A 72,089-nucleotide genomic window follows, 5' to 3' on the forward strand; every position below is an offset into this window, starting at 1 on the left:
ATCATAGATGTTTAGTGATTGTTGAATAAGAGAATAAAATTTCATGAATCATGACATAACAAGAAGCATAAAAAAATAAAGAATAAATAAAATGCGGTTGAGAGTTACAGTATAAAACTCTAAGTGAAGCTTCATTTTACGAATCATCATTCCATTTCTATAAAATTGGACTAACATGTCAGAAGTTAAGGAGTCGGTAAGTGTTCCATTGGCTCCCTTAAACCATTGAATTTGTTAGAATAAAGTGATTTTATTAAACTGAATATTTAACTTCATTTAGATATTCATATTTTCTATATTATTTCAGTTTTACACTAATAGAGACAGTGTTAATTGTGTAAGGAAATCATTTTAGTTCTTCAAAATTGGTACATACATGATACTCTAAAGAAGTAGATCAAGTTCCATGAAATTCAGGAAATTTTTTTCATTTTCAGCATTAACTTTTATATAAAAATTAGTTTTGTTTAAAGATACTAATAATATACTGAGAAATTTTTCCTGATTTCTCACCTTCTAAGATTGTTGTTGGTATTATTATTATTATTATAATTATTATTATTATTGCCATTATTATTAATGTTGACTTCTGAATATATTTCAAGGACTTGTTTTCTAATATGTTTTATAGCTGATATAGTACTGAAGAAAATTCAGTAGTTTAACAAAATAAGATTTTATTTTCCTATACATCTTGAAGACATAGGTCTGAAGTTAATGTATATCAGGCCATATTCCTGGAATAGAATATCTGGGAATTAATATATTTAGGGGGACATGTCATTTCGGTCATTTTCAGTGAGATACTTTCTAGATTTTGGCAGTTCCTGATATCACTAGGTTGGTAGTGTGACAGCCTGAGTAAAGTAGGCTATGAATTAAGGACAGAATTGATGTTCCTCCAAGTCCATCTCTCTTGGTCTAATTTGCTTCTGTTTTCCCTTTTCTTTTCAGGCAATATCTGCTCATCTTCATCAAGGATAGCTACAGTTTTGGAAAATTTCCTGAACAGAATAACAATGGCTCAGGCTCTAAGATCACCTATAGATGAATGGGATCTCATAAAATTGAAAAGCTTCTATAAGGGAAAGGACATTGTCAACAGGGCAAAACAGCAATCTACAGATTGGGAAAAGGTCTTTACTAATCCTATATCCAATGAAGAGACAATATCTGATATGTACAAAGAATTCAAGACGGTAGACTTCAGAAAATCACATAACCCTATTAAAAATGGGGTACAGAGGGCCCTGGGTCCTGCTAAGACTGAACCCCCAGTGAACTAGTCTATGGGGGGAGGGCGGCAATGGGGGGAGGGTTGGGAGGGGAACACCCATAAGGAAGGGGAGGGGGGAGGGGGATGTTTGCCCTGAAACCGGGAAAGGGAATAACACTCGAAATGTATATAAGAAATACTCAAGTTAATAAAAAAAAAAAAGAAAAAAGAAAAAAAATGGGGTACAGAGCTAAAGAAAGAATTCTCAACTGAGGAATATCAAATGACTTGGGGCACCAGTGGAAAGGCAAGCCCTTGGTCCTGCCAAGGCTAGACGCCCAGTCTAGGGGATTGTGGGGGGAGGTGCATATTGGCAGGTGGATGAGGAAGAGAACACCCATATAGAACGGGAGAGGGAGAGATTAGGAAGCTGATGGACAGGAAACCAGGAAAGGTAATAGCATTTGAAATGTAAATAAGAAATACCCAATTTAATAAAAATGGAAGAAAATAATGTTCAACATCCTTAGTCATCAGGGAAATGCAAATCAAGACAACCCTGAGATTCTACCTCACGCCAGTCAGAATGGCTAAGATGAAAAACTCAGGTGACTCAGAAGATGCTGGCGAGGATGTGGAGAAAAAGGAACACTCCTCCATTGTTGGTGGGATTGCAAACTGGTACAACAACTCTAGAAATCAGTTTGGAGGTTCCTCAGAAAACTAGGCATAGTACTACCTGAGGACCCAGCTATACTACTCCTGGCACATACCTAAATGTTGCTCCAACATATAACAAGGATACATGCTCCATTTTGTTCATAGCAGCCTTATTTGTAATAGCCAGAAGCTGGAAAGAACCCAGATGTCCTTCAACAGAGGAATAGATACAGAACATGTGATATATTTATATAATGGAGTACTGCTCAGCCATTAAAAACAATGACTTAATGAAATTCTTAGGCAAATAGATGGAAGTAGAAAAATTATTTTGAGTGAGGTAACGTCAGCACAAAACAACACACATGGTATGTACCTACTGATAAGTGGAAATTAGGAAAAAAGTTTGGATATAATTCACAGACTATAGGAAACTCAAGAAGAAGAAAGACCAAAGTGCACATGCTTCAGTTCTACTTAGAAGGCAGAATAAAATAATCAGAGGAGGTACAAGGAAGAAGGGACCTTGGAGGGAGAAAAGAGGGGGAGGGAAAAAGTGGGACAGGATCTGGTGTTTGAGGAGACAGGGTGGGGGACAACAGAGGGCCAGGTAACTAAATGGCGGTATGCAGCAATGGGGGATGGGAAACTCGGGGAACCACTAGAAAAATCCTATATGTCAGGAAAACAAGAGGCTTCCAAGACTCAACAGGGATTACATTAGCTGAAATACCCAACAAAGGGGAGAGAGAACCTGTAGAGACCACATCCTGAGGTTAGGCATGGTCCCCAGTTGATCAATGGGGCCACTCACCCATCTCAAAAATATTAACCCAGAATTGCTCCTGTCTAAAGGAAATGTAGGGACAAAGAGTGGAACAGAGACTGAGGAAAAGGCAATCCAGAGATTGCCCCAACCCAGGGATCCATCCCATCTGCAGACAACAATCCTAGATACTATTGCTGATGCCAAGAAGCACTTGCTGTCAGGAGTCTAGTATAGCTGTCACCTTAGAGGTTCTGCTAGAGCCTGATGAATACATATGTGCATGCTTGCAGCCAATCAACAGACTGAGTACAGTGAACCCAATGGAGGGGTAGGGGAAGAAATTGATGTGGTTTGCAACTGCATAGGAGGAACAACAATATCATCCAACCAGACCCCTAGAGCTCCTAGGGACTAAACCACAAACAAAAGAATACACATAAAGAGACCCATGGTTCCAGTGTATAGCTTTATCTGGTACATATGGGAGGAGAGACCCTTGGTCCTGTGGAGGCCCAAAGTCCTAGAGCAGGAGAATGGTTAGACAGTGAGGCAGGACTTAGTTGGTGGGTGGGAGGCCACCCTCATAGAAGCAGGGGGAGGGAAGACAGTGTAGGGGGTTTGCTGAAGGGATACTGGAAAGTGGGATAATATTTAAAATATAAATAAATAAAATAACTGATAAATATTTAAAAAAACAAAGAAAATCCAAGTGATAGCCTTGCTTTCATTTACCACAGCTCAGAATTCTATGCCTTGTTACAATTTCTAGGGAATAAATAATTTTTAGAACATAAATGTGAATGTATGAAGCAGGTATTGGCTTTAAGCCAGAATGGTGGCCCTTTTGTAATAGTAGCGGAAACACAAGTTATTCTCTGGTGTCTGGAATCTGGCCATCTTGATCAGAGCCCACTGGCTTCTCCTCTGTTCATAAAGCACCTACTGTTTATTACATTTATTATACTCATCACATTATAGTGTTTTTTGGATGCAGATTTTACTCCCTGGGTGTTTTTGCAGCTTGAGATGTTTTATTTGTTTTGACACTTAGCTCAGGGATCACATTATAAAGCAAGACTAGGATAAATAAATGAACAAGCAAAACATTCTCTTGCCAATAAGCAGACTCTGACCACCCAGGAAAAGCATAGAGAAAGAAAAGTATCTAAAGAGAACACAGTAGACTCTCTCAGTCATTCCCAAGGTGTAACTGTGAGCAAAGGATACTGGTGCTGTTCTGGACGAATGAACATAAATTTCCTCTAAATTGGCAGACAATCCCCCAAAATAACATAATAAAATAGCCACAAACTAGAGTGAACACTTGGGAATCCAATGTCCTGCAAACCTGCATTTTAAAAATATAGCTAAATCGTGTAGGTTGATATGTGGTCACTTCATCTCCTAGATGAAGAAATAAGAAATAAGAATTCAAGATAAGAAATAGTGAAGAGAGCAGGGCAGCAGCTTACAGTGTGTGGCTCAGGACTGCAGTTTTCACCACAATTGGAATTCATACTTAGTAGCAAGAGAGATAGCAAGAGGCAGCTGCATAATTGATAAAGATTTTAAAGCTGAAAAAATGGTTGCATTATCAATATTAACTCTTTTTATTCACCTAAAATTACTGACTGGTTGTTGATATACAGCTTAGATGTTTCAGAAGACTTCAACTGTGCTTTGGTTATAAGTATAACACAGAAAATGAATCCACTGAAAGGGGAAAGGGGGTTTAGTGATTTGTTAATTGAGTTTTCTTCTTAATCTAAGAAATGTAAGGAAATTAATCTCTTACAAAAGTTAAAATCCTTAATCAAAAAACATGAATTCCTTTGGTAGCCAGTGTTATTAAATAAATTTAACTTAATTGAACATGGTGATGCATTTACATCTTTAATCGCAGCACTCAGGAAACAGAGACAGGCTTATAATTTCAAAGCAATCCTTGAAGTCACAGGCCATCTAGAGCTTCATAATGAGACTCTGTCTCAAAAGAAAATTTCAAAGGCCCTTTCTGGGAGAAATCAAAGTTATACTAAAACAATAATTTAATAGATAAATAGATAATTTAATCAAATAAAAAGTAGACTAAATTTATGCAAAAAGCACTGATTAATTTAGAAAGCATATTTTCATGTGAATACAAAGTCATGACTCACTATGTAGCTCTACCTATAATACATTATGTATAACCACTACCTACTCTGGGCATGCCCTCTGTCCTACCAAGTCCTTGTTACCTGAAATCTTATGCATCATAAATATTTATAGATGTGGACACATCAATGTATAAAAGTGAATGAAAGTTACCATCCTTCTCTTATTGGTTTTAACAGTTCTCACGAGGAGGAATACAGATTTTATTCATTTGAAGTTATTTATTCTCTCACAAGTATGACCATGCTAACAGTAGTCTTGAGTTGTAATTGTCTTAAATTTTCAATCCTAATATTCACATATGGAAAAGGGGAGACCCAGAAAACTCATGAATATCAGAAGACATTCAATGCCTGAGTCCTGTCTCCTAAATGACATAAATTGTAAGTAGCTACTGGTAGAGAGGAAACTAGTTGCATAAAGGACACTGGAATGCAGCATTCATTGGCCTTCCCTGATGTTAGGGATGGTTGTTTTGGTGATGCAGCTCCCAGAGTTATTCACAATTCTCTACAAATTTCAAGAAGCCCTTTTGTTCCCATACTGTAATTTAATCCATTTCTTAGTGTTGTCATTTCTCTTTCTTGACAGAGTGAATAGAAACAAAGAAAACGTAGGTAAGAAATATAACCATGCTTCTTTGGTTCACGATAACACTCTAATAATAAAATGAAATCTGTAAGAAATTGTTAAACACGACCAGAAATCCTCTAAGAATGATGTATCCTTTTAGTTAAGTGGGTCAATATAAATCAGCATAAAAAAATCAGTAACAAACATGGCATAAAAATCATGAAAATACTCATCACCGTAGATTTAAATAAACAAACCACTAAAGCATACTTAATAAAGTACATGAAACATTTCTGCATTGGAACATGTAATTCTTTGAAGAAAGAGAAGGAGAAGACTGAAGATGGTCACAACCCCCATGCTAATAGACTGAACCTCATGAAAGTAGCCAAAAACTGTCCTACCAAAAGAAAATTTAGATTTAGTACAATCCAGGTCAATATTTTTAACCACTAGGAAATACAAATTAAAAATATTTTGAGATTACATTTTACCCACATTAGAGGAAAAACGAGTAAGAAAACAAATGACCAAAAGCACTGACAAGTGCTTGTGAGAAATTAAAACCCTCATGTACTGTGTGTGGGACTTCATATCCTACTGCAGAGATAACCCACACAGCCATGTTCATTGCTGCTCTATTATCAAAGCCTTGCAAATGGAGGCAGCACAAATATCCATCAACATCAACACTGAATACTGTAATAAAAATTGTTATGAAATTTTCATGAAATAATAGTGATGTATACACAATAGAATTTTATCTCTGACAGTATTTTTTCTCTCATATATAGACCCTAACTTTTATTTTTATTTTTTATTATTTTTATTGAATATTTTTCTTTACATTTCAAATGTTATTCCCTTTCCTGGTCTCCCAGAGATAAGCCCCCTATCCCATCCCTCTCCCCTTCTTCTATGAGGGTGTTCCTCTCCCCATCCATCCCCCCTTCGAACCCCCCAAACATTCCCCTACAAGGTCCAACCTTGGCAGGACTAAGGGCTTCTTCTTCCATTGGTGGCCAAAAAGGCCATCCTCTGGTACATATGCAGTTGGATCCATGGGCCAGTCCCATGTATATTCATTGGGTAGTGATTTAATCCCTGGAAGCTCTGGTTGGTTAGCATTGTTGTTCTTATGGGATTGCAAGTCCATTCAGCTCTTTCAATCCTTTTTCTAATTCCTCTAACTGGGGTCCCGTTCTCAGTTCAGTGGTTTGCTGCTAGCATTTGCCTCTATATTTGACATGCTCTGGCTATGTCTCTCAGGAGACACAGTTCCTGTCAGCATTCACTTCTTAGTTTCATCATTCTTACCTAGTTTTGGTGGCTGTATAGATATGAGCCAAATGGGGGGGGGGGGCTCTGCTCCAAACTTTGCCTCTATATCCTCTCCTATGAATGTTTTTCCCCTTTTATGAAAGAGTGGGGCATCTGCATTTAGGTCATTCTTCTTCTTGAGCTTCACATGGTCTGTGGTTGTATCTTGGGCAATTCAAGCTTTTGGGTTAATATCCACTTATCAATGAGTGCATACCATGTGTGTTTTTCTGTGATTGGGTTACCTCACAGATGATATTTTCTAGTTCAATCCATTTGTCTATGAATTTCATGAAGTCATTGTTTTTGATAGCTGAGTAGTAGTCCATTGTGTAGATGTACCACAATTTCTGTATCCATTCCTCTGTTGAAGGGCATCTGGGTTCTTTCCAGCTTCTGGTTATTATAAATAAGGCTGCTATGAACACAGTTGAACATGTATCTTTATTGTATATTGGAGCATCTTTTGGGTATATGTCCAGGAGAGGCATAGCTGTGTCCTCAATTTGTCCAATTTTCTGAGGAACCTCCAGTATGATTTCCAGAGTGGTTGTACCAGTTTGCAATCCCACCAACAAATAATCCTATTAAAGATCTAACCTTTACTTTTAAACTTCAAAATTTGCTCACATGTGGTTAAGAGGGTTTGGAGCTTAACTAATTAAAATATTCCCAAAGGCAAAATTTTGTATTTAATGAGAGACCTCCAATTATTATTCACTAATCAAACAATGTACTGGGAAGAATTCTGCTATTCCAAGATCAAGCTAATTATAGCCAGGCTGTAGAGTTGAATTTTTAAGTAAAATATAAGCCAATTTCTCTCCCTGGTATAACTGCGCAATGTTCATGGGTAAAATTAGTGCAAAAATACAAGTAAAAGTAATTTTAAAAGTGTTTGTAATATAATACATATTTTATCGCTCATGTTGAAAAACATAGAGTAGGATGTAATGTATTCTGTTAGCTGCAGGCAGTATCAGGCATTAATAGTACCCAGGTATCTTGACTAAAGAAATTATATTTATTCTATAAAAGTGATTGAAAAATATGTGGGGATAAAAAAGAACTTGTCTTGTCAGTATGATGCCCTGAGTTCAGTCAGACAGAATTTACATTAAAAAAGCAATAGCCAGTCACAGAAATGAAGGATTTTAATCACAGTATTGGGTAGACAGTGACAAACAGACCATACTGGCTCATTTGGGAAGCCATTCTAGCCAATTTCATGAACTTCAGGCTAACAAGAGACCAAGAAATCCTCATTCAAATACTCTTTGCTTTTACAGTTCCTGAACAATAATATCTGAATTTATTCTCCTGCCTCTGGTCCAGTGCCCATGCAATGTACCTCTGAACACAGAAACATGCTCATATACCACTAATGTCAATGAGACCTAGATAAGTCAGTGACTTAATCCTGTCTTCTTATATTTTCCCCTGATCTTCAATATGTTAATTTTAATTAACCTAATAGTTTCAGAATGATAGCTGATATTTCAGAGCAGCAGAAATATTTGCTTCCGAACATCTTCTGTGATATGTGACCATCATTTTGTAGGTCAACTTGGTGAATGGAGAAGTAACCATTTTTTACAATTAAAAGTGTAGATGTTGCTCTGATGGTGTTTTCTTGATGTAATTAACATCTACAATGAGTTAATTTTGTGGAGTAGAAACCGGATTGTATGAGTGGCTGTATTCCATTACTAGAGTGTCTCAAGAACAAGTAGGGAAGAGGGTTAACAGGGGTGAATTATATCTGTGCACAGTGGATTCAGCTACTGACAGAGGCCTCCAATTGCCTGTCTTAAGTATACTTCCAATATGCATTTGACTTTGCTAGATAGCTCAAATTGTTTGAACCAAAGCACTGCAATATGTCTTTACTTGTGTGTTTTAATGATTCTGTGATCATTCTTTCACTGAACCTGATCTGTTCTGCTGTATGTACCCATAGAGAGAATCTTTCCTCACTGGCCTGGGCAGACTTACATTTGTCTTCCCATGGTAACTGTTATTAAAATTAAAGGGGTTTCTGTTTACTGAGATCAATTTCCTGTCACAGAGAATGAGGAGAGGAAAGACATAAAATTAATGCAAGATTTTGAATAGTTAATATAAAGGTAAGAACATGGCAGAATAGCTGCCACATACACTCAGCATACTAAAAAGATTTTGGCTGAGGATCACAGATTCATGGACTTGCCCCTTTATCTGCAATAAAACTGAAGAACTGAACAAAGTGAATCCAAGCATTATCTAGATTGTTCTGGAAAAAAATAATGTCCTCTGCAAACTCATAGAAATTAAACCCCCTTTTCCTTCTCAGCCCATAGCCCATAGTCTTCTCTCTATATTACAGACCCCTTTTCCTGATTCAGAGATTAAACAACCTTTCAACAGTTTATTAAGCCCATAGCACCACACACGCATTGTTACCATTTTCAATTTTAAATGATATATCTTCTTATTACTACAAAGAGTCCATTTTAATGGATGACAATATTATAGTCAATGGAATATGTTTGAGTGACTGTATTCCATTACTAGAGTGTCTCTAGTACAAGACTGAAGTGTATAGAACACAATGAGCTTATAATGAACTACTTATTCTTTGTTAAATTGCTACAGTTACATTCTTATTTCATGGCTTTATGGTTTTTTATTGAAAATTGGTTATCAGTCAAACTATCAATCTTTTCATTCTGGGGTAGAACTTCATGTATATTTTGAAGACAGTTCAGAAACTAATTGGCATGTTCAGCTCCATGGGAATGCTGGCTATGCTTCATTGAATGTCAATCTCTAAAAAAATGACTTACTGTTAAAATTGGAAAACTGTCTGCTTGGCCCACTGTTATCCTATTCTCAAATTTCATGTAGTGACAAAGCAACATTATTCAGAGTTAATATGATGGAGACATGGATATGAAATCGAGGGTAAATATTAGTTTGGAGGTTACATGACAAAGAGTCCTGTCAAAGCCACATCACATTTCTAACACCGTCTATATTCAGGTCTCCCAACATTATTCCTGGTCTTCAACAATCTAATTACAGTGTACAGCTTTGTATCAGAGTGAGGATGCAGCTCAACTTCTCATACCCACTGAGGAATACCTCCCACCACCATAATTGTGCATTGCATTAATTTTGATTCCATTTTTCTTGTTTACTAAGCTGACATCCAGTAGTGTAAAATATTTCCATTTCATGTTATATATGATATAATACAAAACCGTTATACTTATTAGTATACTTGAAACTTAGCCACCATTTCAGGACAAGCGTAGACTTCATAGATCTCCCCTTTGCATACCCTTTTATACTAACAATTCAATTCTACAGAAAATAATGTATAGGTGAGAACTTCTCTCTACTTAGAGAAAAGATTTGATTCTGACCATGTAAAGTCAACTGCCAGGGTTTTGTTATTAGTGTGGTTAAGAACACTCTCTCTTTTAAAATAATTTATCTTCAATAATTGGTTGTATACCATGTGCATGCAGGTGCCCATGGGTGACAGAAGAGGGCACTGGATTCCCTGGAATTAGTGGATGTGAGACGCCTTACATGGGAACTAAGCACTGAACTTGTATCTTGGAAGAGCAACCAGTGTTGATCATAGCAGGAGTGAAGTTCATTCTTACTGGAGGAATGAAATGGCAAAAAAATGGTCTGAAACTGACAAAAAAATTGTAACTTCATTCTATGTTTAAATAACTCTACATATTTTGTTCTAAAAGTTATCCATATAATAGAATACAAGGTGTTTGAAAGCAGGGCTCAAATTCTCCTTAACAATGGACTATGGATCAGGCTTCTGAAAATGTCTTATGGAAATATTAAAGCATGATTATTAAAATAGAAGAAAACTGCATGCACCCAGTGTTCAAGGGAAGGAATAGGCTTTATAAAAAGGTTAGGTATGTACATAGGGCACACTAGCCATGGGAATTGGGAAATTATCTAAGCAAGTAAGAAAAAAATTAGTAATCTCAGTCTCTACAAGTTGTCCTTTCTTTCTTTCTTTCTTTCTTTCTTTCTTTTTTTTTTATTAACTTGAGTATTTCTTATATACATTTCGAGTGTTATTCCCTTTCCCGGTTTCTGGGCAAACATCCCCCTCCCTCCTCCCCTTCCTTATGGGTGTTCCCCTCCCCATCCTCCCCTCACTGCCGCCCTTCCCCCAACAATCACATTCACTGGGGGTTCAGTCTTAGCAGGACCCAGGGCTTCCCCTTACACTGGTGATCTTACTAGGATATTCAATGCTACCTATGGGGTCAGAGTCCAGGGTCAGTCCATGTATAGTCTTTAGGTAGTGGCTTAGTCCCTGGAAGCTCTGGTTGCTTGGCATTGTTGTACATATGGGGTCTCGAGCCCCTTCAAGCTCTTCCAGTTCTTTCTCTGATTCCTTCAACGGGGGTCCTATTCTCAGTTCAGTGGTTTGCTGCTGGCATTCGCCTCTGTATTTGCTGTATTCTGGCTGTGTCTCTCAGGAGCGATCTACATCCGGCTCCTGTCGGTCTGCACTTCTTTGCTTCATCCATCTTGTCTAATTGGGTGGCTGTATATGTATGGGCCACATGTGGGGCAGGCTCTGAATGGGTGTTCCTTCAGTCTCTGTTTTAATCTTTGCCTCTCTCTTCCCTGCCAAGGGTATTCTTGTTCCCCTTTTAAAGAAGGAGTGAAGCATTCACATTTTGATCATCTGTCTTGAGTTTCATTTGTTCTAGGTGTCTAGGGTAATTCAAGCATTTGGGCTAATAGCCACTTATCAATGAGTGCATACCATGTATGTCTTTCTGTGATTGGGTTAGCTCACTCAGGATGATATTTTCCAGTTCCAACCATTTGCCTACGAATTTCATAAAGTCAGTTTTTGATAGCTGAGTAATATTCCATTGTGTAGATGTACCACATTTTCTGTATCCATTCCTCTGTTGAACGGCATCTGGGTTCTTTCCAGCTTCTGGCTATTATAAATAAGGCTGCGATGAACATAGTGGAGCATCTGTCTTTTTTATATGTTGGGGCATCTTTTGGGTACATGCCCAAGAGAGGTACAAGTTGTCCTTTCATAACATGTACATTCTTTCAAGGATCAGGTGAAGTGCCATTTCTTACTCTCTGCTCTCATGGTATTCAGCAAAAACCTTCTGAGCTTAAAACAATGAATATAACCTGTTGATTTTATTGTTTACAACTCTTGATTGTACTAAGAATAAAGCTTGGGCATTTAGGGACTGCATTGTGGGTTTTCTTCATAAAATTAATGAACATGCCAAGATTTGCCATCTTTTTTTTACTTTTCTATTATTTTTATACCTATTTTTATATACTTGTATGGGTTTACAATTTTGTTAAAATAATACAAGCAAATATAGAGTACATGAACTAAATGAGAGTAGGGATACTGTATTATGAATAAAGGCAATAGCTTCTTATTTTCTACATGGTTTGCAGAATTATCAGGATGGAAGCTTGCACGGTACCAAAACTTATCTTGAAAGAAAAGCATTTCCTCAGCTGTCAAACCGTGACTGCTTCTCACTGTGAAAAATTTAGTACAAAGACAGCCGTAATGAATTCCCTGCACACTGTCACTGCTTAGTATAAAAACTGTGCTCTTCAAATTTGACAAAAACTGATGCTACTTTGCTGATAAAAGGGTCCTTCTAGGTGACAGAATAGTTTAGGAAAGATGTGTCAAATGACATATATGAGACCAGGGATAAGACTGTATTTAAAAATGATTTTGCTGGGAAGCATATTGAACATGTTAGAGTTACCATTAGTTAATTAATCTACAAATCTTCTAGTATTAATTTTATTTTTATCTAGATGTGGAATTTGGACTTGATATCAATTTGAAGATATGTTTACACATTTATATACTGGCTTCTAAAACTAATCACAGGGATTCTCATATATGGAGCTCTTAATGTCTAGGTGAAACTATGAGATACATAATGTCTGATTTCAAAGACAGAGATATTTATATTTGCCTGAGCGGTGAAAAAATTGAATTACAGTATTCTTGGTTTTTCAAACACAGGTGCAGGATGACTTCATATGAGGCTTATTGTAGTTGTACTGTCTTCAGAAGTACAAAAGGCTAAGCTAACTTGAACATAAAGAGTGGAACATGATATTAAATATTGATATAATTCTCCACACTCTCCCAAATCCTTCCTGTGATGAAACCACAAAAATTACTGTGATATAGAGACTATGATTCACACAAAATTCAATTCCAGGGTGTTTAGAAGATATATTCTATTTTAACAATCCTGCTTTCAGCCTAATCCTTTTCTTTGTCTTGTCATATTTCTTTATTTGCATAGGCCAAATAAAACCAAGAGACCAGTCCTGGGTACCTGTTGTACCAAAGGAAACAATATGTAGGTGTCTATGTCTTGCATGAGAATTAGGCACTGACCTTGTGTCTCTGGAAGATCACCAATGGTGATCATGACAAGAGTGAGGTTTAGCTTTACTGGTGGAAAGAAAAAAAAAAGAAGAAAGAAAAGAGAAAGGTCTGGTCTGCAGGTCTGCAAGTGTCTATGTAGACATTGTGACAGTTGGAAAATGCAAATTGCAAAGAGAATATTTAAAAATTGTAAAATACATAAAAGGGAGTGATTAGCATGTCTTACCCAGAATCTATTTTATCTTTTATTAACAGTATCATAAACTAACTAGCTGAATATGTCTAGCCACTAGACTAAATTTAAGTCCATATAAGTATATACTCCTTCTGTTTTTAGAGATAAGTTCTGTTTGATCAGTCATGAATTTCGAACTTTCATAACTTTCAGAAGTAATTAGATTCTTCAGAAAATGCTAAGGTGAAAATTTAGGAAGAATAGTGAAAAGCCAATCACCAAGTCTCATTTCCTTCAATAAGTCTCTTCTTCACTCATATTCCAGCATTTAATGGAAGGTTCATGTATTTATCCTATAGCAAATAATTTCTGCACACAAACTAGTAGTCTAGGAGTTTCACCTCAGAAATGGCTTTGAATATTAAAATAAGTTCTCATAACTCAAGAGTTATGAATAGAAAGACAGTAAGGACATGGCTTTCTTTGTAACTTTTAAATGAATAGAAGTAGATAAAAATTTAGATAGATAGATAGATAGATAGATAGATAGATAGATAGATAGATAGATAGATAGATCATAGATAGAGAGATAGAGAGATGTTGCTTGAAATACAAAAAAATGCAACCCATGATATCACCAGCTATGCTCTGGTAACATGGTTTCCCAGTCCTCAAGTTCCCAATAGTCCTCATACAGCAGCCTCTGAACTCAACATTCTCTTTCTGCAGATCCTGCTCACTCACATTTCTAGCCAACTGTTCCCTGTGGTTAGCTGTCACAAATTCTCAAAACCATGTAAAATTAAAACTCTAGAGGCCTGTAATTTTTTGGTCAGATGTATATTAGTGAATTCTCAACTCACAAAGTGCCCATACAATGAACTCAGAGCTAATTCATATTGCTATAACCTGCCTATCTAGATTAGACAAATTGTCCTATATTATTCCATTCCTTGTTTGATATCCATAGCTTCCTGTGGCTATTTAAAGCCCTTGGATCAAGTTCATCCTTCTCTTCCTCCCTGTGTGTCCCTATCTCCTTGTGTTCTCTTAAAACTCTCAGCCTGCCTTCTTTTTTCACTGTCCAATCACAGGCTCTAGCCTTATAGTGTGTCTGCCCTCAATATATAGATGCATAGATACATAAAGACATGGAGACATAGATATATAGATACATAAAGACACAGATATATAGATACATAGAGACATAAATAACTTCCCCTTTGGTAAACAAATATCCAGAACTGGCCTCTTAATTTTATCTGGCCTATACAAGCAAAGAATTATGACAAGACAGAAGAGTGATGAGCTAATGAAATATTATTCATTATGTTCTTTCCCATGGGTAGTATTTTTTCAAAGAGCACCACAAAATTCCTCAAAAAGAATAGTAATGTACTGAATATGTAATGACTCAGCCTTCATGAGAAGTCAGTATAAAATACTATGTACCTAGCTAACACTGCAAATTATTCTGCTATCTGAAGTTCCTGAGCTTCAGTTGGACAAGAATTACAAATCGGAATGCCTTGGTTCACTTCTAGCTCTAAATTTTCCTTGTCCTCTAAGAAGGACTTTGTGTGAATGTGGCATCCTCTGCTTGCTCAATTGTTTGAATACTTAGGCCTTACCTGGTGGTGCAGTTTAGGAAGGTTCTATAGTCATTGACCTCTGTGATTTTATACCTTGGTTCACCTCTTGTTCTGTCTCTTTCTTCCTATGTATAGTTATAGATGAAATGTGATCTGTGCACTCAGTGATTGTAGGTAGCCTCAGGGCTTCTCGTGCCAAACTTTCCCCACCATGGGGAGGGTGGCTGTATCACCTTTCAAGCTGTAAGCCAGAATAGACTGTTTCTTCCCCAAATTGCTTTGCTTAGGGTATTTTATCACAGCAATAGAAAAGTAACTAATAAAGTAATTAATAAAGGCATGAAACCTAAAGCTGTTGCTTCAGTGTTAACCAATGTTTCAGAATATTCTTACTGTAGGTATGTGGTTGCAGAAGATCAAACTCCATTTTCTCCCCATTGCAGACACTCAAATCCCTATAAAGCTGATACTGCGCTTAGATGTGCCATGCTCTTGTGTGCCTTGGTAACATATAGATTAACCTTTCATGACACGGATATTCTGGTATACTGTATTCTGCATCTAAGAGTGATGAGAAAACCTCTTTACTCTCATTCAGTACAAATTAACATTTCATAACCTTTGAATGCACAGGTAGCTGAATCTGAAGATGCCTAACCAGTGAATGCAGAGTCCAAAATGCTCAATACATTAGCCTGATATTCTTCTACAACTCCTGGATTATTATTTTTTCTTTTTTCTTGGCTAATGGTTTTCTCTTTGTATTTAATTAATTTTGGTCTCCCCAGTGGGTTTTTTTCTTAGCCTTTTCAACTACACTAATGTAATTAACATATCCACTACAGAAGTCCTCACACAAAGACTCACTTAAACATAGATAAAGCTATTCAGATAAAACATTGAATCCTGAAAGAGATACAGGAGGCCAAATGGTGCTGAGAGTGAGAGAATTAGTTTTCTTCAGGGACTAGCTCCTGAAGTAGTCTGCTCTAAACTCATATCTATGTGTGCAATACTAAATGAATTCAGTACCATATATATATATATATGTATATATATATACATACATACATACATACATACATACAAGTGTGTACATGGATGGATGAATATATATGTGTATATGTATATACATATATGTGTGTGCATATAATCATATATGTGTATATACGTGTGTGTATGTATGTGACAGTAAGATACGTGTGTGTATGTGTGTGTGTGTATGTGTGTGTGTGTGTGTGTGTATGTGACAGTAAGACAAAAGATTGAATCACAAAAGGAGAGGAGAGGGACATTGGAGAAACTGGGGACAAAAGAAGGTGGGACTGCAGTGTTTAATTGCAGCATATGTCTTACCATAAGTGCTGAAATGACAAGCTATAAAATAAAAATTAATGCCTATCCAAAAAACATCAAATCAAGAGGAGATATGTAAGAATAAATGAAAAATAAGAATTGAAAAACAAACAATCAAGCAAACAAACAAAAAACAAATACGATGAAAGCCCCAGGTGTACTTACTCATGCTGTGAATCTGAAGACGTGTGAGAGCCAGGAGGATCAGGAGTTCACAGCTAGCTTTATCAACATGATTTTGTAGCATATCTAAGATATATGAAATGTTGTTTTCTGCACAAGAAAGCTTCCATGAGCAGGATTTATGACATGAGTCACTTGGATACACACAAATAAGTGCAATGTTTCAAGAATGACCAAGTTTAACATATGTGCACAACTGCCTGACTTATAAAATTGTCCTTTAAATTTTCCAGTATTTTAGTCTAAAAGCAAGTTGTTTTCAGTAAAATCAGGCTTCAGATTGAAATTTTTGATTATTTTATAACCAAGTGATATGCAAATAAGAAGTACATGATGCTAGGAACCAGTGAAGGACACACTCTGAGTAGAGATTTAGGAATACTGAGGTCTACATTTGGATTTTGGGTGAGCAATGGAGAGAATTCTTGGGTTAGAGGAGGGCAGGAAGGATTACTTTTGGATTCTTAGCAGAACAATGACCTCAAGCTGGCAGTGTGCTAGGTTTTCATAGAAATAGTCAGGTGGTAACCCACAGTAGAATAGCTTTCCCATTGTTTCTGGATAGTCTGTCCTGTGTTCTAGCATCTAACATGTCACTACATGCCAGAGTCTTTGTATTCATTAGCTATTTGTATGTGTTAGTCTAGGTCCCACTGCTGAACGATGGGATTCCACTTAGCAAGTAAGTATGATTAGGATCAGTTCTAATACTGGATAGACAAGGGAAATAAAAGCATTTTCAGTTCAGGGTACTTTTATTTTACAATACATAATAAGCACATAACTCCACTATAATTTGACCAGCATCTGTGTAATATATTTCTGCTGTTTAATTATTCTAAAAAGATAATTGAGTCCCAAAAGTCAAAAGAATAATGAAAAGCATAAAAGAATACATGGCAAAAATCAGAGACTGGCTACATATTACATTATATTGTAGTATATTATAATGTAAGTTTATATAAAGTAAGATAATTGTTCCTGACCAGAGATCACTGCAAATTGAAAAATGTGTTTAACACCTTAGCAAAACATAATGCTAAAACTGGTAGAATTAATAAACAATTGTGGAAATAATTTGAAACCACAGTTGTTTTTAAAAATTCACAGTAGCATTTTATATTATATTATAAGATGTGGTTTAAAAAAAGGCTGCTTGGGTAGAGAAGAAATTAATTAACTTGAAAATGTTAAACTGCAATATATTATGATCAGAATGTGAAAGCAATCCAATTAAGCAATGCTAAACTGGGTGGTTTATATACATACCTAGGAAAAGAAGTTTCAACAGTGGCAAAACAAAGAATGTGAAAAAGATGCTGAAACTGTCATTTATCAAGTTAATTTAAATTAAATATGCAATATATTTGTACACATTACTACAATAGATGAAACTGAAAATCACTGTTTCATCTGGCTTTGTCAAGGCCGTGAAATTGTAAAAATTCTGAAGCTTCACAGGATATGTAAAATCATAACACTTTGAGCAACAATTAGTCAGGTCCATGAAAGTCAACGATATATGGCAGAGACAATGCATTTCTTAGAATAACTAAGCAAGTGAAATTCTGTCCCCATGATTATGCATGCATACAATACTCTTACCATTTTTGTTCTGTGAAGATTTCAGAATGAACCAAGTTTGCATTATATAGAAAGTTTGTGGACAAGTTGTAGGACCATCGTATATCGCAATAGTAGGGATTGTCGAAATGAAAACAGCTATGTTGAGAGCATATGCCAGACGTACATATGCATATGTATATACATATATAACAGCATGGATGATAATTTTATTTTTGCAAAATTCTTCACACGACTCCTTGTAGAAACAGAATACAGATGGGTATTACTGAAGCAGGAAAATATTTAAAGTTCTATTCACAGTCTTACTCTTCACTGTTCAATGAATTCATGCATAGATAGACATTTTAAACATAATTATTTCTACATTGTATGAAATTTGTTATATAACAAAAGTGTAACACAATATGTACCGATGATTTTTTTTATAACTGTGGTAATCAGGAATAACTATTGAAGCATTATCTTCAAACATAACTACTATTTAATGAAATGAACTACATACAATTATGTACAAAATAAACCTAAAGTGCTATTTATTATTTTAGGAGAAGAAAGAAAGCCCAGTAGTTACACACTGTGATATCATATGCACCACATTTTAGAAAATGCTGAGCTTTGAAATAAAGCAAACAACCAAAAACCAGGCCCATGGCTCTTAGAATAAAAAAGGGTTTAGATTGATTTAAAAGGAGCAAACTTAAATCTTTAGGGTTATGGGGGAAATTTACATCTTTTGTATGACGGGTTTGCCTAAATATACTTGACAAGAGATGTAGACTCTTTCCTAGAATGTGTTAATTTTGCAGTATAAGTTTTACAATAGTATATCTACCTTGTGGAGTTACTCTAAAACTGCATTAACAAGGTCCTCTTAGTCTGTAACTAATGGCTCAGCGAGGAAGAGCGCTTGCTGCTCTTACAGAGGATCCTGGTTCAATTGATTGTCAATCACAACTGCCTATATATCCAGTTCCAAGAAATCTGAATACCTCTTCTTAAATGCTCATGCTTCTACATGTGTAAGGTATAAATACATAAATAAATATACTCAGAAATACACTTGTACACATAAAATAAATAAATTTAAAATATACATAACAACAATTACTTATTTACCTCTTCAGATTCTATGCTGAGCTCAGGTTTCACATTGTGCAGCTTCAGTTCATAAGAATTTTAAACATATTTTAAACCTAATAGCAATGTAATACTTTAAACTTGTCTGAGAGACTCTGAGGAGACTGCTGTTGGATTTAAAGTGATCCAGGGTAAGTTTCCCTAAGTATGAAGAGAAGAAAGATGAAATCAGCTGAGAGTGATTTCCATCAAATGACTTCTTTATTATTTAATAAAGCATTCATATTCTGTAAGGAAATCAGTCAAAGTCGTCCTTAAACCTTAATTTTTAATGCATGAGAATTTCTCTGAGCTATGCACTCACACTTTGATTTTAATAAAAGGGTCCTATTTTAGTAGCCCAGATATAAAATACTAGCCTAACATCACATGTAATTTCCCAAATACCTAACCTCAGCAGCAATTCAGAAGTAGAGTCAGGAGTGTCAGGAGTTTAAGTCATCCTTTTCTTCATTGAGAGGCTAAAGCTAGGCTGGAGAAAAAGGACAGACATCTCTGAAGTAATGCTGGGTCATCAGGTTGTTATTTCAAAACTGCCTCCAGTTTTACATCCATGATAACCTGCTTCACCTCAGCTTTGTATGCAACCTCCTTTAGTAATGAATCTCATAAGTTTACTAAGACAAATAATAGATGGACATTCAGCATTCTGTGCAACTTCCAGTGGCATAGACAGTTTTTGATAAAATCATTATAACTCAAAACCCAATAAACCTCAGACACCAAATACCACTCTACTTGCTCTTCTTTCTTCAAGAAGAGCAGCACCACACTAGTTTTTCTACCTAGATCCACTGAGCCTTGATAGAAGATGCATCCTGGGAAAACTGTCCAGACTATTTTCCTTCACACAAAGGTCTCTAAGACTGTAGTAAGACAAACCCTGCCTTGATATCCATATCAAGTTACAAATAAAGAGAAATGACTTGAGTGATAAGATTTTAAAATCTGCTGTAAACCATGTACTTAACTGACAGCAATCAGACTATATAATTTTATTCTGATAGCAGGATTAACCATTATTTTTGTCAAAGTCACTGACTTATCGCTGTGAATAGACACCATAACAAAGGTAACTCTTATGATAAAAAGCATTCAAATAGGTGTGGCTTATATTTTCAGAGGGTGAGTCCATTAGCATGATGGTGGGAAGCATGGTGGCATGCAGGTGCTGAGAACTACATTCTGATCAATAGGCAGAGAGACAGGGTAGGCTGGGACAGTCATGGTCTTTTTAAAGCTCAAAGATTACCCCCTGGTAACATTGTCTCCAACAAGTCCAGATCTTAAACACTTTCAAATAGTATCACTTCATGGTGATTGAGCATTCAAATATATAAATCTATGAGGGACATTCCTATTCAAACTACCAAAATCCTTCCTTTTTTGATGTTTCTGAAACTTGGTAAACAGTTCCTCTTTAAGACTTGTATTTGAGAGAACAGGTGAATGACCTTCCTGCCCAATGGAACTGCCCTATTCCCTAGATTTGATTCTCAAAGACCCATTCCACTGCCTCATCCATCCCACTCACCACTATCCCTTCCTGCTGTTGTGTCCTTTGCTCCAACTTGGGCAGACTTCCACTTCTAGAAGCAGGCCATAACAGTCAGAAGAATAGGTGAATGACTCATATTCCTGTGAAATTCTCCAACTCCCTAGTTTTGTTCAAAGAGATTCATTCCACTACCCTTCTCTGTATTGCCCTAACACCTGCCCTGCTGTTTGACCCTTGGCCTCAACTTCAGCCAACCTCCCCTGTCAAGTGCAGATCACATCAGTCAGAAGGACAGGTGTGTGACCCACCTGTCAGCTGAACTGACTCACTCCCTAGATTCTTTTCCAAAGACTAATTTCACTGTTGCCTCCATTCAACCTCACCTCAGTACCTGCCTGTTGCTGTTGCCTAGGCCCCAACTCATGTTGACTACTGCTGCCAATGAGCAGGCTGGCCAGTCGGGGAAAATTGGTACAGGCCATCAAAATTGGAAGAAAAGGTGTAAACTATGCAAGCCAGAAAAGCAGGTAGGCCAACTCAGTCAGAGACTTCCTGCTGGACTAGAAGGCACATAACCTAACAGAGCCACTGATAGATGCCCAGCAGTGGAAGTTCTCCACTCCACTCCTCATAACCTTTTCCCATCCTACAAATCAGGAAGAAACCTCTGCTACAATAAAGGCCAACCTAGCTACCCAAAGTCCAACCCTCAACTTGTACATAATCTGCCTAATGGATCAGAGTTCATGACAGTTCCTAGAAATCACGCTACAATGACTAGATGACCAAAGAGGAAACAACGACAATAACCAAAAAAAAAAAACCAAACAAACAAAAAAAAAAAAAACCCAAAAAAACAAAACACCCATTCAGCAAAGGCAAACTCAGAAGTGAGCACCTACATTTATAATCATTACACGCTCAAATGCCTAAATGCCTGTGTAAGAACACAATGGACAACAACCAAGACAATATGGCACTCTTGGATTCCAGCTAGTCCATGCCAGCACGACCTCGATATGCCAATACAGCTGGAACATAAAACCAACATTATAAAGATGAAAAAGACTCTTAAAGAGAAAATTAAAAAATCTCTCGTAGAAATCAAGGACAAGACAAAGAAAAAAAAATCAGGGGAAATAAATAAATCCCTTAAAGAATGCTAAGAAATCCAACAAACAAACAAATAGAGAATGGAGACTGATCAAGACTTGAAAATGGAAAAAGAAGTATTAAAAAAACCAACCAAACAAAAAACTGTAAATGGAAAAATCTAAGTAAGCAAACAAGAACTACAGACATAATTGTTACCAACAGAGTAGAAGAGGTAGAAGAGAGAGAATCTCAAGCATTGAACATATACATAGAAGAATCCAAAAAAAAAAAAAAAATAGAAGACGCTTACAGTGTACCAAATAGACAGGGATAGAAAAGAAACTCCCTGTGCTACATAACAATCAAGACATTAAATGTACAGAACAACGAAAAACATTTAAAAATGCAGGAGAAAGGGGCCAAGTAACATATAAACACAGACCTTTTTGAATTACAGCTGAATTCTCGACAGACACTCTAAAATTCAGAAGGGCCTGGTTAGCTGTCTTGATGATTTTATGATACCAAGAATACCAGGCCAGATTACTATACCTAGCAAAATTTTCAGTCTCCATAGTTGGAGAAAATAAGATAAATCAATAAAAAAGTCAAATTTAAACAATATTTATTTACAAATCTTGCCCTACAGAAGGTAATAGAAGAAAAACTTCAACCAATAAAGGTTAACTACACCCAGGAAAAAATAGGCAATAAATAATCTGATGCCAGAAAAACACAAAACAGGACACACACACACACACACACACACACACACACACTACCATCACCACCAACAAAAACATGACAGGAATTAACAATCATTTGTCATTAATATCTCTCAATAACAATGAACTCAATTCCACAATAAGAAGACACAGGGTAATAGAATAGATGGGGAAACAAGATCCATTCTTCTGCTGCATACAAGAAACACATCTCAATATGAGATCACTGAGGTGTGTAGCTAGAAACTCATGCTACCGCTACCAAAGAGGTTAGAACAAATTAAAAGTCTACAGCTACACGGTATATCCCTAGCTGTCCTCGACTTCCTCTGTAGACCAGGCTAGCCTCAAACTCAGAGATTTGCCTTTTCTGCCTCCCGAGTACTGGAATTGAAGTCAGATGCCACCTCCTCCAGCATGCACACTGCTTTTTTTAGGCGCCAAAGTATAAGACAATACTTGCAGAATATATTGTGTAGCCATTTCTTTCTACTCAGCACATTCTGTCATGGAAAGTGGTGGGAGACTCATAAAATTCTAGATGCTAATTGTACCTAAACCCTCAGAAAGTACAGAGATTTATTAGTTTCTCAAAGCTCCTGCCTAAGGTTATAAAAAGACTCAAATAAAGGGATCCCTTTTTTTCTGAGTGGTCACCCTTGCTGGGCAGACTTCCCAAGGTCACCATTGTTTTTGAGTCACACAGTAACCCTTCTGTAAGTAACTGAACTCACATAACCGATTCAGTACATACCTATAATATGTTTACTAAGGTCTACTAAATTTGACATGGGTCATATTGTTTCTCTGGTCTGTGATTGAAAGATATATATTTGTTCATGTCTCCTGAGATAAAGTCCTACTTAAAAATGGCTTCAGGGATAGTTCTCAATTCTCTATGTATTTCCAGGTAAGATGCTGGCCAGATAACAATCATTTAAAGAGTTGGTGTGTTCTTAAATATCATGTTAAGATGGACATTCCTATAATGAAGGCAGTGAGACACAGATGGTCACAGCACTGCGTCATTCTAGCAAACTTTGATGTGTTTGATGACAGCTGTCTTATCTCAGAGACTGAGCCAGAGGGAGCAAAGACCAGACATACTTTTATGTCCCTTGGCTTATTTTCTGGTTTCATGGACCACTTGGATTTTTGATTTGCTTGAAGAAACAGCCAACATTGGTTCATACTGAAGAGCATACTAAGTCAACAATTCTTTATGTCATATATATATAACTTTTAATTTTAGGCTTCTAACTATAAACTTTAACTTCTAACTTATGGAAACTCTTATTTTGGAGATATTCTTGATAAAAATCAATACTATTAGAAATTCTACAAAGATCTGTCCCTCTTGTCTTGTCTTCTGTTCAGACATAACTGAGCATACTCTCGAGAACCTCTGAGGATCAAGTTGAGGCCAAGAATCTGCTTAGTGTTGATCATTTAGCTATTTATAATTTCATACCTGAGTACTATAATGCCACACCTCCTCCCCCAGTTTCTAGCATGTGCTGCTACCTCTTTCAAATTCATGACTTTTTTCTTTAATTATTATTGTTACATATATGGGTGAGTAATGTGTGTGTGTATGTGTGTATGTGTGTACATACATGTGACATGCTTTGAGTCATTTAGTTCTGTATATGTGTATCTGTGTGCAGAATGAATATTTGAAGTTGCTGACCTATCAGGGAGCTCCTCCCTGAAAAAAAAATAAATGAACTCAGGGAGAAACAGTACTTGTCCCTCTTTCAGCAGCCATTTATTGTTTATAACTATTCCTCTAATGTTGGGACCATGTGAAAATTTCCACAGCCACATTAGTGTGACAACTGATGTTGTTTTTCTTTAGGCCTTGTTTAGGTGGTCCATATTACTGACATTTTATGTGTGTAGTTAGATGTAGAAGAAAAAGACACCTGGTCCTCTCTCCATTGAAACCATTCTGTCTCCTGTGAATTTTTTCCTTATCTTTTGATATAGTGGTTGTGTTGTTGATGAATCAATTGGAGCGCTGTGGATTGAAAAATGGGGACAGGACTTTAACAAAAGGAGAGGAGAAGGAGGGTGATTTATACAAAGGTAGAGAGATAGAGGAGGATAAGTAATACTAAGCTTCTTTGAAAAGCCACAGAGAAGCATGCTATTTTATAAACCTATTTAAAATACAAATATAACAATATCTCCATCCCTTGGAAGGCCCTTTAATTTGTTGGTCAGAAGAGTTTATAAGCCTTCCAAAACAATACTGGCTATTGTCATTGTACTTTGCTTCATACCAACAACTGAGTAGGACCCTATTTCTTTTTTTTTTCCGAAGCTGAGGACCAAACCCAGGGCCTTGTGCTTGCTAGGCAAGTGCTCTACCACTGAGCTAAATCCCCAACCCCCCCACCCCCCTCCTTATTTCTGAAGATACCACAGCCATTGGTTTCAGGATTTAAAGAACGTGACCCATGAAATGAGCTGGAATCTTTCTCCCTGAGTACTGTCTTTCATTGTACCCAAAGGTGTTTTGCAAGTTTCCAAGGGAGAAAAGCAATCAATAATCATACTCAGCTGGAATTGCTATTAACCCAAACAATGCCTAGCCCTGTAAGATGGACAAGGCTAGAAGAGAGGTGCCTGCAGTTTGTGCATAGCCAACACTTGTCTAAAAGGATTTAGTACCCATGTGATAGGAGGGAATCAGACTTGTTATCTGAAACCCAGGCAACGATGCATCACTAGAGGAAATATAAAAGTGAGATGGAGAACGTGCTGCTGCCACTTCCTAAACCAGTATAATTGCTAACTGCATTTTAAAAACTCATGCCAGCAGAAATGTGTAGCTTCCAGTCCTAATCAAAGAAGCTTCATTTTGCAAGAGAGAGAGATTTTCAGAGACTCACAACTGGTTAAAAAGATGTGTTTGGTTATTTATTATCTAAATAGCCTACAATTATTTTCTCCCAAATATACTCACTCGATCATATGAACATTAATTTTCACTTTAGTATTTTTCCCGGAAGAAACTTAAAAAGAACCACCCTACTTCTTTCAATTCCTGCTACCTACAAAGGATCTCCGATATCCCAAGTTGTCTATTTTCCATAAGGCTGAAGAGTTCCTAGCATACAGTCTATTTCACTCATTCATTTACTGATAACTTTTCTTAGGAAACATCAGCTTGACAGGTATGTTTCCTAGAAACTTTGATAGACTCCAATCCTCCATTGATGTTAGAATTTGATACCTTAAACATTTAGCAACTTTTAAGCATATAGAGTATTAAAAAGAAGAAAAAGAAATAAGTAGCTTTGACTTGAACATTATCCTTCCATTCTCATCCGCTGTAATGGCTTATCATTAACTCCACTCCCTATTATGGTCTCAGTAAAGGCCTTTACATTCACAGTACCACAGAAAAGGAAAAAATTCCCCTTCAAACTCGACTGAGCAGAACAATATGTGATTGTGTAACTTTTCACATTTTACTAAAAATGATTAAATATCAGTAGAGTTTACGACAGCATTGTTTCGTCAAAACTTGTTTTTATTCTTGATCTTTTAAATATGTCTATGTAGTATTTTCAAAGGATGGCATTTGGTGCATGTGTCTAGATTGGACATTTTCGTCATTGGGGATGATGCCCATCTACTTTAAAAGCGTTTCATGAATATATAGAAATGAGGTTATTTGAAGGAATTTCCATAGGAGGGTTTGGTATATGACTAAATCAAGTAGACAACTGTGATTAGTCTAAACTGTTTTGAAAGTATATAAGAGAAAAGAAAACTAACAAATATCAAAAATTCCACAAGTGGCCAGCCTGTGTTATAGTGTATGAATAAAGTCTTATTTTTTACTTCTGAGAGAAGGTAGGTGTAGGGATTTACTGTGAAAAGTGTAATCCAAGTGAAGCTTTAATCTCACTTTTCAGGAGGTAGGAGCAGGTATGTCTCTGTGAGCTCCATGCTTCTCAAGGCTAAACAATGAGGATCTATCTCAAACAAATATAAACATCTTTGCATGCTAATTTAATAGACATAATGGGACAATCATATAATCACATAAACAGTTTTAACTAAATCTATAATCATTTTCTAATTAAATTCTTGACAAACTAAGAAAAAGGATTTTTATTGCAGTCCAACCACCTATTTTAGATTAACTTTTAAAAGTAAGGAATACATCTTCTGTTGGAGGAAGTCTTTCTGATGACAAAGCACCAAAGTAAAAGTATAGTGTCTTATCATTAGAAAATATTTCATTGATTTTATTTATTCATTCGTTCATTCATTCATTCGTTCGTTCGTTCGTTTGTTCGTTTGTTTGTTTGTTTGTTTGTTTGTTGTTTTGCCAGTAGTGTTTGGCTCTCCAATCTTTGTGCTATCCAGTCTCTGGTTGCTGGTCACCCATGTAGCACAGGTCCTGGGCTCCCTCTAGTGGCCTGGCTCTCAAGTTAAACCAAACACTGGTCATTCTCACAAGTCCTGCATCACTATTGCCCCAGCACATTTTGCAAGGTAGGTTGGACTGTAGTGTGAGGAGCTTGTGGCTCCACATTTTTCTTTCCATAGACCTCAGAGTACCTTCTCACAACAAAACTAAAAGGTAGCAGGGAAGGCTCCATGCAGACACCAGTTTAACCTGTTTTGTTCCATAAGCTGTGTCGATGTTTTCCTCAGTAATGGGGCCAGACAGTTTTCAGAGAATGACTTTCTGTACTAGCATTAGCCTGAGTTTTTTTTTTTTTTGCAGGGATCTCCCTGGGGCCATCTTGGTGAACACCTGAACAGAATATGATCCATTTCCACTGCTGAGAGCCTCTCCTGGCTATGAAATACAGAGATCCACAGCCAGACATTATGCAGTTAGTCTAAATGGGAAGTCTCTTTGAGTTCATCCCTAGGAAACTATGAAACACTATGGAAGAGGGGACAGAAAGATTATAAGAGTATGAGGGAATGACAGACACCAGGAAAATATTAACCATAAAATCAACTAAGCAGGGCTCATATGGTCTCACAGCGACTGAAGCAGCAAGCACAAGACCTGCATGGGGCTGCACCAGGTCCTCTGCATATACATTATGACAGAAATTAGCTTGGTGTTTTTGTAGGACTTCTAACTGTGAAAAATACATCTCTGACTCTTGCCTGCTCTTGGGAAACTTTTCCTCCTATTATTGACTTGCCTTGCCCCATCTAAATATGATGACTTAAACTTTGTCTTATTGTATCTTGTTTTGTCCTGTTTGACTGTCATGTTTTAAAGAGACCTTCACTTTTCTGAAGAGGAGATGGTGTGTGAGTGGACTCCTGAGAGGGAAGGTTGGGGAGGAGGTGTTAAGAGTAGAAGGAGGGGAAACTGTGGTCCCCTATGATTATGAAAAATAAAACCTATACAATCTCTGTCTGTTTGACTTATGTTTATGCGTATTTGTAGTTATAGTTAGTGCAGCAACAACAACAAAAAACTAAATGAAAGACACCCTAACTTTTAGAAACTGTTTTATTTAGAAATAAAATAATCAATAAATAAGATCACGAAACATAATATAATAAGTAGCTAGTGAGCTTATTGTGAAAATCACCATTTAAAGTTGTGTATGTCTAAAATTACTAAAGGCAAACAAATTGATTTTTTAAGTATTTATTCTTTCAGGATTTATATATTTAATGAATGCATTTTGTTCTTTCTACCTTACAGTATTCTGTTCATTTCCTCTCAGAGTCCCTCAATTTGAGTAATATATATTATCACATGAATTTATCCTCATTCAATCAACAGTTATTAAAATAAATATTTTTTGACTTTAATTATGTAACTCAACACAGTTATCCCCCTACTACTAAAAATATCTAAATTAGCCACCTACTGAAAGAGGATTAATCAGAAAAAATTTTTAAAGTGTAAAAGTGAGAGGAGGTATGAGCAGGCAAGTGGGCTATTTTATACTCATGAGGAAGTGGGGAAGCTATAAGGACACCTTGAAGGTTTCCATGACTGGCCACAGCAATTAGCATGGGTACCACACTTTCTTGACACTTATAATTAGGAATAATTGCTTAGTTCATTTACCCACCATGATACTAAAAATTTCCACTTTCCCTTTCACTTAGATCCTTTATTCCCAGGAAATATGTTCAGATATTTTATATTTTCCTATTTTTGTCTTATTTATCCATTATGTTTACACTTTCCAGTATTTTATTAAAATCTTATTCTCAACTTCTTGGTCAATAGACATTCTCTCCAACATAGATAATAACTGATAGAAATTTCTTATTCTTGATATTTCTTGCCTAGCAGGGGAGATGCATTACATGCCTACCTTGACTAACCTAGGTAGAAAATACACATCATTATTAGCTTCAACTATGGCCTCAAGAGAAACCTAAAATAACTTGGAAAGAGAGAGCATCAAGTTAAAAACTGTCTCTATGAATGGCTAGATGGCCATGAAAATGAATGTAAATTTGCAACTGATGTTGTAGGAAGATAGAGAGCATTTCCAGGACAAGACAGACCTAGGATAAGGAAGGTGCCCAAGAATCAGTGGGGGTTACCTTAGCTGTACCTCACAACAATGGGACTATGGAACCAGATAACAGCACCTCCTGTAGCCAGACAGGAAGCTCGTTGGAGTGATAGAGACATAAACCCATCCACCAAACTTTCAACCCAAACCTCACCCAATTATAAGAGATGAAGGAATGGTGGGCGGAGCAGAGAATGAGGGAATGGTCAACCAGTAAGTAACTCAACTTGATAGCTATCCCATGGGCGAGGTCCAATCCCTAACATTATCAATAATACTGTCATGCATGCAGACAGGATAATGTTGTCCTCTGAGAGGCTCCATCCAACAGCTGACTCAGACAGATACAGACACCCACAGCCAAACAGGATGGAGACTGAGGATTCCTGTGGAAGAGTAGGAGAAAGAATCATGGGCCCTGAAAGAGGAAAGCAACTCCAAAGGAAAACCAACAGGGTCAACTAACCTGGACACTTGGGGCTCTCAGAACCTGAGCCACCTACCAAAGAACACACAGGGTTGGACGTAGACCTCCCCACACATATACTTGGTCTGCATGTGGGTCCCAAACAACTGGAACAGGAGATGGCTATCTCAAATGCCGTTGGCTGTCTGTGGAACATGTTCTAGCTGGGCTTCTTTGTCCTCAGTGTTTGAGGAAGGGCCTTGCCTCATAGAGACCTGATGTGCTAGGTAGGGGATACCCAGTCCCCCCACAAATGGCTCAGAGGACATGGGGAGGAAGATGAGGGAAGGAATGTGACAGGAGGTAACAGGAGGGGTCAGTGAGCAGATTTGAAGTGAAAAAAATAAATTAAATATTAAAAAAGTCTTAGGTCACATCTCTGAGGCATTTTCTTATTTGCTAATTAGTGTAGAAGGACTCTAGCCACTGTGGGGAATGCTATCCTAAGGCAGATGGATCTGTCTGAGTTACATAAGAAAGCTAATTGAGTAGCAGGGGGAAAGCAGGGCTTTAAGCAGATTTTTTTCAGTGGTCTTTGATTCAGCTTCTGCCTCCACATTCATGCTTAAGTTTCTGCCCTAGCTTCCCTCAATAGTATCACAAAATCATTTCCTCCCCAAAGTTCCTACTTGTCATTTGTACCACAGAAACAGAAAAAGACTTAAATAATATTTGTCAAATTGCCTATCTTCTGATCTGTTGATTTTTATTATATGCCTCCTGACTCAGTGTAAAAAAAATGCTGGATCTCATGGAAAGGTGCTTAATAAATTCTTTTTAATATTCACACTGTCTTTTTGTGAAATTTGTATGGTGTGAGCTGTCTTGTGCCATGAAAACAGGCAGCAGTGTCAGGTCGCCACAAACCCAGTCGTGTTGGAAATAGAGTTTCAAGTTACTGAGCAAACTTGTCAAGTTGTGACTTGTAGTATCACTCTCCTGTCTGCCTCTATAAAGTTCATTTGATGAGACTTCCCTTGGTATTTACTAGGCAAATGATGGATCAAAAGCCAGACAGAACACTTTCCAGACACAGTTAATTGTTTTATCAATGTGTTGAGGTTATTTTTCATGATGCCGACAGGAATGCAGACATTTGTGAAGTAGAGGGAAGTATGGATAACTAAGTAGAATTTGTACGTGTAATAAAGTCAAAAGGAGTATGAGTATAAGTATGAGTGTATAGAGTACACTCATAAAGTATGCGTGTAACACTAACAGTATGAAGTTCACCACACTGTTACATAACACCGTACAACATGCAGTCTGACATTGGCTTAAAAAAGAAACCTTACACAGAAGAAAGCTCAAAATTGTTCTTAGCAATTCCCAAATTTACCAAGATTCTTTCCACTGAGCCACAGATTTGGTTAGTTCTTGTTTTAAAGGGTATATAATTATGTGTGCTTCTCAGAGTGGCTACATGCATGTGAGTACAGGTATTAATCAAATCAAAGAAGACATCTGATCCCACAGAGCTGGAGTCTCAGGGAGGTAAGGGTTATTAACATAAGTTCTGTGAACTGAACTCTGGTCCTCTGAACAATATGCAAGTGCTTAACTACCAAGCCACTTTCATAGCCCTCAGATTTGATGAGTTCTTAGGAAAAAGGATTTTCTTATGTCTCTTGCAGCTTCCATATTATGCTGACTCCAAGTTTCTAACCTGGGCATTATTTTATTCTCTGCTAATACTATTCTCATCTGTTTAATGTGTATCAAAGCTAAGTTAATAGTTTGGAGCACCTGTTAACAACTTGTGCAATATTCCATAACAGAAGACTAAATTAGCTGTCCTTAATCTAAGAAGCCACAGCATTGTTTTGAGAAAGACGTTATACCTGGAATCCTGCAATTTAAAATTTCCAAATTCTTTGTTCTCTCTCTCTCCCTCCCTCTCCCTCTCTCTCTCTCTCTCTCTCTCTCTCTCTCTCTCTCTCTCTCTCTCTCTCCCTCTCCCTCTCTCTCTCTCTCTCTCTCTCTCTCTCTCTCTCTCTCTCTCTCTCTCTCTCTCTCTCTCTCTCTCTGTGTGTGTGCCTGTGTCTGTGTCTCCCAACTCACCATTTTAAATTTTCATATCTAAAATGTATGAACTTGTATTAACTATTGTTCTATTTCATCCCTAGACAATTGGTTATATCTGCCACATTTTTATTCATAGACTGAATATTCAACAGGAAGCCTTGAAAAGTCAGGGCTAGCATGGCAATGGGTATCAGAACACAAGCTCTCTGGAGATGGGCAGGAAATCAAGGGGTCAGTCTCGGGTGATAGATATAGCATATACATTAATGAGTGGTTTATATGGGTTTATTTTTATACAGGAATCAAAATCCACCAAATTGAACAAAGAAGTTTTAAATATTTTGTGCTGGAGAGATAACTTAGCATTTAAAGGAGCTTGTTGCTTTTCTAGAGGATCAGATGACAGGTATCACATAAAAATCTGTAACTTCAACTCCAGAAGATACAATATGCTCTTCGGACCTTGACACGTATTTACAAATATATACGAACTCCTACACACACACACACACACACACACACACACACACACAAATACACACATGCACGCATGCACGCACGCACACACGCACGCACGCACTCCTGCATATATGCACAGAAACACATAAACTTAAGTAATCTCTCTCTCTCTCACACACACACACAGAGAGAGAGAGAGAGAGAGAGAGAGAGAGAGAGAGAGAGAGAGAGAATCTGGCTGCTGGGCTATCAGTCCAAAACATGATGTGTTAGTGTCCAAAAATCTAGGTGAAATACTCTTTAAGAGTGCCTCACATTAACTTACAGAATCATAGTACATAGTACCCAGGCATTGTAGATGATATCACCTAAGTAGCTTCAAACAAGTCTAAGCACAAGGCTCTCTTGTAGTTTATCTAGATGCTTGGACACACCACCAACAGTTGCATAATGTGCTCAAATTGTTCTGATGCAAAACCCGTCCTGTATTCAACAGCAATTTTTAGAGGCAATGGAGAATATTTTAATGTATATAACATTTATATCTTAATGCAGAGGAATATTTTACTTTCAAAAATATAAAGTTTTTTTCTGTGCTTTTTAAAAGTCTTTTGCCATACATGTTGACACTTGTATTTCCATTTTAATGAACCAATCTTGAATGAATTGATTTTGATAGCTTCAGTAACTTGAAATTCACATTTCTGTAAACAGACTATTACTATTGTAACTTTATATTTTTGTCCTGATTCAAACAGGACAGTCACTGTTTGATATTTCATGAAGTTGCAAGAGGCTGTATCTATGACATCTATAACAAGCACATTCCCAATGCCTGCTCTCTGCTCCTTTCTTACTTACAGCTCTTACTATCCAACTCCCCACTGACAGCCTTGAGCATGTACCTTTCTCAGACTGATACATTTTACACTTTTTTGCTTTGTCCCAAGGGCTATCTCCAAATTTGACTCTGCCTCAATGTCTCTACGAGACAGGAATAATTTCTGAGATTCTAAGACTAATGGCGTGGGAATTGGGTAATCCTGTGTATCTCCCTTGTACAGAGAACAGTATTCGCAAACAAAGCAATAGGCAGAAAAAAATAGCTGAAACTTCCAACAAGCCCTGATGAGGACACCCAGTAACCTAGCTTCTCAGACTTTGTCAGTAGGAATGATATGGACACATGAAGAAGCAGCTTCACAGTTTTCAATGTGCAGCACAAACTAACTTTAATTTACAATGATGGTGATAACTATCATAACATTAGTAACTTAAAACAGCTGGATCTGTCAAAGGGGGAGTTGGGATGAAACCCTTCATTGTCTCTGGGACAGAATATTTTTCCATCTTCAGTCTGTGTTCATTAAGCAGTTGTATGTCGAACTGAGTTGCATGAAACTTTTGTAACTAAAGGCTCTGATGTTGACTCTAGGTAGTTCCCATTAGTCTACAATGGTTGATTTCTTTTAAACTGCAACAGATTATGAAATCTCATTCACAATTCAAATTCCTCTTACTTCTTTTCATACTCACAAGAGAACATGTTATGCTTTATAAAAAAAAACTTTTTAAAAGCCAAGAAACAGGTGATTAGAGTTCTGCAAGCATCCACAGACCAGAAATCCTGCTGGTACTGGGCATGGCATAGCAAGCTGCGATAGGAACATGGCAGTGGTGAAAGAGGATGGAAGGGAAAACACAAGAGGACATGTGGGTGGTAATAAATGGGGATGGGGATGAATACATGGGAATGATATCCTATGCCTAAGGTTCTAACTGCCTAAGGTACAACTACAGTTTTATCTTGATGTTTGTGGTTGTAGCTCATTTCACACATTGCAGCCTGGCAGTCATCCTACCCTTTACCATGTGATCCCTGTCAGACTGGCTATATTGTGTTGCCATCAATCTCTCAGCAGATACATGCCTCCCTCCAGAAGACTATTTTTCCCTCATGTATTCATCACTTATCTTTTGTGTGATAAAGCACTATGATCAAATGCTCCATAGAAAATAAGAGTTTATTTTGGCTTACGGTTCCAGAGGGAGAGTCCATCCTGGTACTAAGCAGCAGTCATGGGATTAAGAACAGGAAGCTGAAATCTCACATCTTAGGCTGCAAATATGTATCAGAGGGAGTGAACTGAGAGTGATGCAGTGATTCTAATCTCAAAGCCCATTGCTATTGACCTTCTTCTGCCAGCAAGTTCACACCTCCTACACCTCCAAAGCAGGGCCAGCAATGGGGCCAGCTGTTCATTTGCCTGAGGCTAAAGGATGGGTTTCTCAAACTTCCGCACTCTTCTCCACAGCAGCATTACTAAGACACAATTTTCTTGCAGCCTAGTCAGGATTTCCGCTAGCTTTCTCATATTCTCCTGTGACATATTTACTAAGCAAATGCTCCACACGGCTGCATTGATGACTGGACATCTGTAAACTTTAAGCAATGAATAATACGAATTTCTAGGCACAATGAAATAAATGTAGCTTCGTGTAGTTAATAGCAATAGTACATACTTCCTGCTGTCTATAGACAAGTACTTATCATGACCTTCTTTGAGTTACACATTGATTGCAATTGTCTTTCCTACAGAGAAAATTGTTGCTGACCCTTTCATTCCAGGGACTCAATTCCAACACGGTTTCCCTTTGCCCTAATTTCAGTCCTGAAATTATGTGTTAAGGCCCTTTTACTATTATGGTATGTAGAGCACCAGGAAAGCATGACTACATAGCCCTTGAACTCATCCCAGGAGGAAGCACTTTTACCAGAATGGAAGCTGTTTCACCTTGCCATGTCAGGTCTCTACTATTTTCACAAAAGATATGCTAATATAGAACAGGCCAGGAGAATAACGAAGGAGGAAGAGTGTTAAAATCTCATTAGAGCTGTAAAGGACTCTTAGCTGCTCAGACAGCCAGAGCGCTGATAAATGCACACATGACTACTGAATTTTTTTCATATTTCTTATGAACACAAGGGGGAAAGTTTCTTGCCTCATTTTAAGTGGATCATTTGCATGTGCGTCCTCGGTCTAGAGAGACTTGGGGTCTGTGAGTCTCTTGAGGTAAGAGATCTTAGTAACGGCAAAAATGCCAAAGTTTTCCTAGTTGCCACCTGCAGAATTACGACTGTCTGTTCATTTCCCATGGTTAATGTGCCATCCCTTCAGTTCAGTTTCCCAATTGCATGTTAGAAGTCTTCAGATTTCTTGCTGTGTGGCTTTATACTGACAGACCTAGACTTTTAATTCTGTTTTGCCTCACTCTTGTGGACAAGTAAGCTACTTCACCCTTCATGTCGGTCTCCTCTAAAGCCATTTAATAGCTGTACTTTCTAACATACTGCCCTACTAGAGAATGCTGTAAAGACAATGGCCTTTGAAAATGAACATTAGATATTTAAGGATAGCTAAAGATGAGGAAATGTGTGATTCTTAGAATTCTTCGGGATTCTTTTAGGATGTAAATCGGAGAGACAGAGGGATTAAAAAGCCACAGAGAGATGAATAGACAGAGAAAAAAATTTACTACTTATAATCGAACTAGAGAACCTGACTGAGGGACAACCATGAACCTTGACAACTTGCCAATGCACACCCAGGGCAGGTGAAATTTTGGATCTTCTGTGAGGTATCTTGAAACCACAGGAAAGTGATCAGCAGGATAAAGGCAAAAGATGGATCCTAAGAGGCTCTAGAACCATAAGCCCAAAGACTGCAAACATTAGCTCAGCTGTAGGGAAGAGCTAAAGACAGACCCTCCCTTTCAATGTTTCCAAGACAAACATGTCTTCATCTTCGTGATCAAGGCACAGGTGCATAGAGGATAAAATTCTAAGACACAACTCATATTTAAATTTTAGGACATTATGTATGGATATCACAACTTGAACATTTTAGATAATATCAATGGACACATAGGAAAATCATATGAATGCTTTTGCTAGTTTTATAATATAATTAATTTTCTTTGACAGAAAATTCTAAACCTGAGTGAAATTAGAAACATGGAATTTATTTCTCATATCAAATTATCTCATGAATTCAAATATAAACATGTTTTAATTTTAACAAAAAAAAACAAAAAACCAATATATCATTGAAACTCCAAGAAAGAACACAGGGGAAGTCATGTTTTTTGGGGGTGATCCACTGTACATTTGTTCTGAAATAAATCTTATTTCAATTGACAAATAATACAAATATTTATGGAATACAGTAAGAGGTTTACACACACACACACACACACACACACACACACACACACACACACAGGCTATGTAAAGAGGAAAATCATATTCATTATTAGATCATTCACCCAGTTTTTCATTTCTTTGTTCTTGAATGTTCACAACCCACTTTATACAGTGAGAAGATGGATCAACAGTAAATAGCTTTGATGTCCCTCCAGGGGACTGAAGTTTTGTTCCCCAAACCCAGATCTATCAGCTCACAACCGCCTGAAACTCCAGTTCTTAAGGATTAATATCCTATTCTGAATCCTGAGCATACCTCTTCTTACATATGTCATACACACACACACACACACACACACACACACACACACACACAATTAACAATCAAAATACCTTTAAAAGAAACATTGTCTTATATATTTTAAGATGCCCAGTTTCATTTTAATGACTTAACAGCAACATTATATACCCAAGAAACAAACTTATTTCTTCTCACTGTAACATTTTAATCACTGAAGGAAACTACTCCCATCTCCCTTTTCTTCTCCCCACCTATTGCAACTATATTTAGAGAAAATGATCCATATTTGTCAGAAAAGGAATATATGTAGTAAGTATTAAAAGTAATAGGCTAGAAAAGGAAAATGTTGACAAGTAGGATTATTATTAAGTAAAAGTCTTTTCATAACTCAGGGACAGTAACAAACACAGGAGACAACCAAGCTATAGGAAAATATTAGCAGTTTACAAGTCAGTTGAACAATTAATATAAAGAAGTTTTTAAAAGAGAACTAATTAACAAACAAAACCATTTTATAATAAACAAAAACCTTTAAAATTAATTTAGAAAGCAGGGAAAACAGGACACTCATATCCAAATTTATATATTCAGTATTCAGCTTCTCTAACTAAAATAGAAATGTTAAAAAACAAACAAAGAATGACACCATACCACTAATCCAGTCAACAAACTAAAAACTTTTTGACTTAAAGCATATAAAATTAAGTATTTTAAACTGTTGGTGTCAATGTTAATCAGTAAGACCATTGCATGAAATAATGTTGAGTTTCCGCCAAAATAGTTACTCATACTTTTTTAGTAAGTATATCTTAAATATCACTTATTTATTTATATTTGTATATGCTTGTGTATGTGTGTGTGTGTGTGTACATATTCTAGGTCTGTGTGTGCATGGGGAAGCCAGAAGCAAGTTTCAGTATTTTCTTCCATAAACATAAACTCTCCTTGAATCTGGGACTGTGTTTTCTTTGTTGCCGGGAAGCACTAGATGCTCTTGTCTTAATGAGCTGGAATTATACTGTTTCCTTGTAATGCAGGTTGGATCAAAAATTTGGTCCCAGTGATGTTATTGAATTGAAAACATTCAAAGGAAGGAAATAAAGCTGCCAGAGTGACACCTGTCCTCCCCATTAACAACAGACAAAATATGCAACCTATGGAAAATGCTCATGAAATTCTTATTGTCTATGATGAAGCAGAAAATATGTTGCTAAGGTAACTAATAATTGCAAATGCACCAGAATCAGTAGTGATTTTAAAAATCTTATCTTCTTGTTCATGTTAAAATTGATAACCTGTAAGCTAAAACAGAATGTAGGACACAATCATAACAAAATGTTTTAGTGCAATATATGAAAAGAAAATAGCCTCATAATAATCTCCATTACCTCAGAAAGATTTATGAAGGTGGCACACACAGAAATGATTCCATGTAAGGCCCATAATTATGTGTCTTGCTTGTCTTTTCTTTTAGAAATAGGACTAAGAATTTTGAGAAAGACATCTTGAAATACTTCTATCAAACACTCAGAAGGGTTTGTGAATGTGTGTCTTACTGAGTGGAGAAAACTACATGATTTATGAAACCCAGAGTTTTTAATACATTGTTCTAATGTGTCATCAAGCAAGAGAGATATAAGCCAAGTATCACATTTTTAAAAAGGTCTTCAATTCCATGATTAGTATCAGAGAAAGCAGCCTTACCTTAGGATATTATTCGTTATAGAAACCAGATAATAGTGTAGAAAAAAGACATGGACTCAGGAAAATGAAGACAAGAGCCTTCAGAAGTCTTTCCCAGCAGTGAGACTGAAATCTAACTAAAAAATTCCCAAGTGTCATATTTTGAAAATCCATTCTGCAGATTCTTAGTCTGTCCCCACCACTGCACTTGGGGATAGGGGTTGTACATAATGGATAAAGGATGGCTATTTATTTGAGTCTGTAATTCCCCTAGCTGACTTGATGATATCCCTGCACAAGTCTCATCTACATAGAGATATCGTCTGTATCTCCTGACCTCAAGTCTGGTCTTTTTGTAAAGTGCTGAGAGGTTCTTAGCCATACTTGACTTCATTTTGCTGTGACTCATTTTAATTAGAGAATAAATTGTGTTACATCATATTTTGCAAAAATCACCATGGAGATAAATTCATTAGCAAGCTGTTTCCCTCTCATTCTGAGTGAATCCACTGATTCTGCTTCTCTTCTTAAACTGAAGTGAATCATTTCTTACTGAACATAAATAAAATGAAGAGTAAGTGCAGGTGATAGTCAAGTATAGATCAAAAATATCAGGGTGGTTTGGAGAAGATTTTATCTTGGGAAACATGCATGTGCATAGAGAGAGCAATGGCACTAGACTTTGGTTTCTCACTGACCACAGTATTTCCTGAACATCTATTGAAGCTGACCTGTAGACAAGGGTTGGGAGTTAGGGAACTAATATACTTCATTAATTCAGTAAAGATGGTGGGCATAGGCTGTCCTGATTTTGCTAATAGAATGAGATGGAAAGACACAGGCCAGATGGCTCATAACTGGCACACATATCCAAGAAAGTACAAGGGGAATCACCTGTTAATCCTAGATATGTCACAGTTGTCAGCAACATTCCTTAGCTGTAATTAGCAATTTCCTTGCACATCTTAAATCTAATCACTTCTTCCCTTGAAATTAGCATGACATTTTCTGAATGGGATGGAACACACACACACACACACACACACACAGAGAGAGAGAGACAGACAGACATGCCCACGTGCATGTGCGCACTCGCGCTTCTACCATTGGCTGTTATGCACCATTATTCCAAAAATTGGCTATTGATCAAGTTTAAATGGCCAATGAAAGCCACCAATGAAACAGGGGAGCAATATCATTTAAAGTGATAAGACACTGTACCAAAATTGAATTTGAACAAAGGCTGTAAAAAAAATGGGAAAGAGGCCTCCAGTGGGTGTTGAAAAATAATGAGAATGTCAATAGACAATAAAATGGTACTTTCTAGTAATACCTATAAAAGAGGTAAATTTACAATATTAGATACCAAGAACTAAAAAATAAATCATGATGTAAGGTAAATAAAGATTTTGTAGTAGAAAGTTCATATGAAAGGCTAATGGACAGCATTATATGTTCCTGTGAAATTTAGATGGGAAAGTCAAGAAACTGTAACTAATATGTAATGAATGTTTTTATGGGTTTTGCTATGGGTTTTTGTGCTTCTTTTTATCACTCATCATTTTTGTTGTAATTGCTATTTAAATCTCAATATTCATAAGGATCGATGCTGTCTCAGTCCAAGTTCCCAGAGACCAGACAGCTTATGAAGCCTAGAAATTTATTTGGTGAACTTCTAAGACCCTTGATTTCAAGCTCATTTTACCAGTATCAGTGTACCCAAGGTGGTGGAGGGTGTGTCAGGTTGAAGGGGGCATGCAGAATAGCTTGGTTCCTCCTTTTGTGTGAACACACTGATGCCATCAATGGAGTTCTACTTTTAAGACTTCACTTAATTTAAACTAAATCCCTCAAACAATATATCTTGTCCATCAATGGGTAAAATTTCTGTTTAGGTTTCAAAATATTTTTGCGTGCTCAATTAAAAACTATAGTCAGCAACGGAAATTTAAGACTGTACTTAAGTGAAACCTGAAGCTGGGATATGATCTACAGAGTTTTAACACCCAGTCTTATCTCATGATTGACACACAATACAGGGTGCAGTCCTGACTTCCATAAGTCCAAATAGTCATGACTTAGAGAAAAACATTTCAGTGACTGTTGAATATGTCTTAATGAAAAAAAAATTTAGAAAGAGGTTTTGAAAGACAGGCACTTCGCTTCAATGTGGATGATGTTTTCAAGAAACATACATTCCTGGGACTACAGTAATCAGTAGATTATGAACAAACTTCTAAATATTAATTCTCAAATGCTGGTTATAGGGTTATGCTTAATAAATAATATCTTATAACAAGATGGAAATTACCTAAAAAATAGAAAGGCAACTGATAATTTTGAAACAAGCTTTGAACAAAGAAACAAAATTAACAAATACTAATTTTGTTAGAATTTATATAATTGTGACTGAATAAGTATGATTTTAGAACCTGTAAAAGAAACTGCAAATAATAGCAAAGGGTTAATTTGACTTTAGAATAGTATCAAGTGGAAATGAGTAAGTGGTCTCCCAGAACAGTTTCCTGTATATTCACATAAAATGAAATTCAAGTATGAAATGAATGAATAAAATTTCAGACTTTATACCTTTTTATATACCTATGTTCTGAAATTATTTAATTAGTAATACAATGTTTAGATCTGTTTCAGAAATACAACTTTTGATTGACATATGTTCATAACAGGCACCTTATTATAAAGAACACACTCAGGAGCAGAGTATCCATGATTAAAGAAATGATGTAGATTCTTAATCCCTTTCATTTGATATCTTTCTTTCATGTAGCTAGTCACAGAGGAAAGAAAAGGAAAGAATTTAATAAACCCACCAGGATTCAATTAAAGTAAATTCAGTGTACTTGCCTGGATTGACATGGAAAGTTACATGGACAGCATCAAATTAAGACTTTTCACACAGCTGTATACACTTTTAAAACAAAATCAATACATGTGAGGATGTGTATGCTAGTTAGAAATAGGTTTACAAGAATATTGACTCCCTCTGTCAAGTGGCTACTGGATTAAAATGACACTTATATGACTTTCCAAATGTTTGCAGTGTTAAACTAGGTTGTTATATAATCCCACATAGTTTTAAAGGAAAAGAATATCACATGTCATCCCAATGGTAAGTTAAAATAGATATTTATTTGTATTTTTGTCCTGTATGCATCAGTATGAAATGTCCACAGAGGCAATATCATTGACTCAGTTGAGACTGCCATGTAAACTCAAGGGTAGTGATGACCTAACAAATATTATGCCCTTTGGGCAGCAGTGTTCATAGTATATGTTCATATTTGTTTTTCCCCTGGGGTGTACCATGCTGCTGATAATTACTAGTTTTCTCATGAAAGGAATGTCATCCAGATTTGCTGCTAGAAATACATGGACAATTATAGTTCAATACAGTCAAAATCTTTAGATAACTGTCGTGGTTTGAATATGCATGGCCCAGGGCGTGGCAATATGTGGGGGTATGGTCTTCTTAGAGTAGATGTGGCCATGTTGGAGAAAGTGGATCATTGTAGGGTGGGTTTGAAACCCAATGTGTGAAGTGTTAATCTTCTCCTAGCAGCCATCAGATAAAGATGCAAAACCTTCAGCTCCTCCTCCATCATGCCTGCATGGATGCTGCCACACTCCAACTTTGATGATAATGGATTGTACCTCTGAACCTGTATGCCAGCACCAGCTAAATGTTGTCTTCAGATGAGTTGGCGTGATCATGTTGTCTCTTTACAGCAGTAAAACCCTAAGTAAGACAGTAACTTTTCATGGAAATCTCTCTGTAAATTTTCTAGTATAGTAGTTTCTCTATAAATACAGATCAGGAAGATTATCTTTAAATGAATAGAATATGTTCGAGGAAATGTTGGGATGCTTTTATAACTCTTTTAATAAAAATTTTATGTGATGATTCTAAGTTCAGTAGATCGTAGTGTAGTGAGTCCTAGAGGATATGACAGCCTATCCAATGATATCTCAATTCAGCCCTCACATTGTATCACATTTAACACACAAGTTCAGAGAAAAATGTGAGTATAGCTATGTGTGATTTCATAAAAGTTGATGTTATTCTGCAAACAAAGAGAATGCTGACATTTTTCTTAGAAGAATAACCATTTATGAATTTATGAATATATACTTTTTAACACTTCTGTAAATTATGGTACTTTGATACTACATTGGTCATTGACCTAGGGGAAACTCAAACTACAATTATTCCACTAAAGAAAAACGATGATGATATGAAAACAACATTTTGCTATACTTAAGATTAGTATATTATACAGCCATCATCAGAGAAGCTTTTTCCCACTATAGGTGGAAAAAATACAAGAATACATGATGAGACAATGTACATAGAGCAAGAGATTTTGGGACACTCAATCCTAAATGTGATGTCTCCATCAAAAATCTTCCCTCAGGGCTCAGGAAACAGAAGAGGTGGAAAGATGTTAAGAGCCAATGGTGATGGAATACAATAATGACTTCTAAACAAAGCAGACTGAGTGAATATATGATCTCATGGAGCATGCACAGGTCCTGAATAGGTTTGAGCCAGACGGGGGTCCCAGCACTGTAAGGGCAAGTGAGCACAAGCCCCCATCCCTAACCCAGAAGCTATGTCGAAATGATAATCACTGAAAAGAAGAGTTAGTTTTCTCCAACCGAGACTCACTATATACACACTATTTCATAGCAGGTCCCAAGCTCAGTAGTAAATTGCCAGTACAAAATTAACTAAATGATATTTTGAAGTGTTTTATTTTATTTTTGTCTCATGATGCTTAATTTTAGTATAGGTGAGTTTATTTTTGTTTGCTTGGGTTTGGGTGTTTTTGCTTGAATGTTTGTTTGTTTCCCCTTAAAGGTCCTTTGGTCTTACACTATAGTTTCTGATTTTGTGTTATCAGGGGATTTCTGTGTGAGCAAATGTGTATGCCTCCACATCTATGTGTGTGTTTGTGTTTTTTCTTCCACTCTTTTTTCTGTTCCTTTGTTTGTTTTATCTTTTCAGGTTTGTTTACTTTACTTTATTATTTTATTATTTTGTCTTCTTTCATTTTCTTTCCAATGCCTGTTTGTTTTCTCATAAAAGAGAGCAAGAAAGGGTACAGATATGGATGATTGAGTAAGTTGGAAGAAACTGAGAGGAGTTGGAGAGGAGAACTCATAATCAAAATATATTAAATGAAAAAAATCTTTTCTCAATAAAATATAAGTAACTAGTGGTATTTCAACGTAAACACTGCAAATAAATACTTGGTATTTTGTAAAAAATAAATGCCATTTACTCGTTTACTAATCTCATTCATCCCTAATTATTTATCGGTATGTGATAAATCCAGTGCCAATTATCAGGTCTAACAATGACAGCAGACCATACTAAAAAAAAAAAATCTCTTTTTATTTTTTACCATCTTCCCATACATAAACTTTTTCCTACTAGTTGGGATCCAATATTCTTGTCTTTTCTGTTATTTTTTCCAAGTTAAAACTAAATTGATTTAAATTCAATACATATATTGTAGCAGCTACCTTAGTCTATTCCAGCTAGTGTGACAAATTGTCACACACCAGATAGCTTGTGAAAATAGGGTTCCTTTTGCTTAGTGTAGTTGGTATTTTTTTCTTTCATTCTGTTTTTATATGTCTGGGAGCTGAAAGATTCATATGAGTGTTAAGAAATTTCTTCATATTACAGAGTTCCATTTAGTTGGGCCCTTTTGAGATTAAAGTGTCAAAGCACACCTTCCTGTTTGAGAAATACACTAACCACACAGTTTCCATCTGTAATACTGTCAACTCAATTTGGCTATTAGTTTATAACATTAATTTTCAGGAAATTTGCAGATTTTATTATGTCAAGTTACAAGTCTCAGAAATATAATTAAACCACAATCAGAATTGTCACAAAAGGAAGTCTGTGCATGCAGTATTAGAAAGTCAGACGACTGATGGAGGCTCATGCTCACACCCCTTTGTACAACTTTAATTATAGTCAAGTATTTCTCACACTGTTAATGAGGCTTCTGTCTCTTTTCCAATCACTAGAGGTCTGTAATGATTTGGAACCTCATCCCTGAATTCTTCCTATGAGCTGTAAACACTGGCCCCTTTATCCCTTTCTTCTGTTGCCCTGAGACACGGTTTTTGTCCATGGAATATTTTAGTTTGTACAGGATGTTCAAACAGAACCTAGGCTAGTATTGGCAATGGTTTCATAGCTGGATCCACTACAAAAAGATTCAAAGAACAAGAAAACAACACCACCAAAAAAAAAAAACAAAAAAAAACAAAAAACAAACAAACAACAACAACAACAACAACAAAAAAAAACAGGCACCCTCTCCATCAACATAAGAAACTGAAACTGAGATAAGAAATGATGAAGTAATGTTTTAAGCTACCTAGGCTGAGTAACCTCTTTGGAGGCACATTGGTGTTTAGCATACCTGGAAATGAATGAAGCTAAATGGATACAAAGTTCTTTAAACATTGGCCAGCTCTTAAAAAGGCTATCATTTCAGGCAGGCCTCAGCATGTACAGCTCACTATCACATATTGCAAAGTCAGCAGTCATTGGCATGGTGTGATGACTAATTGGACAAGATCTGGAATCACCTGGAGGAACCTCTGGGCATGTCTATGGGCACTTTTCTAGATTGGATTCCTCAAGGTGAGAAAACTCACATTAACTGTTGGCGAGAGCATCCTATTGTCTGCTGTCCTGAAATAGATGAAAAGGAAAAACTGAGCACCAGGCTTCATCTGTCTGAATTCTCAGTCTGGATGCAATGTGACTAACGAGCTTTTTTCTGTCTCTATCAAACCTTTGTCTAAGAGTGGGATGTGCCATCAATTTATAAACCAAAATGATTGTTTTCTTTCTTTTCTTTTCCATTTTTATTAAATTGGGTATTTCTTATTTACGTTTCAAATGTTATTCCTTTTTCCAGTTTCCAGTCCCTCAGCCCCCAACGCCTCCCTCTCCCCTCCAATATCCACCCTCCCCATCCACCCCCCCATTCCCACCCCCCCAACAATCCTGTACACTGGGGGTCCAGCCTTGGCAGGACCAAGGGCTTCCCTTTCCATTGGTGCTCCAACAAGGCTATTCACTGCTACCTATGCAGTTAGAGCCCTGGGTCAGTCCGTGTATAGTCTTTGGGTAGTAGCTTAGTCCCTGGAAGCTTTGGTTGGATAGCATTATTGTTCTTGTGGGGTCTCAAACCCCTTCAGCTCTTTCAGTCCTTTCTCTAAGTCCTCCAATGGGAGTACCGTTCTCAGTTCAATGTTTTGCTGCTGGCATTCACCTCTGTATTTGACATATTCTGGCTATGTCTCTGAGGAGAGATCTATATCTGGTTCCTGTCAGCCTGCACTTCTTAGCTTCATCCATCTTATCTAGTTTTGGAAGCTGTATATGTATGGGCCACATGTGGGGCAGGCTGTTAAATGCAGATGCTTCACTTCTTCTTTAAAAGGAGAACAAAAATACCCATAGGAGGGGGTAGGGAGACAAAGTTTAGAACAGAGACTGAATTGTTTTCTTTCTTAACTTGCTTTGGTCAGGGTTTCTGTTAGGGTAAGATGATCAGTAACTCATACACATGACTAGATGAGAGACCAAGGAAAAATTTGCTTAATTTTTCATCTCTGTGATTCAATCTTTATATGTATCTCTACATCCATCAAGGAAGACATTGATGATTATGCTACAGTAGGAAATTGGTTGCTACCCCAATAAGGTAACGGTTAGGATGTTCTGGATTCTAATGTGGTTATACTTGGTGGGCAGACTGGAGACATTTGTTCCATAGAGATGAATCCTCTGTGGACTCACCATCCCACTGTCCTAACTCACCTGTCATCGTGAGTCAAGATTATGCTCTTGTCTTTACACAAGTATTTTGAGCAAAAAGTATCCCCAAAGGAAAGGAAAGTTCTGAGAGATTATGGGAAAAATATATATGTCAACTTTATTGTTCAGCAGATTTGAATTACAAATTTTCTATATGCTGGGTTTTATAATAGCAGGAAATTTTAAAATGTCTTTGGAGTCTGCAGATGCTGATGCACATTTAGAGAATTTCTAAATCATGTCATTTTGCAAATTCTGACTGCATAATATATTTCAGACTGACAATTATGATATAAAGATTACAACAGAAAAGACTATAATGAATGCAATCTATTAAACTGATATATTTCACCTCCCTGTGTAATAAGGAACTATATTTAGACAAAGAAACTGATTGTAAAGACATGGGACTAAATGCTGTTTTGGAAATAAGAACACAGATGAATATTCCACACAGGAAAAGATATTTTCTTCTCTTCGTGTGCAATTTACAATCTAATTTAAACAAATAGTCACATATAACCAAAATTAGAATTGTGGCTCATTCAAAGTGCAGCTGTAAAATGTCTGGCTTATCATAAGAAAAAAATTATTTCTCTCTGAAAATACAGGAAACAAATTGGCAAGGGTAAATTCTTGGCTCAAAAAAGGCACATTACTGGTGAGAGTTAAAGATGAGGAAGAATATTGAAGTGTGGAAGGCAATGCTTGAGGTAATTACACTCAACATAAGGGCACTGGAACAACTACGTGGATCCAGAAACACGGGTCATGAAATCATTCCCTGAGGATGGTGACATGTTTCAAAAAAATGTTATCTTATATCAATCTAAATTTCTAAATTTCTGAGGCAAATTTATGGTCTTGATATCTCCCATACATATGATGTTTTTAAATTTTGTGCCTGAAGTACACATTTGATCACAAGACACAAATATATTATTAATATAGTATTATCACATATGAAGTTTACAAAATGATGAAAGCAATGGGTTCTCGTAGATTTTAAGATCTGAAGCTATCTTCCTCTTAAAAGTACAGAGTAAATATATTTCTCCTTATGGTCTTTTAAGTTATGAAAAGAACATGATCTAGCAAGGTGCCACTTTCAATCCAAAACCAATTCCATGTTGCTCTCAACAGAGAAGCAGATATCCCAATGAATTGTCTTTCTTACTAGTATTAGACATGTGGTCATGATTGGCATTTTTCTCATACCAAAACCAACTTAAACTACTGGCCAAGCTTCATGCTGCATTTTTACATATTTGTCTATCTTTACATTAAAGATGAAGGTATGGCTTCATGGGTCATAATCTGGTTTCTTTTCTTTAAACCTATATCCTTAGCCTCAGGAGTAAAGCTAGGTATGTGTGAATCCTCAGTAGCTTGAGAAATCTAATGAAAATCCCGTCACTATGTGACTTTACTGGCATGCAAGCACAATATATCAAATAATTGAGATCTATGGAGATGAGATTTCTTTCCATTTTCAAAAATTTTATTCCATACTTTACTTGGGGACAAGATTAATATAAGCATGAATCTGTGAGATTTCTCTCTGACAAATTTACTGGTTGTCTTGTATTTCTGATATGAACAAGATTTTCCTGTGTTTGACAAGTTGGATGGTTGTACTTCTTTTGTTCCTATTATCTCAGTAAATTTTATTTGATAAAAATTACCATTTCTAAAGATAATACAATCACAAAATCTTATTTAAACCCTTCTTCCACAACTTTCCTATGCTTTTTCCTAGTGTTGATGACTCTTACCTCTTCTCTCAACTTTAACCAGTAAACATTCGTCATGAGATTTTTCACCAATCCATCAATGATTAAATTATTTTCATGTACTAAGATTAAACTCTTAATGTAAGGGCAATTTTATTTTAAAATATGTGTTAATATTTTCCTAGCTGAAGGGTGAATCATATGGCTGGCAGCAAGAGTTACTTTTTATGTTATAGTCAGATCTCTACCTATGATGCTCTGTAGCAAAACAAATACATTAATATCAAACATTTTTGTAGCTATGAGAGCCTTTTAGAAAGGTTGCACAGAAAATGTCATAGAGAGACCTTTGTGGACCATCTATTTCAGATATAGAGCATGAGATACAGAAATAAGAAATGAATATCAGGTCTTATATGTATTTCTTTAAAAATATAAAAAGAAAACCCCAGTGTCCAGTTGTTTAAAGATTTTGAATGAACCCTAGAGAGATATTAACAAGGCATTCCTTATAGGACTACGGGTATAAACCCAAGTATAATTTCAGGAAAACCAACTTGGAGAGACAATAAGTCTACTGGGTTTATTTGCTGAGCATCAGAGAGGGATTACTTACAGGACTACCGTAACCTCAAAGCAGCAATAACAATAAAAAGTCTTACCCCTGTGTGGATGACAACTTTTCCATATCCTCATAGATGAAAATCACTTCCTGATAACTCTTTCAGCCTTCATAATCAAGCACGTCCCAACACCATGAGACCACATGCAATCACCACAGAATGACAAATGGCCAGGATGTGCAGAAAGGAAAGGCAGATTCTCGGATGAAGGCCGAATGTCCTCTGGCAACTTTCTTTCCATTAGGAGCTATACAAGTCAACAAGACCAATACAAAGGGTCTCTTCCAAGTAGGCCCAGCTGTTCTGATGACAATGGTGACTGCTGTGCTCAAAGGAAAGTTCATGATACCTGCATAGAAAGTTTTTCTTTTCAGTCATCTCTGGAAACTGTCTCAAAACTCACGCTGTCCTTTAAAATGAAGTAGAGAAGCACCTAAAGAAATGTTCAACATCCTTAGTTATCAGGAAAATGAAAATCAAAACAACCCTGAGATTCTACTTTACACCATGCAGAATAGCTAACAAAAAAACTTAGATGACAGCAGATGCTGGCAAAGATGTGGAGAAAGAGGAACACTCCCCCACTTTTGGTGGGATTGTAAGCTGCTACAAACACTCTGGAAATCAGTCTGGTGGTTCCTCAGAAAATTGGACATAGTACTATCTGAGGACCCAGCTATACCTCTCTTGGGCATATACCCAAAAGATAGTGCAACACATAACAAGGACACATGCTCCACTATGTTCTAGAAGCCTTATTTATAATAGCTAGAAGCCAGTAAGAACCCAGATGTCCTTGAAGAGAGGAAAGGATAAAGAACATGTTGTACATTTACACAATGAAATACTATTCAGGTAGTAAAAACAATGACTTCATGAAATTCTTAGGCAAATGGAAAGAACTAGAAAATATTATCCTGAGTGAGGCAACACAGTCACAAAAGAACACACATGGTTTGCACTCACTGATAAGTGGATATTAACCCCAAACCTCAGAATATCTAAGGTAAAATTCACAGATCATATGAAACTCAAGAAGAATGAAGACCAAAATGTGGATGCTTTAGTCCTTCTTAGAAGGGGGGAATTAAATACTCAGAGGTAGTAGAAGGTGGAAGGGACTTGAGAAGAAAAGAGAAGGGAGGAAATGGGGGCAGAATCAAGTATGAGAGGAGACCAGGATGATATTCAAAGGTCAGGAATTTGTAAAGAGGTGTGTAGCAAAGGGGATGGGGAACTGGGGGCAACCACCAGCGACTCCCAGATGCCAAGAAACAAAGAGGTTCCCAGGGCCTGACCAGGATGAGATTAGTTGAAATACCCAACAAAGTGGAGGGAGAACCTATAGATACCGTATCGAGAGGTTAGGCAAAGCCCAACCTTCTGAAAAATTTAACTCAGAACTGCTCCTGTCTGAAGAAAATACAGGGACAAAGAGTGGAGCAGAGACTGAAGGAAAGGCCATCCAGAGACTGCCCCACCTTGGCATCCATCCCATAGGCAGTCACCAAATCCAATCACTATTTCTGATGCCACGAAGTGTTTGCTGACAGAAGCCTGATATGGATGTCTCCTGAGAAGCTCTGTCAAAGCCTTACTGATAAAGATATGGATGCTTGCATCTAACCATTGGACTAAGCATGGGGACCCCAGTAAAGGAGTTAGAGAAAGGACTGAAGAAGCTGAAGGGGTTTGCAACCCCGCAGTAAGAACAATATTAACCAACCAGACACCCAGAGCTCCCAGGGACTAAACCACCAACAAAAGAGTACACATGGAGGTACCCATGACTCCAGTCGCATATGCAGCACATATGTCTGGCATCATTCAGAGGAGAGGCCCTTGGTCTGTGAAGTTTCTTCTGTGTAGGGGAATGCCAGGGCAGTGAATTGTGAGTTGGTGGGTGGGAGGGGAACATCTTCATAGAAGCAGGCAGAAAGGGGATGGGAGAGGGTACAACCAAGATGGGGATAACATTTGAAATGTAAATACATAAAAGAGCCAAGAAATAAGAAAAAAGAAAATGAAGTAGACATTTAAACAAGAAATCTGAGTCTGGAAGGAGTATTCTACCTGGAATGATCAGAGAGGCAAAGACTACATGTATGTCTGAGAGAAACGAAAATAAATACTGTTTCTCCCCATTTAAAGATTTCCCCCCCCTCTGGGACATGTAATCCTGTGTTGTTCCAACACACGTCAGTTTAAAAAGATGTTCCTCTGAGTCTTGCCTATTAACATGTGTAATTCATAAAAGTATGACAACTGTGAAATAGAGTACAAGACATAATAGATATTTTATTTATTTAGCATTTTAGGAGAACCAGTAATGTTTATTTTCATGATTAGATCTAAAACTGGATTTGATGTTTTTTTCTTGATGTAGTTAATGTAACTTTGACAAAGAGATTCCTAAAAACAATACTTTAAGCAGAAATGAAACATTTTTCCATGAAATTAACGGGCAAATTTTATTTCTGTAGTTACTATGTGCTCTAGGGATGGTTTTTAATCTCTTTCATTTGACAAAAAATTAAATTTTCCATTCGAGCTTGCAAAATTTTGCCAATTTCCTTTGTTACCTGTCACATGATCTTGAGTTTTTCTAAGAAGCTTATTGTGGTTTGAGTATTAAATTTACCCAATAGGCTCTTGTTTGAAACATTTAGTTGTTAGCTGGTATTTCAACTTTAGGAGATGTGTCTAGTTTGAGGAAATGAGTCACTGAGGGTATTTGCTGCAGGTGTAGATCTTGGGTCCAGCCTCTCTCTGTCTCTCTGTCTCTCTGTCTCTCTGTCTCTCTGTCTCTCTGTCTCTCTGTCTCTGTCTCTCTCTCTCTCTCTCTCTCTCTCTCTCTCTCTCTCTGTTTTCTGGTTGGCATTTTGTCTCTTAGGGTTTCATTGCTGCATAGAGACACCATGAACAAGGCAATTCTTATAAAGGACAATATTTAATTGGGGCTGACTTACAGGTTCAGAGGTTCAGTGCATTATCATGGCAGGCAGAATGACAGCATCCAAACAGGAATGTCCCTGAAGGAGCTGAGAGTTCTAGATCTTGTTCCAAAATCAAATAAGAGAAGAGACTGCCTCAAGGCAGCTAGAAAGAGAGTCTCAAAGCCCATGTCCACAGTGACACAATTCCTCCCATGAGGCTACACCTACTGAAACAAGAACACACCTGCTAATAGTTCCACTCTCTGGACCATGAATATTCAAGCCACCACAGCATGAGATAAGTAGCTTGTACCACCACACAGCTCGGCCACAGTGTGCCACACAATGTAGTTTCAAACACACAGAAACTCCCAAATATTGACGATTCCCCAAATACTGAACTAAAATAAACACAGCTCCTCTTTAAGATTCTCTTCTTAGTTACCTGTCACAGTGAAAAATGTCTGACTAAGAAAGTGACATTTGACTGAACAAAATATGTTTACTTTGAGATAATGTTTCTCTTCTGAAAGAGTTTTAGATAAGCAAAACTAATTGCCACTTCAAGGTTTATTTTTACATAATATACATAAACACAAAATTTTACATACTAGTACTATACTGTGATTGTTAGCTTTAAATGTCAACTTGAAACAACCTATAATTATCTTGGAAGAGTTTCAACAGAGAATATTTCTGGATTACATTAGTTCGTGGGCAAGTCTTGATTTTTACTTAACATGACCCACTATCTGTGGCATCAGTCTCTAGGCCCCAGAGCCAAGGAAGCAGATGTTATGGGTACAATCACTTATATCTGCTTTTTGTTGTGGATGTGCTATGGTCTTTTGTCTCATGTCTTGACTACATGACATCCCAACAATGATGGACAATAACCCTTACCTCCCTAATGCTGCTATTGGTAGGAGAATGTATCATAACAAAAGAAAGGAAATTAGGGATTGTCAGGAAATGTATACAGTAGGTTGCCCACTGTATAATGTTTAAATGAGATCACACATATTTCTCCTTAAATATCTGTCAATTATCTATGGTGAAATTCAAATTTCAAAATTCCTTCATTCTAACTTTTTATTTACTAACTCTCATCATTTCCTGCATATTAGTGAACTTTTCATCTATCTTACCATAGCTTAGTATACTGTATCAAGTATTACTTCTTTTTGTATGCCACAACACTTTATATAATATATAACCATCCTACTTAGAACATCATGAAAACAAACTTTTAGATTGCATATATGAGTGAGATAATGTTGCTCTTTCCCATCCTCAATGAGCCTATTTCTCTTAATCAGACCTCCAGTTACACTATGATGTTACCAATGGCAGGATTTTCCTCTTTCATGGCTGAGAAGTATTTCATTGTGTATACATACCATGGTAGATGTACCAGTGTGTGGTACATCACTTATTAGTAGATGCACACATGGATTGTGCTCTTTTCTGGATTCCTAAGAACAGTACTGCAATGAAATGGGAGTATAGGCATCTGTTAGACATGAATTGGAGGAAGACAGGACATTCTATACGATTCTTTTAATATCACCATTTAGAAATATGGTAGGATATTGTTGGCTGCACGGTCCTATTAATATAACCTGCCACACAAAATGGTGCAATTTATCTGAAAAGAAGTTGACTTAATTTAGAGTTTTGGTATCTGGATCCTAGTCCCTGCCATGGCTATGACTCTAGATAGTATTTTATAGGACACTTTCACATTACTACAGAACACTCATGAATCCAAATTAAAATCGCTGGTTGGGAAAAAAGACCAAGCTTTAGAATCTGAAGTCTACCTGCTGATGAGTGCTTCTGTGTTTCTACCAACAAACAGGTAAAACCCTGTTTGTCCAGTCATGACCATCTTCAAGTCCTATAAATGGGCTTCATAATACACTAATCTGCCACAATTTTAAGATTCTAAATACCTAATTGAAGAGAAAAGTGATTTAAATATTCTTCAAGGCATCGGATTCACCTTCAGTATAACTTCATATTAGTTTTTTTTTTCATCCATGTTCCTTTCCTCTGACCCCCACATTTCATTTCATGTCTCCACTTAAAAGAATATTTGTCCTCTAGTATCCTGTTTGATTACACCCCCAGTCCCGCAGTGTTGACACTTCCTTCTCTTTATGACTGTATTCATCTAATCGAATACCCAAACAAATGCTTATATTTAAACATTTCTGCTCCAACACCAACCTGTAATATCCTCTATATCATATTGAATTGTTATAGTATAGGACAACAATAATTTAAGAAAGAATGTTATAAGAAAAGGGACATATCAAAAGGAAAGTTTACCTATGGATTTAGTTTGTGATGTTTTACATATTTAATGCACCACCTGATACGAAACCGGGAAAGGGAATAACACTCGAAATGTATATAAGAAATACTCAAGTTAATAAAAAAAAGAAAAAGAAATATAATAAAAAGCAAAAATAAAAAAAAAACACAGTGTGAATTTTGAGACAAATTAGGAAAGACACAAATCTTGAGAACGCACTGAAAGTCACATTCTGCTCAATTTAATGGTGCAGAGATTTATCAGGAATGAGGGCAACGGTTTAATCCTTGGAAGGAAATACTGTGGAGGTTTTTCATTTTCTTAAAAATATTACAGGCACCGTGGTTAACATATCTAGGCAAAGGTTCCTGGGATCTTGGATGCACTTCAGAATTTAACTCTAAACCAATTTAAAAAATATATTACTTGACAGTGACAAAATGCTGTATCTTTTTTATGTATAGATCTTTTTATCTCATAGATCAGGGTACTTCCTTTAGGTAACAAATGATTGAAGCAATCTCCCAACTTTCTGTAACCCTTAAACGTGTTTCTGGAATTGGATTCCATAATTTATGTTGTTCTTTGTAAATAGGACCTAAAAGATATTGAGATGGTGCACAAATCCTTGGAGATAAAAAAAAAAGAGACTTGACCTTAGAAATCTAAACTAATCAAGTGTTGCAGAGAACAAGAAGAAAAAAAAATGTATCTTCTACATTGCCTGGAATCAATACCCAGACATAAATTAAAAGAATCACATTACCAAACAGAAAAATAGCTATTATAAAAAATTAAGTTTAAACTCTCACTGTACCTGAAGTTTCTGGAATCCTTTCTTCAGCAAGATGCTCTTCCTCACTATTTGGATGCTGAAGACAGTGGTAGAACGAATGCTTGTGCTTTGTGAAGGGGTAGTGGTGGGAAACCCAGGTATCTTATTCCAGTACAGGAACAAGAAACACGGAGCTTTGGTCATTTTACTGAATTGAAATCTGTCTGTAAAACTCCTTGCGCTGACCTAATCACAGTGTGTAAAGAGCCTTTTTACTTCCACCACTAAAGCTGTCTCACAAGAGTTAGTTTTGCTTGTGAGTTTGAACTACAAAATTTAACACATTATAATAAAGAGTAAAATTTTGATGATAATTTATATATTTTGTCATTTGTTCTTTTATGGCACAAAATTTGTGTTATGTACCTGTAGAAACTATAATCACGTCTCCTTTCAGGAATCTGAGCCAGAGTGTGATATTTAACATGAGTTGACACTCGGGGAAAAGACAAAGTCTCCATGTGATTTTTCCACAGTCTTTTCATCAAGCAAGGATACATGTTGAAATCTTCAAATTGCTGAATAATTCCTTTAGTCCTTTCAAAATTAAAAGGGGACCATAGAGATTATCAAATTTAGCTTCGCACTTGAATTTTTAGTCCCAGACATACACTTTAGGCTGTAATACAAAACTCAAGTATCTTGAGGGACCAATTACTCGGTTACTTTTTATGTAGTTCATTATATCAGAATCTTTGGTTGTAAAAGTGTATGTGTATTTCTCTAGAGCTTCCAATCATTTGACAAGAGCTCAGGTCACAAAGAATGTAAGACCACATTCTGTCAGCCTTATTCCCCAGGCTATACTTAGACTCATTCATTCATACATCTGGTCTACTTGGTTTTCTTTGAGTAAATATCACTTTAGCTGTATAGTTGCTGAAGAGTGTTTTCCTGTGAAGATTTCATTATATCAAAGACATTCTTATCGCTGGTAGAGTGTATAGTGAACATTCTGGATAGGCTGGACCTTTGAGAGCTCTCAAAGAGCTGTATCCCAGGCTCATTGTGTAAAGAAAGGGGGAGGTGTTTCAGTCATAGAGTTGAGCCTTCATCATGAGATTAGTGCGTTTATACAGAGAACCATGACATATGTGCTTTCCCTTGTGAGAAAAGAAGAAGACATCCACACTTGGCAATTGCCCTCACTACATGTCAAGTCTGTTGCTGCCTTTGTTTTGTAGTTCTGTGTCCCTGGAACTATAAGAGTGCTGGTTTTAAACACACGGCATCTGTGGCAGTGCCTATAGCATCCAGAGCCCACATCATCAGTGTTTATAAAAACTAGGATCTCAGCATCTGATGGCATTTTCAGTCAATAGCAAGTGCATAACTAACACACCACAAATGCATTCTGCATGACTGTCACCCACTAGTATTCTCCAGCCTTCCATTACCACCTAAGCCAGGCTTCTGAATCCCAGAGCTAATCAAAAGCTGTAAATGCTCAGATTGCTGGAGGATTGTGTCTTTATCACCTCACACTTCTCAACCATAAATGCTGGGGAATAGTATTTCTGACTACTATTTTGACATTTTCCTCAACAATTCAACTCTTTTGTTAAATCACTTATGTACTCAGGGGACCATGAAAACTGTGAACAGCTGAAATAACTTGAATTATCTTTTGCTATTAGAATTGTTTACCTCTGAGTCTCCAGGCTAAAGCACTGTAATAGCTAGCCTTTGATGGTTTCTCGTGAAGACTCAGTCCAACAGCACCTAAGTCTCCTGGCTCTGCTCCATTGTGGAAGGGTCAACAATGTCCAAATCCTTTAGACTCTTCTCTTTCCTCCAGATGACATTTAATTCTCTTTGTAAGAACAATTCAGTTTAGACTTCACTTTTCAAAGGCGTTTGTAACCTGTTTTGGATTGTATAAACATCTAAGAAAATGTCACATAACAACTGTGAAATATGCATAGGCATCAAGGCAAGAATGAGACAAACACATTCCCAAGAATTTTGTTCTACGAGAATCTTGGCAAAAGTGCTAGAAAGATGGTAACAGTAAACGTGAAAGATGCTTAATGCAAACTCAGTGCTCGTTTGCTGCTCTGTGTCAGTTACTCACTGAACTCGAGGAATCCAACAACTTCATTATTCTTTGGTTTTCTAACTTTAATTTTTAACATTAATTAGAAATGTTACTACACCTCAGACTGTTGATCCACAGTGAATATATTAGGTTGATGATGAATTCTGATTTAGTGTGTATGTATTTCAGGGAAGAAAATAGAAATAGAGTCAAGAGTTCTTGTCACATGATATTGTGTGTGTGTGTGTATATATATATATATATATATATATATATATATATGTATATATGTGTCTATATGTATATGTATATAAATATATGTTAAAGATTTTATTTTTATTTTTTATATGTATCTATGAGTGTGATTGGTGTGAGTGCTCTGCAGAGGCCAGAAGGCAACTGGAGTAACAGCAATTGTGAGGCAATTGACAAGAGTGGCTACAGGAAGCAGAACTTGGGTCCTGTACAAGAACAACTTGAATGCATAATTGCTGAGCCATCTCTCTGGGCCATATGTACTATATCATTATCTGATAGCTATTAGATGTTTGCCTTTGTGCATGAGTGTGAGTTTTGGGTTAGATGGTTGAATGGAGTTGAATATGTTATTAGTGAGCACCAATAGAAATAAATAGTATATTAGAAAGTTTGGAAAACACAACACACACACACACACACACACACAAGCGTGCGCGCACATACTTTTACATCAGTATGTTGTAGGAGCAAATATTTGTCTCTACCTTGGAGGTTAAAGAAATGATAATTTTATATTGCAATGTAATTTTTTTATACAACATTTACCTTCAAACCACAAATTACCACATGTAGCCATCAACTGCTCACTTTTCTCTGAGACTGTCAGAATAATCATTTTCTATCTGACTCAATTTCACAGCCTGGCTCACACAGGAGGATGTTGTGCCTTGAGAAAGGGAGCTCTAGGTGTGAAATTTCCTGAGAGGGAAACCAGAGAACACGCATGTCACAAGGGCAGAGAAAGAGTTACACCTACCAGTTTCATAAAATAAGTGTGATGTGTTCTTTTTTCTAGCTGTAGGGAAAGCAGCAGCCACAGTCACAAGATGTTGTTCAAGGCACAGTAACACTAAGGGATATTCTAAGGTCAGCCCAAAAATATTTATTTTGTACGTCTGATTGTTTTTAATTAGCAACCATGGAAAGCGGCACACCCCTGTGATCAACAGCCATTCAGAAGCAGAGAAAGAACCCAGAGTTAAGCGCAGCCTCATCTATATGAGCCCCTATCTTGAAAAAAAATCACTCAATAAAGGAAAACAAAATAAAGTACGACAATTTTGAGCAAATTAGTTAATCTCCTTTTTTCAATATTAACAACTCTAAGGAGATATAGTTCCTGGTACACCGAGGTAATTTTGAGATCATAATAAAATTATATAGGCAAATATAGACTGGAAGGAGATTTTCTAATAAGTGCAGAAATAGTTATTTTAATTAATGACATTTATTTTATCACATGCCAAAATTATATTTGCTTTATTCAATGCAACAGAAATTTTATAATTAGATAAAAATATTTTTGATCACTGGACACACGCTACTCTTCTGTAATATTCTAATTAACAACTGAATAATTGACAGGGTAGAGTCTGTTCTGCAAAAACAGAACAAAGCAAACAACAAACGATTTTATTTGCTTTAATATTATTTCAATTTGTTTTGAATATATGTGTAGATTTTTAATATTTAAACATATTCTAAATTTAATGAGATACATTTCAATGTAGAATGAATAAGCTGGCTTCAGGTGTGCTGGAACATCAAATCATAAGTTGTTATGAGCAATGAGGAACTTCCAGTCACTTCTTTTTGCAAATCTCATAGTTCTAACTCAATAGTCTAATTCACTAGATATGAAACACAAACCATGGAAATATGCTACTATCACTTCCAGTCTTCTGAAATAACTGGGTCTGTGAAATATGTTGTTTTTCACATATTGAGATGGCTTTGAGCCTGAAATAACTCCTTTAAAAGATCAGCTATTACATCAGAAAAATACTTTAATGTAAAATGTAAATAAATATACAGTTGGAATTTATAAGGTTATGCATATACTTACACACACACACACACACATTAACAAGCTTTTATACTGTTTAAAAGTGAATACTGACCAAATTAAAAAGAAAAAGAAACTACTTTCAAAACTTTAAATGCTACTAACATTTAACTTAGTTTTAATTACATAGAATAAGTAGAATGGCTATTTTATTGATAGAGTGGCTCTGGATGGTCACATAGTAACAACATAAATTTGCATGTTATTAAATAACTGTTATTATGTAGTCAGACCATTATGGTTAGCATTTCTATCTCTTTAGTATCTAGCATTCAAGTTGGAAATGGCTACAAAGGGGTGTGTTTCTAGCCAACTTTCATGATTTTTGTTTCTGTATAGTGATCAGTTATTTAACCAATGATCATCAGGTAGTCCTATATGGAATGATAATCAATAGAGCATACGGGAAATCTTTTATTTTCACATGTTTTTAAAAGTTGTTTCTAAGATTGTGGGTGTATAATGATGTCCCACATACATAAAGCCTTACACTTTGCTATTATTAAGCCTACGAACCCTACAATTGTTTTCATAATATCTAAGTAGTGTCATTATTTGTTTCAGTTTCAAATTCAAATTCAAATTCTGTTGACAGCTCTACATTTATTTTCATAATAAATGATAAAAACCAAAGCACCAAATTATTCCAGCAAATGGACTTATATATACAAATTTATACATATATATATAAATAAATATATATACAAACTTATATATACAAATTCCTTGATATAGAAACAATCTCAGAATGTTTAATCTCAGAATATTTAATCTCTAGGGAGTATATAAAAATCTCAAAGACATAACATTAGATTCCTCAAAAATTCCCCCAATTTTAAAATTAATTGACCCAATAGGAAGATAACTGGTACTAAGACGACTGCTCAGTAGAAACACCCTTATGGCCAGAAAGAATCTAAGCATATGCTATAGTCAGAACTCATAATCTAGGGAAAGAGATCATGTTTACAAGCTTTTACATACCTATGGTAGTAGTAAACATAGAGATGAACACAAATGTTGTTTACTCATAGCTCAAACTGTAATCTAGAAACAATAAACATATGTACACCAGTGAATAGCAAGGAATATCACAGGCTCTGATTTCCTTATTTCCTTAATAAGTGTTTGAGTATACACAAGAATATACACATGATACAGGATTTAGTAATATCCTGAACCAAATATCTCTTTCTGTCTCTGTCTGCTTGTCTGTCTCTGTTTCTCTGTCTCATTCTCTTTCTGTCTCATTCTGTCTCTGTCTCTCGGTCTTCTGTCTTTCTCTGTCTCTGTCTGTCTTTCTTTCTCTATCCTCTCCTTCACTGTCCTTTCTTCCCCTAAATTAGTGAGTGAATTGTTACCAGTAAAGTAGCAATTTCCACAATTCTCTGTGTTTATGATCAGAGGATAAGAGTCTACACAAGTTCATGTTAATTACAGGGGACTAATATAACTATCACAGGATAAAATCACATCCTTGGGAGTGGGAGTTTTATTAAAAGGAGTAGGTACAGAGGCTGCTTCTTGGGAAGGGGAGAAGGGGAGAGGCAGAGGAGAAACACGCCTTTTATTGGGCCATGGCACATGCTTAGGAGGATATGAGACAGGGACAACAGTGGAAATGTGTCACCTCTGGGAAGCTAGTGATGATTTGTCTTATTGTTCCCCTGACTCCACTGGCTATGAAATGCCTGATTGCCAACATTGTCACAGGCCCTCTTTTGGCTGGTTGCAGAGATGCCTGATTACTACCAGAGACAGTTGCCAATTTGGTTTTAATTACAGCTTATGAGCTTCTGTGCATCATGTAAAATTTTCCCATTTATCTCATTAAATGTAATTTAAAAGTATCAAATTACTTATGGTTGTTCGTGTTTTTAGTGTCTAAACTCCTGGTAACATTTAAATTAATACCAGGTGTACAAAAACATATATGACAATTGGAAATAGTAACAAAAATATCAGTCCTTTTCTGTAAAATAAACTACAGGGTTTATAAATATAAAATCCAAATATTTTTGACCCTCTTCTGTGAATGTCATAAAACCTCAATAATCTATATACATATTTCTATGTACCATTTTACTTATGTTTTTCATCACTAAAGTAAATACCATGATAAAATATGTTTTTCTAGCCATTTCTAGCTATTTTTGATTGTTTCGTTTTAAACAATTTTAATTTCAATGGTACTTCCATGTCTTTTTAATTTAATTTTATTAGATATTTTATTTATTTACATTTCAAATACTATTCCCTTTTCCCCCTCTCCTTTCTCCCTCTCTCCTCCCCACTCCCTCTGCTTCTAGAAGCTGGAAAGACCCCAGATGCCCTTCAACAGAGGAATGGATACAGAAAATGTGGTACATCTACACAATGGAATATTACTCAGCTATCAAAAACAACGGCTTTATGAAATTCGTAGGCAAATGGTTGGAACTGGAAAATATCATCCTGAGTGAGCTAACCCAATCACAGAAAGACATACATGGTATGCACTCATTGATAAGTGGCTATTAGCCCAAATGCTTGAATTACCCTAGATCCCTAGAACAAATGAAACTCAAGACGGATGATCAAAATGTGAATGCTTCACTCCTTCTCTAAAAGGGGAACAAGAATACCCTTGGCAGGGAAGAGAGAGGCAAAGATTAAAACAGAGACTGAAGGAACACCCATTCAGAGCCTGCCCCTCATGTGGCCCATACATATACAGCCACCCAATTAGACAAGATGGATGAAGCAAAGAAGTGCAGACCGACAGGAGCCGGATGTAGATCGCTCCTGAGAGACACAGCCAGAATACAGCAAATACAGAGGCGAATGCCAGCAGCAAACCACTGAACTGAGAATAGGACCCCCGTTGAAGGAATCAGAGAAAGAACTGGAAGAGCTTGAAGGGGCTCGAGTCCCCATATGTACAACAATGCCAAGCAACCAGAGCTTCCAGGGACTAAGCCACTACCTAAAGGCTATACATGGACTGACCCTGGACTCTGACCTCATAGGTAGCAATGAATATCCTAGTAAGAGCACCAGTGGAAGGGGAAGCCCTGGGTGCTGCTAAGACTGAACCCCCAGTGAACTAGACTGTTGGGGGGAGGGCGGCAATGGGGGGAAGGTTGGGAGGGGAACACCCATAAGGAAGGGGAGGGGGGAGGGGGATGTTTGCCCGGAAACCAAAGAATTATTATTAAGTATTAAATAAATTTTAAAAAAAAAGATGCTTCCTCTCCTACCCACCCACTCCCACCTTGATCCTAGTATTCCCCTACACCGGGGAAACAAAACTTCACAGGACATATTGATCCAGACAACACCATCCTCTGCTACATATGCACCTGGAGCCATCGGTCCCTCCATGTGTACTCATTGGGTGGCTTAATCACTGGGAGCTTGGAGTGGGGGAGTCTGTTTGGTTGATATTGTTGTTCTTCTTAGGGGGTTGCAAACCCCTTTCGCTCCTTCAGTCCTTTCTCTAACTCCTCAATTGAGGTCCTAAAACTGCTCTACCCATGGAACCATCCCATATGCGGCCACCAAACTCAGTCACTATTGATGATGCCAAGAAGTGCTTTCTGACAGGAACCGATATGGATGTCTCCTGAGAGGCTCTGCCAGAGCCTTATTGATACAGATGAGGATGCTTGCAGCTAGCCATCGGACTGAGCACGGGGGCCTCCATGTTTTAAAATCAATACCTGACCAGGTAGGTGTTCATTTCAAGTACTTGCCAATATATAAAGTTGTATGTCAGCTAGATAATCCTATTTCACCACTGAAAACAAGAATATTCTTCTTTTATTGTTGAATCTCTTTCTTTCCCTAAGAAAAGCATATGGGAAAGATGAACATAAGAATAAGGGCAAGGACTCACCTTTCTAAGCTCAAGGTTGAGATTCATCCTTCTTCTCAGTCACTGGTGAACACACAGCAGAAATGGGAGCTCATCCCTGGGCTGTGATACACACAGAACTCCAGGGTGGCTTCTATGACATCTGCCCAGTTGATAATTGTCTTCAGCATTTCCTCCTTTGAATGACAACAACTAAAACAATGGGATATTGTTGTTCTGGTGTTTTATGTTATTTGATGAAATAAAGATATTGCTGTAAAAATAAAAGACAGTGGAATGGTTCCCATACACATACCCTGGCAGTCGTGCTCTCGCTAGTTTCGGTTCCAGCTGGCCATTGGAACTAGCACTAATTTATCTCAATGGCTCCATGCTGCCCCCAAATACTTTCTGACCTGCTGTCCGTGAGCCATTCCAACACAGCAACCTATCAGGCCCCACTCACAACTCTCTTGGCTGGTTTCCACCATGCCAGGCATACACATCCCAATTCCATGGTGGCCCTGGGTGTTTTCTGCCACAATACACTCTTTTGAACTCAATTAAATTACCACACGAAAGAACATTCACACAATAGCCTCTGATCCAATATATAAGATATAATATTCCCATCTAGACAACACAAAGTCCTGTACACACCTATACTTTAAGAATAGTTATAACAACCTGTAACTGTGCACAGAGAAGAATCTTAACGACTGCTGCCATGTTCTCTCAGCTGCTTTTTCCTCACTCTGGCCTTCTCTGCCTCTCTAAAACTTTTCTCCTACCCATCCTTTCTTCTAGTCCAATGACAGGCCTCATTCTATCCTGTACCTGCCTTTACCTACATAACGACATCAACTTACATGAAGGTATCTAACGATTCATAGTAAGATCCCAAACCTGATGATTTGGATTAATCAGAAAGGATAATGTGTTGAGAAGTTGTAATAAGAGGAAAGTCTTCCAGTGCAGATCAAACCCTTGCCAAAAAGCAGAGAACTGACCTACTGTTGAAGACACTGAAAGAGTGAGCTACCCTGCTGTAAGGATCCATGGATGATATCCTTTCAATATCTTCCCTGTACCATGCTTTGTTGATCAAATTTTAAAATATATATTTTGCTACTCATTGCCATTCAAATTTTATTAAAAGAAAAAGAAATCTCAGCTATGTTTCAACTAACTTGAACTACCCCATAATATTCAGATGATGTAGAGAACATATGTGTCTAGAACATAAACTTCAATCTCGTGTACTTCAGCACAAAATGACTTTTGAGAAGAGCAGTGAATGAAAAACAAACAAACAAACAAACAAACACTATTCCATTTCACAGGAAAATCCTATTTTCTAGAGCCTCTAGAAGTTATGTATTTCTAGCACATTTTTAACTTATTGTAAATTCAGTTCAATTATCTTTGCAAGTTGCCTGTGGAAGATGTTTTATGATTGATTGCTTTAGTACTTCTGATGGATATAGTCTAAGGGCCATGCATGTGGAACCATGCTGCTATTTCATGACCTTTCTTTACTACTGTGAATATTTTTCTGGAGAATCTACTTTATTCATCCCAGAAAGAAGGTATCTTGACAGGCAAAAGACACCGTTCTATAAAAGCCAGACTGAATGAAGCAATGTATATACTGAAGATATGGCAGGAGCTTGGTGACCTGAACTGTAACATCAGGGTAAGGATAACTGAGAATGGTTACAACTCACTGAATTTGCTTTACTGCCCCCAGGTCTCAAAGAAACTCAGGGCAAATGGTTAAATGCAGTGCCTACTTATACCAAAACCCACACTGGCAGCTAGGCTCTCTTAGCATAGCAAGTACCTATTAAGAAGTCCTGGCTCCCAAAGCACTTCACCCCTCTACACCCTAAACCTCTCTAGCCTCTGAGCTTTGCTTCTTTTCCTCCAGCTTCTGAATCTTATAACAATCTGCCATTTCAACTACAAATTATTCTCTTCGTCCTCTTGGTTCTCTCTCTCTCTCTCTCTCTCTCTCTCTCTCTCTCTCTCTCTCTCTCTCTCTCCCTCCCCTCCCTCATCAGCCCTCTCTTATTATGTGTGTTTGTGTGTGTGTGTGTGTGTGTGTGTGTGTTTTATGTGTCCTCTACTCTTGACTCCTTCTTCCCCTCTTTGGTCCCTCCTTCTCCCTTTCCTCTCACTCACTTTCCCCCTATCCCTCTCCTCTCATGACCTGGGTTGGTCTACCTCTTTCTCTTCCTGCTCTGGAATCTTCTAGATGCTTCTGGCTATGTTTTCCTTGTCTGAAGTTCCTGCTGACCCTCAGGACACAGAAAACAATTATAGCAATGACATTCTCTCATATCATAAAGGATAAATTCCTCACTGGCATAGCCTAAGGTCATCCCAGGACAGTCTGTGATGATAAACATTTAGTCTTTGTTATAAGAAACAGATTTTCAAAATAAGCTTCATAGGTCCTTAGAAATCACAGGGACATCTCCACATTTCAGGTCAGGAATGGGAATCAGCACAGCATTCTTAATAGAAATTTCCAGCATCAACAGATTTATAAAGATTTTTATAAAACACAATAGTTTATGCATTTTACTATTCCTAGGTAAGTAAATCGAGGTCTTTGGAGCTTTGGAATTTATAATAGGGGTGAGGGGGCATGGGATTTAAACAGGCAAGTGGCATAATCCTGTTTGAGTTTTAGTAAAATACTTAGGTGATTTTATGAAATATTGATCAGACATAGACTGCATGACTATCATTTAAGACAGTTCGTGCAGTTAGAGTAACCTATCCAGATATAGTGGATCTCAATGAAAGGAAAATGGAACAAATAGCAGAACACCCAAACTAGATGTAACAAACACCAGGCTATAGACCCATAAAAACAGTGCTCTAGACAGTGTATGGCCTCTGGCATCGGGGCACTGCTTAGAGAATGAAGCATTTTAAGACTGAGCAAAGGACTCATAACTTGTAGTACATAACATCTATATTCTATTCATATTTGTAATGCACACATGCATAATGTGTATAATATACATATGTGGGAATTTTAATAAGAATCCTATCATGATAAAAAGTTTGTGTATCAGCAAGAGTTATTGCTACTCATATCTAGTTCTGAACATAGATACTATGCAAAGAACCTGACTTGTTTTAGTTGTTGTGATAAAACATTGTGAACAAAATCAACTTTAGAGATAAAAAATGTTCCAGGTTCAAATCTATCACTTCCTTTAAGTCAAAGCAGAAACGCAAACAGATCACACACACACACACACACACACACACACACACACACACACACAGAGTCAAGAGCAAAAAGAAGCTTATACACCCATGCTGCCCACTTATTTCCTTCACTCTTAGACAGTTCAGGGCTCAGTGTATAGAACAGTGAAATGAAGGGTCAGCTGTATCAACTTATAATCAATATAACTTCCCATTGACAGGCCCACTGGGTAATCTGACACAGATAATCTCTCAGTACATTTTCAGACAATATCTTTTAAAACTACCACTCTCAGCTGGGTGTGGTGGCACACAGCTTTAATCCCAGCACTCAAGAGGCAGACGCAGGTGGATCTCTGTGAGTTCAACCTGTTAGTTCCACCTAGACACACACACACACACACACACACACACACACACACACACACACACCTACCACACTCCAAGCAGGAGGAACTTTTGTGGGCAGATGAGCTTCCTGGTCCACTGTTTTGCATAACTGCAATGGATGTCCCTGAGAAAGGCATAGTTCCAGGGTTCATCTCCATATTGCTTCTTGGAACTTCTGTGCTTTCTCATGTCTGTCATTGCTGTCTTCTTCCTATATCTAGCAAGGTGTGATTGGTCATGGGGAGACCCTTATTGACTATAATTTTGTGTGATTGCTTCTTGAGAGACAGCCCACTCTACTGAGCAATTAGATCAATATGAAGATGAACTTCCATAAAATAGTAATGTTTAGATGAATTAATAATTTTACACAATTCCTGATTTGATTTAAACAGCTTTAGTAAGTCAGGGTAGTTGATAGAAAGTTTAAGGACAAGATTTAAATATGTTTTACCAGAAAAAATATAATAGAACTGAGTCGAATTGCCCCTTCTCTTGTATATTATTGATGCCTGCATAGATAGAAAATGAGTACAGTGAACTTTCATGCATTACAAACACATAATAGTAGTTAGAAAAGAAAGGATAAGCTTGAGACAAGTTAATTGTCAAATAAAACATTGATTCTAGGTTGGGTCTGAGCTCCTTGATCATGAGACTATGAAGTTATCTTTTTTCTTACATGGACAAGTTTTGTCCTAGAGGGCTAAGAGAAAAAATATAGCTGTTGGAGCTTGCTTGATTTTATATATATATATATATATATATATATATATATATGTATGTATGTATATATATATATATGTATGTATATATATATATATATATATATATATATATATATATATATATATTCCACCCACCATCTTTTTTTTTGGCAGCCCAGAGACAGAGAGTTTATCACTGTGCCCTGTTTTTTCATCGGTCCCAGAGAATTAGTTCTAACTCCCTCAGAGAAAATGTTTCTTGATAGATTAGTCATTGACTCCATACCTCAGTTTATCTGTCATGCCTGAGCTGGCTTTTGACAATTTACATTCATTGGTGCTATTGTTTGAGACAGAGTTTTACTATGTTGACACTGCTGACTTCAAGTGCTGGACTACATATATGAGCCATCCCAACAAATCACTTGAGAGCTGATATGAAATATGATTAAATGAGTTCTATCCACCTTTTAAGTTTTACTGCAACCTACCATGTTCACAACTCCTGTAACATTCAAGAGAGGCTTCTGGTCATCTCTTACAACTTCCCCTTCCAGCACCCTCAGTATCTCAGTATAGTCATGGTGTGAGAGGTCAGCTCAGATTTTGTTTTCTCTGGGAACTCAGCTTGTTACTGATGGTGACCTTATGGCCCACTAAACTCCACTTAACTGTCAATACATACATTCCCTGTCACCATTGCCATACAAGTTCCCATTAGTTCATTTGGATCTGATTTGTGCAGTGGTCTATATCACCTTTTCATCTTCACTGCAAGTGCTTATTGAGCAGACTGCAATGATGGCCAGGTTTCACACACTGGAGGAAGTTGTCACACACTCCTGAAGGCAGAATCCTCTATGAGGAACTTTCAGGTAAGCATCAGTGTTTCTTAATTGCCCCTACAACACCTCCAACAGGAGTCCTACTGTTTGATCAGACTTCCTACTGAGTTAATACAATCTGGAGCTCCAATTTGTGTCAACAAAGGTTGAAATGTTACCTTTTCCCAGGTGAACTTAACAGTGGGAGCCCTGAATGATTACCATGGCAACAGAGGTGACAGATGCTAAAGGGGCTGGCAGCCTCCCCAGGAGACTGTAGAGGGCTAGCTCTCCTTATAGAGGTGAAAGAGAAACAGACCCCAAGCACAAATTCACTCCCCCTTCTCTTTGGACTTAAGGCTCTGACATTAGAAACTATTCAGTCTGCTCTGAAAAATACAAATTTCGGACCCTGTAGTCAGTCTATGCTGATTTTCTCTGTGGAAGATGTTATTTCTTCTTAGGCTATCCCTTTCAAACCAGGAAATGAGGCAGGCATGTAAGAACTGTGGGGTTATCTTACTCAGCATTCAGGCTCATAGACCAACTGTGGTGATGCACACTTGTCACCCAACTCCTTGAGATGTGGAGTCAAAGGATCAAAGTTCTAGGTCAATCAAGCAGTTAATCAGGAACTAATAAAATAATAAAAATTAAAATCCTTACCCTGGAATTCTATGACCATGTCACTCACTGCTATTCTCCAAATTTGAATGTTTTCACATTCTCAGAGGGCACATTTTATTTCTAATGTTTTCTAGGAAATTGGCATAGGAAATCCAGATATAGGATTTGGTCTGAAACTCTTTGCCAGAGTATCTCTGCTGGTGTAGAGAGAGGAAGGCAGCAGGTGGAGGAAAAGTAATGAAATATAGAATCTTCTGGGCCCCATCCCTACACAAGTGCACATCGATGCTCCTCAGTCCTCTTACAATTCAATACAGAAGTGCTCTTTTCCACCGTTCCTATCTGCCATCTGCTGACTAAACTGGGTGCCCAGCCATCAAGTGTGTGGGCTCGGTACCCTTGTTTATTGATCTCACTTTTATGCTGAGCCTATCTTACACATCGACCTATAAAGTCACATATGAGGATTTTAATATTTCTGTTATAGGCATTTCAATTCATTTGTTTTCTTCGATTAGTTTTGTTGAATGTTTGTCCCATATTAATAACAAATTATTTTAGGTTTCTCAAAACCTAACCCTTTCTTCACTCTATATCCATTACTCAGACAGTAGTGGATCCTGTGAGCAACACTATTTCTGGTGTTTTAAAATCTCTTACTGTGACAGGTGTATCACTGGGTCAAGGTCACGAATGTACTACACTTTAGTATTTTTCCCAACTGCTCATCATATTTTCTGCATTTACTCTTTGATTTTTATGTACAAATGTCCCATTTTTTTAACTGCCATGAAATCTAACCTCTTAGGACCATATCTGAAATTATCTGTTATTTAAAGTTCAACTAAAGGCTATTGGCCTGATTTTTTTTTTTTTGGTTCTTTTTTTCGGAGCTGGGTGGCCTGATTTTTAAAATATTTTTTTTTCATTCTGTAAGTTGTTCTCTCCATTTGTTGATCTGTTTCGTGCTTTTTTTTCTCATGGTTAGTTTTTCACTGTAGTCACTTTGTTCTTCATTATCTTTTTTCAGGTGTCTGTGTAGCAGGAACGATGGGACGACCTCTGTGTAAATGCAGGGCGTGGAGGAGTGCAGCCTTAAAAGTATCTGCTACAGGAGGAACTAACTGAGGACTGCCTAAGAGAGCAATGATTGCTGATGCAGACAAAGTCAACCAATCGGAAACTGCTGTTTAGAAAAGATGCTTTCTTGGAACCAATGGAGTGCAGGTGGAGGGAGTTTGCAGAAGTGTTCAGATGAACTTGCTCCAGTGTTTCTTACCTGCTCCTGACTCAGTGCTGCCTCACCTCCAACACCCAAGGGCAGGTAGGGCGGTCAGTGAGTAGTCCAGGGCACAGGCAACAATGTCTGTGTAAAGCTCAGGCAACTATGTTTCTGAAGAAACTCCATTTTGTCTTTGACTAGAGACTAAACTCCAAGGAGAAAACCCACAGTGTCCACTTGAGCAAACATCTTATGTCACCCCCATCCCCCCACACACACCTTAGTACCAGCCAGTCAGACTAGAACTGTAAGGTCCAGGTCCATATAGATAACCTAAGACATCCTGCAGAGAATAGATATCCTAGTCATCTTGTTTGTCAGGTGATTTTGCTCCCTTGTTTGATTTCTTCAGATTATATCAGAAAAGCAATTTTAAAAATATTAACTTGCTAACCAGTATGGAAATTCCATAAGCTTGCAGTAACTACAATATCTATCCTGCACCCCTAGACTCAGAACTCTCCCTTCTGACCTGCCGCAATGGTGACAGTGAAAGTCCTTGCTCGAGAGCTCCTAATAAAGACCCTTATGTGTTTGCGTTGGAATTGGCTCCTCAGTGGTCTTTTGGGTCCTGGGAGTTAAGCGCAACATCTAAAAAAACATAAACCAATCTGTGATATTTTATGATTCGTATAGCTATTGTTCTGCTCATGTTATATAAAATTATTCTAAAATGATCTTATTCTACTCATCTTGCTAATTTTGATAATTTTTGTTTGAGAAGCAGCTTCACCACCCATCACTTTAACTTGCAACATTATTTCCACTTTCGCTGTTTTTCCTCAGTTTCCTGAATAGAACTGGTGCTGAAGGCCTTTAGACTTCATGTTACTTCTTACCTATGTGTAGTTAATATTGGCCATTGAATCCCAGACTTCAGGCAGATGTGCTGGGCTCTTTGGATTCATGATGATCCTAGGGTCTTTGGTGTGAATGTGCTTGAAAAAAACATTTTCCTCAAATTTGACTCTGCTGAACATGTATCATAAGAAAATTTACTTTATTCATTTCCTCTCCAAAATCCTACTGAAGTGACTAGGTTTGTTTAAGCAACAGTCTAAATCACATTAATTAATGTGATGACAAGCTGTGGTTTTTATTTTGAATAAAATTTTCCAATGACGTTAATTTATTTCTGCCTCTAATGTGTCTTACTTTTCAAATTTTTGTAAAGAAGTTCATATACATACTTAAGAGAAGACTTATTTACAAATCCTATTTCTCCTACTATTGGAGTCAATACTTGAAACTTTGGGGAAATTCCATAATTTATTTGTAGTTTATGAAATAATTACATTATTTTTTATTAAGATGATTTGGAATAATTTTATTACATCATCTGGTTTTCTTTATGTGTACTTTTTATGCAACTATTGTTAAATAACATAAAAAGACTGAAATTTTCTATTTCATTTGATACCTTTGCAAATTTTTACACATAGAGAAATGCAATTAATTTAACAAGAGGAACTTTATAATATTAATTTATTCACTAACTTATTTCCTCTGATTTATTGATTCTGTATTATTCTTTGCCTTTATTAATGTTAAAATATACACCTCATCTGATAATTCCGTTTTTGTATGTGGCATTTCTTCTCTGTATATTCTTAAAGTTTTCATAAAGTCTCAGTGATTCTGTTTTGCACTGGTATATGGACATGTTTTGTCTGCATGTCAGTTGCATTTGTTTATATTTCTGAACTCCTATATTAATGTCGTCTATCGATTTTAGAAAATTAAAAGATTCAAATTTGTATTAACTTTTCTCCTTTGTCTTTTTTCCCAATGAACTTAAATTGTACATTTATTAATATATTGTACCAACTTAAATGTCTCTTAGAATACTGAGTTCTGAATTTTAATACATACTTGCTGTATGGCCAGTTTATATTGCCGGATTCCCTTCTGTTTTAAGATTTAATTTTATTTTTATTTATATGAGTACACTGTAGCTGTCTTCAGACACACACCACAAGAGTGCATCCGATCCCATTACAGATGGTTGTGGAACACCATGTGGTTCTTGGGAATGAGCTCTGGAAGAGCAGTCAGTGCTCTTAACTGCTGAGCCATCTCTCCAGCCCACTTTCCTTCTAATAACAGTAATATTTTAGCTTCTTAGATATTTTTAACTTTTCAGAAAATTAGTGCACATTTAGTTTTTGCCTGGTTTATCACACAATGGTTACAAACCCAGATTTGGGGCTACTGGTGCTACTGCTGCTTCTGCTGCTTCTGCTTCTGCTTCTGCTTCTGCTTCTGCTTCTGCTTCTGCTTCTGCTTCTGCTTCTGCTTCTGCTTCTACTTCTTCTTCTGCGTCTGCTTCTGCGTCTGCTTCTGCTTCTGCTTCTGCATCTGCTTCTGCTTCTGCTTCTGCTTCATATGCTCCTGCTTCTGCTACTGCTTCTGCTTCTGCTTCTCTTCCTCCTCCACTTCCTTTTCTTCCTCTTCCTTCTTCTATCTATTCCTATTATAACAAATATCTCTCTTCTCTCATTCAAAGACTTCAAAGTCAGATATTCAGTTTCCAAAAATAACTATAAAGGGTCATGAGTGTGATTGAACAGTCAACCATGTT

This window comes from Rattus norvegicus, chromosome 1 (assembly GCF_036323735.1).
Source record: "Rattus norvegicus strain BN/NHsdMcwi chromosome 1, GRCr8, whole genome shotgun sequence".
Classification (NCBI taxonomy): domain Eukaryota; kingdom Metazoa; phylum Chordata; class Mammalia; order Rodentia; family Muridae; genus Rattus; species Rattus norvegicus.